Source organism: Oncorhynchus tshawytscha, linkage group LG34 (genome assembly GCF_018296145.1).
Source record: "Oncorhynchus tshawytscha isolate Ot180627B linkage group LG34, Otsh_v2.0, whole genome shotgun sequence".
Taxonomy (NCBI): domain Eukaryota; kingdom Metazoa; phylum Chordata; class Actinopteri; order Salmoniformes; family Salmonidae; genus Oncorhynchus; species Oncorhynchus tshawytscha.
The window spans coordinates 5,075,088-5,147,176 of NC_056462.1; the positions used below are offsets into that span (position 1 = coordinate 5,075,088).

Consider the following 72,089-nt stretch of genomic DNA (forward strand, 5'->3'; position numbering starts at 1 on the left):
TTTATGGGTTGGTTATGTAGGCTTGTTCTAACCCATTGCTATCTACTATGATTAGGCAATATATTTACATTTCTGTGAGATTTCCAGTCATTCCAATTCATTTAATACCCCTTGATCTTTAAGAATAGGAAATATGGAAATATACCTTGAGTGTACAAAACATTAGGAAAACTGTCCTAATATTGAGTTTCATCCTCTTTTTCCATAAAAGCAGCATAAATTCGTCAGGGCAGTACTCTACAGGGACGCTGGCCCATGTTGACTCCAGTGCTTCCCACAGTTGTGTCAAGTTGGCTGGATGTCCTTTGGGTGGTGGGCCATTCTTGATACACATGGGAAACTGTTGAGCTTGAAAAACCCAGCAGCGTTGCAGTTCTTGACACAAACCGGTGCGCCTGGCAACTACTACCATACCCCGTTTAATAGTACTTACATTTTATGTCTTGCCCATTCTCCCTCTGAATGGCACACATACACAATCCATGTCTCAAGGTTTAGCAATCCTTCTTTAACCAGTCTTCTCCCTTCACTACACTGATTGAAGTTGACATCAAAACGGGATCATAGCTTTCATCTGGATTCACCTGGTCAGTCTATGCCATGGAAAGAGCAGGTATTCCTAATGTTTTGTGCACTCACTGTGGATTAGCGAAATTGTTTGACCTGAGCATAACCCAAAAACTAAGGACAAATTAGCCTACTCTGTTTTTTGTTTATTTTTTGGGGGGGGGTCATGAAGGGTTGATTGGGCTCATTGCTTCGAGTTTAAAAGGAATTTGCTCTCGGAATGGCATGCTTGGAGCACTACCGAAAAGTAAAAAACTAGATGGTAATTTTCCATTAAGAAAATAATAGCCCCACTCGTGGTCTTCTGAAATTGAACTTGTATTTGATAGTATGGAGCACAATACCACAAGGGAGTTTAGAAGGGAGGAACTCAAACTTGTATTCCATAGGCTGGGATCCACACTATACAGCTGTTGAAATACTGCATTTGTCGCTGGCTGGCCACTGGGGCGTATTCATTACTCCAAATCTGTTGCAAAACATTTCTTAAACGGAATGAAACAGAGACCTATACGGGGACCTCTCCAATAAAAACTCTCATTTTGCTTTGTTTGCTTCAGTTTGGTTCTTAAATGGTAACCACAATCTGTACGGCGCAAATAAATGAGAGCAGCAGTTTGAGTCACATCAATGCGCTACTGTCGTGGCCAAAATTTTTGAGAATGACACAAATATTAATTTTCACAAAGTTTGCTGCTTCAGTGTCAGATGTTACTATGGAATACTGAAGTATAATTACAAGCAATTCATACAGTCAAAGGCTTTTATTGACAATTGCATGAAGTTGATGCAAAGAATCAATATTTGCAGTGTTGACCCTTCTTTTTCAAGACCTCTGCAATCCGCCCTGGCATGCTGTCAATTAATTTCTGGGCCACATCCTGACTGATGGCAGCCCATTCTTGCATAATCAATGCTTGGAGTTTGTCAGAATTGGTTGGTTTTTGTTTGTCCACCTGCCTCTTGAGGATTGACCACGTGTTCTCAATGGGATTAAGGTCTGGGGAGTTTCCTGGCCATGGACCCAAAATATTGATGTTTTGTTCCCCGAGCCACTTAGTTATCACTTTTGCCTTATGGTAAGGTGCTCCATCATGCTGGAAAAGGCATTGTTCGTCACCAAACTGTCCCTGATGTTTTTCCTGGAGAGAAGTGGCTTCTTTGCTGCCCTTCTTGACACCAGGCCATCCTCCAAAAGTCTTTGCCTCACTGTGCATGCAGATGCACTCACACCTGCCTGCTGCCATTCCTGAGCAAGCTATGTACTGGTGGTGCCCCGATCCCGCAGCTGAATCAACTTTAGGAGACAGTCCTGGCGCTTGCTGGACTTTCTTGGGTGCCCTGAAGCCTTCTTCACAACAATTGAACTCTCCTTGAAGTTCTTCAGGATCCGATAAATGGTTGATTTAGGTGCAATCTTACTGGCAGCAATATCATTGCCTGTGAAGCCCTTTTTGTGCAAAGCAAAAATGACGGCACATGTTTCCTTGAAGGTAACCATGACTAACAGAGGAAGAGCAATGATTCCAAGCACCAACCTCCTTTGAAGCTTCCAGTCTGTTATTCGAACTCAATCAGCATGACAGAATGATCTCCAGCCTTGTCCTCGTCACGACTCACACCTGTGTTAACGAGAGAATCACTGACATGATGTCAGCTGGTCCTTTTGTGGCAGGGCTGAAATGCAGTTGAAATGTTTTGGGGGGATTCAGTTCATTTGCATGGCAAAGAGGGACTTTGGAATTAATTGCAATTCATCTGATCACTCTTCATAACATTCTGGAGTATATGCAAATTGCCATCATGCAAACTGAGGCCACAGACTTTGAAAATGAATTTGTCATTCTCAAAACTTTTGGCCACGACTGTAGATAGGCCTATCAATAATAACTGATATATATTTGCAAACATGTCTAGAAACCTGTTTTCGCTTTGTCATTATGGGGTATCTTGTGTAGAGTTATGAAGTTTCTTGTTTTTATTGAATCTATTCTAGAATATGCCTGTAAATGAAACAAAATGTGGAAAAAGTCAAGGTGTCTGAATACTTTCCGGATGCACTGTAGCTGCAGGAAGGTGTTTTGGGGGATGGGAGTGCGGCTTTTTTTGTTGTTGTGTGAGGGGCAGAATTTGTTTTTGTCGCCCGCACCACAGACGGCTATATCGGTCCGCTAATACAGGACAGGTAAAAGCTCAGGGCACTTTTTTAAATTCAGATTTTTCAAGAGGTGCTGCAGTACCCATACCTCCCGTGGCTATGATGGGACAAGCTAACCGCTGGTCTCGCTCTCTCAGTGGCAGTAGATCTTACAGAGCAGCACAATGAAAAGACCCCAAGTCACCGTGTTAGTGCTTCTTTGTCGACACATTTCCAATGACATCTTTCAGCGCTGTGCATTGAATTACCTGTGCTCAATCATGTATAACTGACCTAGTACACCTTGTTCCCTGGACACAATGACTCCCACTCACATGAATCGTAGCAGAGTGGGAATTCAGAAACATTGACTGACACACACTTAATGGAGGAAGTGCATAAAGCCATATCATTATCTATGAATCACACCAGCACATCCTTGTCATGTGGCGTTTGAAAAGAGAAATAGTTCAAACCAACAATGGGTTGGATAATGAATGTATTGACCAATTGCTCAGTTTACAAATCAGCCAGTCGTAAGAGCAAAACCAGAACAGAACCTTTATTCAAACCCTTTGGCAATATCAACCCACACATATAAGCATGTGCACACAGTTGCACACACACACACACACACACACACGCACACACTACCTCGACTAACCTGTACCCCCACACACTGACTCGGTGCCGGTACCCCGCGTGTATAACCTCGTTATTATCTAAATGTATTTTGTTCATTTTTGATTTTATGATATTTTTCTACTTTAGTTTATTTAGTAACTATTTTCTTAATTTTATTTATTGAACTGCATTGTTGGTTAAGGGCTTGTAAGTAAGCATTTCATGGTAGGGTCTACAAAAATATGTGCACCTTGAATTAAGGCAATGGGATCAAGAGATACACCTTTCACAGTCTTCACATTTTGTTGCCTTAAAATTTAATCTAAAAAAGGATTACTTAGCAATTTCTTTTACACCAATTGGTGTTTTTGGTTTCCCATATATAACCTGATCGTTAAAACGGAACGAAACGTTATGAGAGCGATGGTGAAAATTTTAACTCTTCTGGTAATGCTCATTTTTTAGTTTGCATGGAGGTTCTGAGAACGTTTCTCTATGGTTACCTGAACGTTTTGATAATGGAAATGATAGGTTATTTGAAGGTAATTAAATAACATTCAATAATACTTTTAATAACACTTCTGGCTTAGTTTGGGCTTAGTACATTGTTTTGAACTCCAAGCACATATAGGACACATGGACATTCATTTGCTTAGGCATTAATCATGAAAAACATGTATTTTTTATGGTGGCATGTTGTCAGTGAGATTCAAACCTTCTGGTCTCTTTCATTGGAATTAGTCCACCGCGCCATAGAACAACCACGATTTTACCTTGCTCCGAGAACCACTGGGTAGGCACCGTAACTGCATTTTGATGAGGTCTTGTACAGAATACAATTCAAACAGAAACTGAAATTGTCTCCGACAAGCACAATGTGTGAATATAAAATTGGAATAGATTGTGAATAGCAGCCTAGCAGGCATGTTAAATGTCACACACTTGTTCGCAACAGCAGGACAGAAATGACATTTTTCGTATATACCTCCGTATCCTGAAAGCGTCATTTGATTACGAAGGGGCAGAGAAGGTTAATCAACATTCCTTTGGGACTTGCTTGAGGTCATCAGACAGACGTCACCTTATTTGTGCTTCTTGATGCCACATTTCCATCTTTCAGGTGTTTCATGTGCCGTAGGTGAAATGCTCTGCACTCATCCATGTAACTGACCTTGGACCTCACGTTCCCTCGACACAATGACCCCCCCACACACACACACACACACACACTCTCTCATGAATAGTAGCAGAGTTGGAGTTCAGAAAGATTGGCTACACACACACACACTCTCTCATGAATAGTAGCAGAGTTGGAGTTCAGAAAGATTGGCTACACACACACACACACACACACACACACGCAGACGCACAGAAAGACTCATAACGGAAGAAGAAAGGGAGTTCAGAAATAACAGTACGCAAAACCATACAGTATGAGTCACACCAACCCATCGTTGTCGCATACTTTAATGGCTTTTGAAAAAGAGAAAAAGTTAAAAGGGTTGGACAATAACATATTGGCGAAATGTTAACAGAGCAATCAGCCAGTCACAATCCATGACTAAGGAGCTAAACCAGAGCAGAAACTTAACTCAAACCCTTTGGCAATACCGTCCCACACATGCAAGCATCTGCACACACTCACGCACACACATGCATGCGCACACACAAACACAATCTGGCTGGTGCACGGCTGACCATGTAAAGTAGAAATATATATTTTACACTTTTGTAAAGAAGAACAGGACTTTGAATCACTTATGTGGAACTATGAACACAGACACATGAATAACACAATAATTGGTGGAGAATCACAATTCATGAACAAATTGCTACATATCTCAAAAGGAAAGTGCAGTATTTTATGAGAAAGTGGTGTACACGACAAAAATATGTGAACTATGAGTTCTAAGGCAATGGATCTCAGAAAGCACAGATCGAGAGAGGGAAGAATTCACAATTCAGATCCCACATCACATTTACATCATATTACAGATGCTCATGTCTGATGCTAGCATCAACTCACACAATACCCTAGCGTCAACGTTCAAAACAAGAACACCTTCCATGAAACCAAACATTAACACAAGCATGTTCAAATGCTCACACTTCACCCTGTCCGCTCAACATTCAAATGAATTACGAACGAAACGACACAAACATATACAAATCTGTAATTCAAATTACCATCAGGTCTTGGTGGAAACGCTACTTGTTTTCTTTCACATACATTGGGTGTTCTTGATTTCGTTGCCCTACAATAGAATTGTCAAAAAGTGCTCCTTTTTGGTGCTCCTGTTCAGCTAAATAAAATAGATACAAAGTATTTTAAAGAAAACAAATAAAATTGTATCCAAGGTCTGGTTACCAGTACCATCAACAGTATTACAGAACCCTTTGAGTGACTCATCTTGTCCACCAGCCGGCCCTCTCTGTAATTGAGCCTGCAGACGAGGTTACTCGGTGCCTAATTGCCAACAAGTGAACGCATAATGTAACATATAACCAGTAGCCTTCTCGTGGACAGTGTCCCAAATGGCACCCTGTTCTACTTTAGTGCACTGCTTTTGACCAGGCCTATAGGGTACCTTCCGTCAAGTATAGTTTACCGCTGTCTTCTTTCCCACAGTCCTGAACTCAGTTCAATCAGTTCTTAAAGGCAGAGCACAGCAACCAAATGAATGCTTGAGATTGTATTTTGAGAAGCAGCTGGATTTAGGCATTAATCAGGATAACACTTTTCTTTTTTATTGCAGCATGTTGTCAGTGAGATTTGAACCTATGAACTTCTCATTTCTAACCAGGGAATTAGTCAACTGTGGGACCAGGATGGAGCTACCATGCCAATGTTTTTGTAAATCATACAGAGCTTGTCATTTTAGTCTATTCAAACGTACCCTATTTCAAAAGGAAACAAGCACTCATTAAGTTTAGATGTGGCCAATTAGTGGGCACGGCCAACACACCTAACAAGATAGAGGCTGGAGAGAGTTTTGTTGATGCTAAGAACGGAATGTACATGGTTTTCAGTAATATACTTAGAATGTTACTAATGTTTTGTTGTGGTTTTAATGGTAAGTTTTCTTAACGTTCTGAGAACATTACTTTAAATAGAACCATGAGGAAACTGGACAAAAAGGTTATGCTGAAGTACCAAAATTCCCACAGAAGAACATTTTGTTTCTTAACGTTCTCTGAACATTTTGAGAACATTACTTTAAGTAGATCCACGAGGAAACCTGTAGGAAAGGTTATGGGAAGGTTGTATCCATAACAACCATAGAACAACCACGATTTTACCTTGCTCCGAGAAACATCTGGTTCTCAGAACCACTGGGTAGGCACTAACTGCATTTTGATGAGGACTTGTTCAGAATACAATTCAAACAGAAACTGACCCCGCAACCACAATGTGTGAATATAAAATTGGAATAGATTGTGAATAGCAGCCTAGCAGGCATTGTAAATGTCAGTACACTTGTTCGTCACGGCAGGACTAAGATCACATTTTTCGTAAATACCTCCGTATCCTGAGTGTCATTTGATTGCGAAGGGGCAGAGAAGGTTAATCAACATTCCTTTGGGACTTGCTTGAGGTCATCAGACAGACGTCACCTTATTTGTGCTTCTTTGAGCCCACATTTCATGTGCCGTACATGAAATGCTCTGCACTCATTCATGTAACTGACCTTGGACCTCACGTTCCCTCGACACAATGACCCCCCCACTCTCATGAATAGTAGCAGAGTTGGAGTTCAGAAAGATTAGCTACACACACACACACACACACACACACACACACACACACACACACACACACAGAGAGAGAGACTCTTAATGGAAGAAGAAAGGGAGCTCAGAAATAACAGTGCACAAAACCATACAGTTGTCTATGAGTCACACCAACCCATCTTTGTCGCATACTTTAATGGCTTTTGAAAAGAGAATCACATATCTATTTCTACAAACACATCTGTAACACAATATTTGGTGGAGAATCCTAATTCATGAACAAATGGATAAATATCGCAAAAGGAAAGTACAGCCTTTTATGAGAAAGGCGTGTACACAAAGATATGTGCACTATGAGTTAAGGCAATGGATCTCAGAAAGCACAGAGAGACGGAAGAATTCACAATTCAGATGCCACATCACATTTACATCACAAAACCATCATATTACAGATGCTCATGCCTGACGTTACCAACAACTCGCACAATACCCTAGCGTCAACGTTCAAAACATTCAAAACGACTTCCATGAAACCAAACATGAACACAAGCATGTTCAAATGTCAGGTTTAAACCACTATCATTATCATCTGTACACGTAAACATCATGTCACAGATGCTCACACTTTTACCCGGTTCGCTCAACATTCAAATGAATTAAGAAGTAAACATTGACACAGACGTGCAAATCTGTCATTCATATCACTGTCAGGTCTTGGTGAAAACGCTGCTTGTTTTCTTTCACATACTTTAGATGCACTTGATTTCGCTTAACCTACAATAGAATAGTCCCAAATGTGCAAACCTCACCCACCTGGCCCTCCTGGTCAGCTAAATAAAATGGATACAAAGTATTTAAAAGAAAACAAATAAAATGTTATCGAAGGTCTGGTTACCATTTCCATCAACAGTATTACAGAATCCTTTGAGTGACTCATCTTGTCCACCTGTCACGACTTCTACCGAAGGTAACTCCTCTCCCTGTTCGGGCGGCGCTCGGCGCTCGGCGCTCGGTGTCGCCGGTCTACTAGCCGCTACCGATCCCTTTTTCATTTTCTGGTTGTTTTGTCTGTGTTCCTTTTCACACCTGGTTTCAGTTGCTTTGATTTCTGTGGGTATATAGGGCACCTGTTACCTGCCGTAATTCGTGCAGGATTAGATTTGTGTGCATTGCGCTCGATCGTATTTGATGTTTGTTGTTTTTTCGCTATTACGCACGTGTATGTAAAGTGTCGGAACTGTGTTTGTTCCTCCGTGCGTTTGCACGAGTTTCTGATTATTCGAGAGCGTAGTTTTGGGGTTTTGGTCTGTGCCGTTTTTGTATTGCTGGACTATATTATTAAACACGCTTCTCAGACATCCCTGCTCTCTCCTGCGCCTGACTCCTACACCTCTCACCAAGACGCATGTTATCACACCACCAGCTGGCTCTCTCTGTAATTGAGCCTGCGAACGAGGTTACTCGGTGCCTAATTTCCAACAAGCTAATGCATAATATAACCAGTACCATTCTCATTATAGAAAGTGTCCCAAATAGCACCCTGTTCTACTTTAGTGCACTACTTTTGACCAGGCCTATAGGGTTCCTTCCGTCAAGTATAGTTCACCACTTTTTTCTTTAATATATTTATCCAACTGAAAAATATACATATTTAATATTGATTTAATTAGGCAAGTCAGTTAAAAGAACAAATTCTTATTTACAATGATGGCCTACCCCGGCCAAACCCAGACGGGCCAATTGGGTGCCGCCCTGTGTGACTCCCAATCACAGCCAGATCTGATCCAGCCTGGATTCAAGCCAGGGACTGTAATGATGCCTCTTGCATTGAGATGCAGTGCCTTAGACCACTGCACCACTCGGGAGCCCATTTATACATTTATGCTCTGGTACTTTGGCAACTAGTATTTTATAACGTTTTTTCTTTTACCTCCCGCTTTGGGCTGGATGTGTCTATGTATACATACAGTACATAAATCTATGGGCAGAATTACGATTTTATGTCAATTAGCCACGAAATCCCTACATTTACCCACACGTGGGCCAGCCCTCTAGCAGTTTCCGGCCAATGAGCTTCAGCCCCTCGCCATTTGAGTGACAGCTAGCAAGAATCACACACAGCAGAGCGAGAGACCGCAATGACGTGGTGCACATATCTGCTCATTTTCGGGGACCACAAAAGCTTACCCCCTTCCTCTTTCCCACGGTCCTGAACTCTTATCAGATCTTAAAGGTTCGGTCTGTTACTTTCGTTTACAGTCAATGGTTAAAAGCGCTGTCCCTCCACATGTTTGCAAACATTAGGAGTGGATCTTGGCAAATGCACAGAACCTGCTACAGAGTTACTGAAATTCTGTGGGTCACCTTCAGTTACATTTGCCGAGCGAGACCCAACGCCACAGTATACACAACGTGCAGAGATAGCACTTCCGACGTGAAGTGAAAGTTACAGATTGTTCCTTCAAACTCTAGCTCCATCCGCCCCTCGCCTTCCTGCAACTCCACATAGCAGCAGTGAAACTCGGGGAGCGGAATATTGCGCTCACAGTCTTCACCCCCACTGGTTAGAGAGTTCTGTCTTCAACAAAAATGAAATGAAAAGCTGTCAGGGACCCACCACAACACTTAATAATCTGTGTGTAGTGGGCGATCAGTGGGGATGAAGACAATATTATTTTTTTGGAATGAACAGCAGCTGTTGAAATTACAAAATTCCACCGCCTTTTCATGTCCAATAACGGATATAATTGTCCGTGATTTATTCGGAAAGCGAGACAAAATAACTAGACAGAGCCAGAATATAAAGAGAGGCAGAGAAGTTTTGCAGGTTGTGGTGCAACGCGGTCCCGAGACAAAGCAGAACTGTCTATGCCGGGACAATACTGTTCTGCTAATGTATACTGAGTGTACGAAACATCGAGGACACCTGCTCTGGCATAGACTGACCAGGTGAAAGCTATGATCCCTTATTTATGTCACTTGTTAAATCCACTTCATTCATTGTAGATGAAAGGGACGAGACAAGTTAAAGAAGGATGTTTAGGCCATGAGAGAATTGAGAAATGGATTGTGTGTGTGTTCCATTCAGTGCCTTTGAACAGGGTATGGTAGTACCCACAGTTTCCTGTGTGTATCAAGAATGTCCCACCACCCAAAGGACATCCAGCCAACTTGACACAACTGTGGGAAGCATTAGAGTCGACTTGGGCCAGCATCCCTGTTGAACACTTGACACCTTGTAGAGTCCATGCCCCCACGAACTGAGACTGTTCGGAAGGCAAAAGGGAGGGGGGGGTGTAAACTCAATATTAGGAAGGTGTCCTTAACTGTTTTGTACACTCAGTGTATACAGTATGTGCTAACAGACTAGTTGCTGGTTTGGGTGTTGCATTTGTTGCTAGACCTCCCCAACCCCTACTCCTATCCATGTGAGACATTTCTTCCTGAAGGTGGCGCTGTCATGAAAGTTTAAAGATCTCACATTTCCTGTCCAAGAGCCCCCACTGTCTTTGGCTAACAACATAGTCCTTCAACAGGATTCACCACCTAATGCAGCAACTTTACACGTCTTTAATTGTCAAATAAACTCTATCATTCACTCAATCCCAACCCAAATGCATTCTGGTAGTCAAAGTTAACTGACAGCTACTATAGGCTCCACTGATAGGATGTCTGTTTTACTGGCATGTCTAGCGGAGAAAAGGACATGCCTGTCTTTAGGGGGCTGGTGAGAGGACAAGGAGTGGCTTGGTCGAGAAGAGACGTGGCTCGGGTGTGAAGAGGCGTGACTCAGCCGAGAACCATTGCGGCTCTCCGGCCAGGCGGCTCTGTGGCAGGGTGCGCAGGAGGGCGGAGCCACCAGCACCGGCCCCACCCCTCCACGCCCCCTCCTCTGGCACATGCCCAATAGCAGCCTTAGCTCCTGGCGGAAGGCGGGGTTCAGGCAACAGTAGATGAAGGGATTGTAACACGTTGAGCTCATCGCCAGCCAATGAAAACAGAAATACAAGGCATTGGATGACTGAATGGCCTGGCTGGAGAGAAGCACCACGTAGCAGTTCAGAGGGAACCAGCATACCGCGAACACCCCAACAACCGCCAACAACATAGTCAGGGTGCGCCGCCGCTTCCGCCGCTGCACAGCGAACTGCGCAGTGGTAGTGTCCCCGATAGCATTACGGCGCCACAGGCGGCGAGCCACGGTTGAGTAGGCGGCGGTGATGATGAGGAGGGGTAGGACGTAGAGGAGGATGAAGGTGAGGAGGTCGATGCACTGCCAGTAGACGTCAGAGGGCTCAGGGAAGTCGGGGACACAAAGGCTGCGCACCTTCTCCTTACTGAGAGAGCGAGAGAGGGGGGGGTGGGGGGTGGAGAGGGAGTGAGAAGGAGGGGAAGATGGGGGAGAGTGAGAAGGAGAATGAAAGGAGGGAGAGAGAGGAAAATGAGAGAGACCCCATAGCCAGCTATGAGTATTGCACAGGGAAGAATACACTTGTGAAAAGTCAACAATATTGGAACAATATTGGAAACCCCAAAACAAAACGTCTAATGAGAAAATGTAGTGAGAGGGAGAGTGAGAGAGGCTGGAGGGAAGAGAGACGTGTGAGAGAATAATACCTTGTGGGTATTGTGTACACAAAGGTGGTGTTTGGTTGATCAATATAGTGTGTGTGTGTGTGTGTGTGTGTACCTGTGCATGAAAGTGAAGTGTTTGTTCTATCGATTTATTGTGTGTGTGTGTGTGTGTGTGGGGGGGGTTACCTGTACACGAAGGTAAAGTGTGTGTGTGTGTACTTGTGTGTGTGTGTGTGTACCTGTACACGAAGGTTAGGAGCTTCTGGTAGATAGCATGAGGCAAGGAGAAGCAGCTGGCCATGACCCAGATGAGAATCACACACACAACGCCGCGAGTCGGGGACATGCGGGGCCTCAGAGGGTGGAGAATGACCTGCACACACACAAACAAAGTGTTTTTATCAGGCCGCATTATACACACCAGACCGCACACATTCTCCAAGACACACACTCCATTACACACACCTGCTGCTATTCTCTGTTACACACTCCTCCCTTACAAGCCACACTTTTGGTTTGAGAAAAAAAAATTGTACTCAAACTCAGCTTGAGCTCTGTAGCTCATTGATACATAGTAGACTCATATCCAATACAACTCTATGAAAAACAACTTAATGTGAAAATAATGTGAAAATAACACACGCCAGAAAATAACACACTTTTCCCTATAGCTTGGGAGCTGTCTTGTCCCTCAAACTATGACCATAAACCAATATATGTATGTTACATCTATTGTCATGCTCCATTGAAATAGACCTATCCCTACAAATGTATTTCTATGTGGACACAACAACATAATAGTTGGCTTTTCGTTGCCTGTATCGAACCGTCAGCCTGGTGATTCACTAGTAACAAGCTGACAATTAGCGAGTCTATTTGATTCACCGCTTGAGCTAAGGCAGAATTGCCGCGTGGACGGTTCCCCTTTGCGCTTCCGCGTGCTGACGCTTGACCCACTTTCCTCCTAACAGCTTTCCTTTACAGATGTTATTTTGCTAGACGAAGCAAACTGCAACACTTTAATTAGACGAAGCACATACCCGACATTCACGATATTCACACCAATTGTATGTATGACTGTTGGCCTACCTGGCGTCTGTCCAACGCGATTGCAGTGAGAGTGAGTGTGGATACGTGCAGGGAGCAGTACTGGACGAACCGGCTGATGTGGCACATACCCTTCCCGAACCCCCAGCTGCTGTTCACAAAGCGAACCTGAGGGAGACCACACAGGCATGTTGTCGAGGGCGTTTTTTACTGGCATGATGGAGTGATGAAAGGCTGGAGCTTTCCTATCCATACGCGTGATAGATCGATTTAACACTGACAGATAACCCTCACACATCATCCAAACCATCTGTGAATAATTGGTTAAAATGGATTTTAAAACCTATTCGTTCTTTCCCTTCCTGAGATAACCACTGATCTACCATGATGAAAAAGGTAGCAGTAAAATATTACATTTTTATACCGCAAGAATCTCAAACGCTCTTTAAAACAACAAAACATCGAGGTGGTGTGTGTGTGTGTGTGTGTGTGTGTGTGTGTAATCATCTGTGATGTGTGTTGTGCATGTGTGCGAATCGCACCAAAGTAAAGGGCATGTTGAGCAGCGTGATGAGAATGTCTGCCACCGCAAGGTTAATGATGAACAGGCTCGTGGCGGAGTGCATCCGCTTGTTCTTGATCACCACATGGCACACCAGCGTGTTTCCGAACAGCGAGATGACAATGATGAAAGAGTAAGCCACGACCAGTAGGGATTTCACGGTCGCGTTCTGGGACTCTCCCCCGTAGCGCTTTTTACCCGCCATGGAGTGCCAGTCCGCGAGCGTGCCCTCGTCCAGGTCCAGCGAGAAGACATTTGTCCGGTTGGACGTGTACGGGTCTGAGAGGTTCAACAGCCCTTCTGCATCCACAAATAGAACCCCGCCGATAACGGTTGAGTTGCTGTATTCCCGTGCCCCCAACCCGTCGGGGCTGGCGGCCAAATAGGTGAGGGACAGCCATAGACACGCACCTCGCATGTCTGCGGGTGATTGGGACTTCCAATTGGGACTTCCAATCACCGGACTTCCTCGAGCGCATCAGTAGCGGCGCGAGGAGAGGGGGACATTGCTTTCTCTGTGCAGATACTGGAGGAGACGTAATGCGCGCGATGTGTTTGGCAGCACTTTTAAACCGGTGCTGCAGGCGCGCGCAGTGTGTGTGTGTGTGTTTGTGTCAGATATTTGGCGGCTCAATGCTTGATTGTTCACGCTGAGAGAGAGAGTGAGAGAACGCTTACATGTTTACTTTTACAATGATCGATGAGGTACAGCAGTGTTCTGTGGCTCTTTGTTGCTCATGGTCTGATAAAACAGCTCTAGCTATTTCACCTTTCACCGCCGATCCGGAAGTGTGGTCGATTTGAGAGACATCCAATGCAACAACCAAAAATATCTCTAGTTCAAACTGACAGATTTATTGGCGATTTTTTTATTATTCTAATTCAACTTCCGCGGTCCGCGGACATCGACTCTAGGGTTTAAGCTGGTAGTGGAATCTCTGCCCTCCTCTCCTGATTGTGTAAATTGATTACTAAAGGGCGGAGAAGGTTAATTTCCTTTCCTTGCAGTGACTGAAGAGCCAGGTTAGTCTCTGCCTCTCTCTCTCTCTCGCTTTCAATTCAATTTCAATTCAAAGGGATTTATTGGCATGGGAAACATAGATAAACAAAAGTGAAATAAACAATAAAAAATGAACAGTAAACATTAAACTTAAAAAAGTTTCAAAGGAATATAGACAAATGTCATAATATGGCTATGTATAGTGTTATAACACAATGTGTAAATAGTTCAAGTACAAAAGAGAAAATAAATAAACATAAATATAAGTTGTATTTACAATGGTGTTTGTTCTTCACTGGTTGCTCTTTTCTTGTAGCAACAGGTCACAAATATTGCTGCTGCGATGACTCACTGTGATATTTCACCCAATGTATATGGGAGTTTATCAACATTTTATTTGTTTTCGAATTCTTTGTGGGTCTCTGTAATCTGAGTGAAATGTGTCTAATATAGTCATACATTTGGCAGGTGGTTTGGAAGTGCAGCTCAGTTTCCACCTCTCTCTCTCGCTTGTTAGAAAGATTCGGAATTATTAAAATGCAATTTCATTAAAATTCAAAGCACCCCTTGGCAGAGAACTTGATAGCTAATCGCAATTAAATCAGCAAGATTTATTGGCCACCCATTTATTATGATTGAGACAGCCCACCCACACACGCACGTAAAGTGTTAAACATAGTCTGTCAGAGAGCCGGATTCTATGGCAGGGATCATCAATTAGATTCAGCCACGGGAGGATTTTTTTCTCGAGCAGATGGTCGGGGAACCGGAACATAATTACAAATAATTTGGAGACTGCAAATTGACCGCAAGAAGCCCAAACAGATTAGACTAAAACATAATGGTGTCACACCTTGCTTATGTAACCGATGTGAAATGGCTAGTAGTTAGCGGTGGTTCGCGCTAGTAGCGCTTCGATCGGTGACGTCACTCGCTCTGAGCCCTTGAAGGAGTCGTTCCCCTTGCTCTTCAAGGGCCGCGGCTTTTGTGGCGCGATGGGCAACGAATGCTTCGTGAGTGAGGGTCCCTGGTTCGAGCCCAGGTTGGGGCGAGTAGAAGGACGGAAGCTATACTGTAACACTTACACGTGCAGTATACGATCACGTACACTGAGTGCATAAAACATTAGGAACACCTTCTTAATATTGATTTGCACCCCCCTTTGCCCTCAGAACAGCCCCAATTTGTTGAGACATGGACTCTACAATGTGTACAAAGCATTCCACAGGGATGCTGGCCCATGTTAATTCCAATGCTTCACCCATTTGTGTCAAGGACTAGATGTCCTTTGGATGGTGGACCATTCTTGAAAAAACTGTTGAGAAACTGTTGAGCATGAAAAACCCAGCACCGTTACAGTTAAACAATCCTTATTTAACCAGGTCCTACCCTTCATCTACACGGATTGGGAATTGTGATAAGGAATCATAGTAAATTCCATGTACCGAATACAAAATACAAGTTAAATGAAACATCACATGTTCAACTCTACTGATAGTTTTCTTATATATATATATATATATTTTGCGTTATATAGGTAGTGTGCCCACTCTGGTATTGGCACGTGCGCTCTAGCCAACAGCTCGCAGATACAGTGCAGGTGTAGCCGACATAACTTCCCTTTAGAAGTGCCATTTGAGATGCACAAATTGACATGAATCACCTAAAGGGTAAAGACATGGAGAAAAAGCTGAGGATGACTGAAAACGCCTTTCCAAGTGCCGGGAAAATTGAAAAAGTAGGCCATGCGAAGGTGTGACGCACAAATGCACGGCATTCAATTCATGCTCAGAAAAGCAAAGGCTCAATTAGACCAGGAATAAATGTTAACCTAATTATGTAAATTATACGACTGACAGCAGGAGTCATAATAAGTGTGTGCGTGCGTATGCGTGCTAAGTGAGAGTATGTGTGCATGTGTGTGTGTGTGTGTGTATAGGTGTGTGTTTATCGAGGGGACTGAGGTGAGCTGCGTCACTTGCAATTTTCTCCTGCTCTGAGAAATGTAATTTCAGCCAGAGATACTTAATTAGAGAACCAGAGATAGACATAATAACCACAGCAGGACTAAGTCACCCGGGGTGGACTGGGATCAGCCCTGGAATGTCAGCCACACCAGCCTTTTACCAGGTACTGCAGGAATATCTACCCAAGGGAGGCTGTGCACTTCAGTTGTGGGTGGGATATTATTTGTTTTCGTTCAATACATTTGTTGTGCTTGTTTTGGCTTACCTGATGTGCTGGGTGGGCAGGCTTTTCTATTTTTTTTTGGACTCGTCAATGTGTTGCTTTACACCAGGCAGTCTAAGATAAGCTCGACAAAATTTATTTAGAAGAAAGCAACCAGTGATTTCTGTACTTATGTTTAAAAAAAAAAGTGTTCTATTGCTGTCTTTTGGCTTCTTGGCCAGGCTGCTGTAATCAAGAACAGGTTAAGAATGGTAGGGGAGAGTGAGGTGAGTTGTGCCATTTTGTTTTTTACATTCAATATCACTCCGTCAAGGGAAATATAGTATTCTTTCCAAAAATATACATCGACAAATATTTCAGGATGTTGTGTATGCCTGGAAATACTCAGAACTCATTTAAACATTGCAGTTTTGAAAACATAGCTTGTCCAAAAAAAAGTGGTCTCTTGGGGTAAGTTGAGCCACAGCCAGACAGTGGAAGTTACTCTGCCCAGGGGTGGACTGGGAAACAAATTCAGCCACACCTACCTTTTGTCTACCAATGAATGGCATTGGTACTGCCCATCTTTTTTTGTGAGAGATTAGACAGGTGACTCAAAACACTTCAAAAGTATACATAAATTATAAATAGCAGTCACTTTAGATTAGGGACTGCAAAATGACTTTGCTAATGATTAGTAAATGGTTTATTAATGTGGGAGTAATGGTTAAAGAAAGGTATTATATAAGTCTATGGGCATCTATAACAGCCTAACTACATATTTAAAATGAGTACATGTCAAGTGTTCCCCCCTGTCCATTTAGCTAAGTGTTTAAATATTAAGCTACATATAATTCAAAACAAGAAAACAGTGAGAGACAAGGAGAGACTGCCAGTTCCTCTCTCTCTCCCTCTCTCTTTCTCTCTTGCAGTGCATGCTGGGAATTATTTGTGTGAGTTTGGGTGTTTGCTGTGGAGGGCTCTGTCCTAACTTATTTTCTTGATTCTCTCCTTGGTCTTTTCTTTCAATTTTATTTTCTGTGGTGGAGGGTTAATGCACTGTTTTGTTTTAGCGGTACCCACTGTTTTTTCAAAGGGTGGAAGAGGACAGAGTTTTAGTTTCCTGGGGTTTGGAAGGTGTGGTGTGCGTGATGACTTCTCAGCCTCGCGCGGAGGAGACTGTCGACACGGCATGGATTCAGGTGTGTTCCTGAGAATGGAGTTAAGGTGGAGGAGGTTCTGCTCGCTGTCGGTGAACAGGTAGGAGCTGAATTTATACATTCTGCTTCCAGAATTAACAAAGTTGTAGTTGTGTTCATGAAAATAGCAAATTTGGTGTGTAGGCTCATTGCTAGTGGAATATTTGTAAGGGGTGTGTTGGTGCCAATTTCGCCTCTTTCTACCCCTTCGACCAGCGTGGTAGTTGCAAATGTTCCTCTGTTTATTGTGGATGATCAAATCAGGAAAGAGCTGAGTCTTTTTGGTAAGTTTGCTAGTGGTTTTCGAGTACTGTTGGCAGGTTTTCAGGCAGATGCCGTTAAGCATGTTGTTTCATTCCTGAGGCAAGTGTTCATGTTTCTGAATAACAATGAGCAACAGCTAAATGTGCATTTGAAAGTGAGGCATGGCGAGAGGCTCTACACAGGGTTTGCCAGCACAGATAGTCTATGGTGTTTTGAGTGAGGGGATTTAAGTCATAAGAGCTTTGTGTGCCCACATAAAGGCCGTAGACAAGGTGAGGGTACAGGCGCCCGTGGGGGAAATCGAGGTCAACGTGCAGGGGGCAATGAGACACAGGCAGGAGAAGCTGGGCCTAGTCATGCCAGGGATGGTGGTGTAGATGAGGCTGGGCCAAGTCAGGCTAGAGATGGTGGGGTAGTTGAGGCTGGGCCTAGTCATGCTATGGAGGGTGGTGTAGATGAGGCTGAGTCTAATCAGGCTACTGATGGTGGTGTAGATGAGGCTGGGACTAGTCAGGCTAAAGATGCTGCTGTAGATGGATGAGGAGTGTATAGTGGGGATGTGTAACAGACTAGGGAGGAGGGTGTCAAGCGGAAGAGGAAATAGGGGGAGAATAAAGGAGGTGGGAGGGGATAGGCTGGGGTGGTCTAAGGTACCAAGGAACCTTGAGAGAGGAAGGGCAGGTGGTCAGGATGGGAGATGGAGATGAGGAAGGTGAGTCTGAGGACGAGGATGATGATAGCCAGTCAAGCAGAAGGGTCAAAGTACACCGTGAGGGAACTGACAAGTTTCCTGAATGGGAACAAGGGGAAAAAAGTTAATCTTGAGGCTCTTTTTTTCTGATCCGAGAAAGTTTGTAAGATCAGTACAACATGCTATGACAAATGAGGGGCATGGTGTCCTCTCACCCAAGAAACGGTTTAGGTTGAGGAAGTCTACCTTCAGATGTTGTTTAGATGAATATGTTTTTTCTGGCACTGGGGATTTTTGAGTTTTGCTATTGGTGTCTTTCATTGCTGGCTTTTTTCCCCACTTCTTATCAAGACTCTTCGGGTAGGCTCGTTCAATATAAATGGCGCCAGAGATGCGGGAAAGAGGAGTGTGTTGGGCGAATGTGTAAAACAAAAAAAGAGTACAGGGTTGTTTCTGCAGGAGACATAGTGATGTGGTGAATGAAGTCAATTGGGAGCTCTGGTGGAAAGGGACACGTCTGTTAGTGCAGGGGTGGCAGTCCTTTTTGTACCGGGTCTGTCTGTAAAAATGTGCTCCTCAAAGGAGGTGTGTAAGGGTAGGCTGCTTATTGTGAAAGCAGAAATTAACAACATGGGTCGTGTCTTTATAAATGTGTATGCGCTTAACACAGGGAGAACGAGTGGGGGTTCTATTTGAGTGTCTTAGACAGGAACTCTCCCTTGTAGCGCATGAGGAGACGCTGGTGGTCGGCGGGGACTGGAACTGTACAATGGATTTTGAGAAAGACAGAAATGGGGAAGAGCCTCATTCAGGGTCAGAGGGAGTGTTAAGGGACATCATTAATCAGTTCAACCTAGTGGATGTTTGGAGAACTAAACATCCTGACACAAGACAGTATACATGGGTGAAGGTCTTTGGGGCTAGGGTGAGTGCAGCCCGACTTGATAGTTTTTACATGTCCAGGAATCAGAGCAATAGGCTGCTGGGTGCTACCATTCTCCCAGTGGGGTTTTCGGATCACCACATAACCATGGCTCGGCTGTCTATTTCACCAGGGCCCCGGCAGGCATCTTATTGGAAGTTTAATGTAAAGCTCTTACAAGATGACACTTTTTTCTCAGATATCCAGATTTTTGGGGGAAACGTTGGGGCAGCAAAGAGAGGAGTATAAGTCTCTGAGTCAATGGTGGGATGTGGGAAAAGTCCAAATTCGGCTTTTCTGTCAACAGTCTACAGCTCTCTCATCCTCAGAGGGTAGGAAAATATTGAGGGAACTTGAGCGTAGTATTAGTGAGATGGAGGTAGAGATGGTGGGGCAAGGAAATGTAGTCCTCCAGGCTAATTTAGCTTAATTACGTCAAGACCTGGGAAGTTTTTTCCAGGTTAAAGCAAAGGGAGCACTTGTAAGAGCTATGTTCTCCATGCTCAAGGACACTCCCAGATCCTTCTTCTTTGGTTTGGAAAGACAGAGCGGTGAAGCCAAGGGTATGCATTGTCTACGGCTGTCTGATGGGCGGGTGACCTCTGTGGTGGGGGAGATGCGGGAGTGGACTGTGGAGTTTTATACGGAGTTGTATAGGGCAGAATTGTGTGATCCTATGTATGCTCAGGTCTTGTTTGCAGAACTCCCTAAGCTCTCTCTGGCACAGAGGGATGAAATGGACATTCCTCTTTTATCCCATGAACTGGCAGAGGCCGTAACCCAGATGTCCCCCGGCCGTGCACCGGGGGTAGATGGACTCCCAGTGGAGTTTTAAACAGAATTCTGGGGAATAGTTGGACTAGACTTCTTTTACGTGAATGCGTCTGGGTAGGAGAGTTGCTAATGAGCTACCGTCGGGCGGCTCTGACTCTCCTGCCCAAAAAAGGGAACTTGTGTGAACTTAAGAACTGGAGGCCTTTGGCATTGCTCTATGCGGACTACAATATATTTGCCAAGGTCCTCTCTAACAGACTGAAGTCTCATCTGAACTCTATTGTACACAAGGACCAGACACATTGTATACCGGGACGCTCAAGCACGGACAACTTGTTCTTAATTAGGGACATGTCGGACTTGTCAAGAGGTTCTAAGGTGAACTTTGGACTGGTCTCTTTAGATCAAGAGAAGGCATTTGATAGAGTGGACCATGATTATCTGTTTAATGTGATATCTATGTTTGGGTTTGTGGAAAGGTTTTTGACCTGTGTGAAGATGTTGTATGCTGGGGCGTCATATATGGTCAAGGTGGGAGGGGGGCTCAGTAGGCCAGTCTGGGTGAGACGGGGCATCAGACAAGGATGCCTTCTATCAGGGAAGTTATATACACCAGCTAATGAGCCTTTTTTGGGCCTGCTACACAGGAGACTGCAGGGAGTGTGCTGGACAGTGATGGGTGTGTTGACAGCCATAGCAGTGTCAGTGTATGCAAATGGCGTATCTGGGATGGTCAGGATATGCAGGCACTAGAGACTAGTCTGAAGGTGTATGAGGGAGCTTTGTGAGCTAAGGTAAACTGTGGCAAGAGCAAAGCTCTGTTATGTGGTGCATGGGAGGATAGGGCCCCTCTTCTGCTTCCAGGGAGTTTGCAGTGGGGTTGTGAAGGGCTTAACATTTTGGGCGTACCTGGGCTCCGAGAGGTGGGTCAGGAAGAACTGGGAGGGGCTGTCACAAGCAGTGGTGTTAAGACTGGCCAGGTGGAGGTGTCTTCTGTCCCAAGTGTCATATAGAGGGAGGGTACTGATAATCAACAACCTGGTAGCATCTTCCCTGTGGCATAAACTGACTGTCCTCAATCCTCCCCCTGCCGGTCTGCTCGCAGACCTGCAATGCAAGCTGGTGGACTTTTTATGGTCGGGCCATCACCACCATCAGCGGCTAGCGGATTAGGGCTGTTCCTCATAAAGCTGGAGAGGTTGAGGACAGCAGGTCTCTCAGACTTTTACTCTGCGATGCTGAGAGCCACCAATGTTTCCGCCACTGCAGGTGACGGCAGAGACTGGGGACTGGCAAGGGGGTCGGGAGGACTTGTTAGATTTTAACACTCCGAGCCTGGGGGAGTTTGGGGGGGTGGGAGGTAGAGCCGTCTACAACCTCTGCATTAAGGTGAGGAATATTAGGAGCCTAAAAGGAGTGAAGGCATATCAGTGGCGGGGGTATGTGGGGCGGAGAATATGGTGGGTTTTAGATGGAGGGGGCTCTACAAACCCAGTACCAAAGATGTCAGGGGACCTCCAGTGGAGGGTTCTACATGGAGCCCTGGCCACTAACAGCTGGTTGGCACGGGTTGAACCGGGAGTCCTACAGGGGTATCCTTTCTGTGTTTTGAGTGAAACTGTGATTCATGTGTTTTCTGTGTGCGCCAGGTTAATGCCATTAAAATCATCCTCTTTGGGCTAGGTGTCCCGCTAGCGGGATACCCTAATTTGTAAATAATAATATGTAAACGATAATATTTCAGACGGAAAGAACGGTGTTCAATAGGAAAGGGAAATAACGAAAGCGAGCCCTCATTCATACGAGCCAAAAGCCTACCTTTCCTAATGACAACACCTTGGATAAACTACAACTACTCGTTCATTTTTCAAGAAACAAGCCTGAAACCCTGTATAAAGACCTGTGACATCTAGTGGAAGCCATAGGAACTACAATCTTGGAGGAATTTTGATGTATAGACCCATAGACTTCCAAAGAAAACTATTTCCGGATGAATTTTCCTCAGATGTTTGCCTGCCATATCAGTTCTGTTATACTCACAGACATGATTTTAATAGTTTTAGAAACTTCAAGGTGTTATCTAGCTAATTCTACCAATTATATGTATGTCCTAGCCTCTGGGTCTGAGTAACAGGCAGTTTACTTTGGGCACGTCAGTCAGGCAGAAATTCAGTATACTGCCCCACGAAGAAGAGTCTCTGTTGGAAATTCTGTGTGAGAGGTTGGGGGTGGAGTTTACTGTTGGGATGTTTATAATGGGGTATAGGTATTCAAATAAGGAGAAGGCCAAATGTGTGTTGTTGAATTTTCTGTTTGCTCAGGCAAAGTAGGCTATTTGACTAACAAGGAGGAACAGGGTCAAAGGTGGGGGATAACAGACCCTTTACTATTGTTTAATGGGATGGTCTCTGCGTGCCTTAGGGTGGAATTTGGATTCTGTAAAATGATAAAAAGTGTGGAGATGTTTCAGGAGATATGGTGTGTTGGGGGGGCTGTCTGTACAGCTGGGGAAGATGGGTTGGATATATGGCTGTAGAAGTGGTGAGGTTTTGGTTATTGTGATTGTGATGTGTGGTGTTGTTTTTGTATCATGGTGTAGAGGGCAAGGTGAGTATGGTACATGTATGCAGGAGACTTTTGGGTGTTTTGTTTGATTTAGGGGGGGGTCGAAAGTCTTTCTCCCCCCCCTCTATTGAATTCAATATACAACCTTTTGTGTTTTGCCAAACAACGGCGCCAGGACTAGTTTATTTGGATGCAGATAGATTTCCAGCATTGCACTTAATTTGACAATGCTGCGCCTTTCAGTGACTATGCAATGTAATCCGACACCAGAGTCACTTGTTACTTCAGCTCATAAACCCACTCACTGGGCTGAAGAGACTGATATTCAAAAGCAAATAAGCATTTATTAAACAATTAAAATACACACTGTCCTCGAATTGACCTGTATTGAAATATACTTGACTCATCTGTCGTCAAAAACTATAGACCTGTATCCCTGCTCTCTTTTCTTTCCAAAACACTTGAGTGTGCTGTCTCTTATCAACTCTTTAAAAAAAATCTCTCTCAGAACGATCCTCTTGACCCTGACCAATCTGGCTTCAAGACTGGTCACTCAACCGAGACTGCTCTTCTCTGTGTCACGAAGGCTCTCCAAACTGCCAAAGCTGACTCATCCTCCTAGATCTATCCGATCTGCCTTGTACACCGTGAACCATCAGACTCTCCTCTCCACCCTCTCAGGGATGGGTATCTCAGCCTCTGCACTCTTCGATTGCATCTTACCTGCCTGGCCGCTCCTACCACGTACTCTCACTGATTGGTTCTAGGCCCTCTCCTATTCTCTCTATACACCAAGTCACTCGGCTCTATCTTATCCTCACGTGGTCTCGCCTATCATTGCTATGTGGATGACACTCAACTACTTTCCTCCTTCTGCCCTTCTGCCCTTCTGACACCCAGGTGGCAGCACGCAGCTCTGCGTGCCTGGCAGATATCTCAGCTTGGATGTCGGCCCACCACCTCCAGCTCAACCTCAACAAGACAGAGCTACTCTTCCTCCCGGGGAAGGCCTGCCTGCTCAAATACCAATCTATCATGGTTGACAACTCCAGTGTCACCCTCCCAGATTGAAAATAACCTTGTCTGGACAACAACCTGTCGTTCTCTGCAAACATCAAAACAGTGACTCGCTCCGGCAGGTTCATGCTCTACATCATCCGTAGAGTACGACCCCACCTCAAACAGGAAGTTGTGCAGGTCCTAATCCAGGCACTTGTCATCTCCCGTGTAAACTACTGCAACTCGCTGTTGCCTGAGCTCCCTGCTTGTGCCATCAAACGTCTGCAATTTACCCATAATACTGCAGCCCGCCTGGTTTTAAATCTTCCCAAGTTCTTCCATGTCACCCCTCTCCTCCGCAAACTCCACTGGCATTCAGTCGAAGCTCGAATCCACTAGCAGACCATAGTGCTTGCCTACAGAGCAGCAACAGGAACTGCCCCTCCCTACCTTCAGGCTATGCTAAAACCTTACACCCCATCACGAGCACTCCGTTCTCCCACCTCTGGTCTGAACTCTTCTCTGTCCTGGTACCCGAATGGTGGAACCAGCTTCCCTCTGAAGCTAGGACAGCAGAGTCCCTGCCCATCTTCTGAAAGCACCTGAATCCCTACATCTTGAAAGAGTATCTTAAATAATCCTCCTCCTCCTCCTCCTCTCGACCCCCCCCCACCCCATTTTTTTATTTTTTTATTAATACTTTCCTGAACCACCACTTCCACTTGACCCCCTCGCCCGCCCCCCAGCTCAGACTTTGCTGATAACTACTTTATGTCGGAAAAGTGTACTTGCAATGCCTGTGATATGTGGCTGTCCCACCTAGCTAACTTAACATTAATGCACTCGAAAGCAAGTAAGTCGCTTTAGATAAGAGCTTCTGCAAAATGACTAAAATGTCAAATGTAAATAATGACTTGTGTTTAGTAAAAAGCACTGTATAAATGTCTAGTAGGTGGCTATTGCTTTACCCATGTGTAATACAGTGCATTCGGTAGGTATTCAGACCCCTTCCCTTTTTACACATTTTGTTACTTTACAGCCTTATTCTAAAATGGATTACGTAAAAAAAAATCATCATCAATCTACACAGAATACCCCATAATGATAAAGCGAAAACAGGTTTTTATAAATGTTTGCAAATGTATTAAAAATAAAAAACAGAATTACCTTATTTACATAAGTAATTGAGACTCGAAAATTGGGCTCAGGTGCAGCCTGTTGTCATTGATCATCCTTGAGATGTTTCTACAACTTGATTGGAGTCTACCTTTGGTAAATTCAATTGATTGGGCATGATTTGGAAAGGCACACACCTGTCTATATAAGGTCCCACAGTTGACAGTGCATGTCAGAGCAAAAACCAAGCCATGGGGTCGAAGGAATTGTCCATAGAGCTCCGAGACATGATTGTGTCAAGGCACAGATCTGGGGAACGGTATCAAAAATTTCTACAGCATTGATGGTCCCCATGAACACATTGGCCTTCATCATTCTTAAATGGAAGAAGTTTGGAACCACCAAGACTCTTCTTAGAACTGGCCGCCCAGCCAAACTGAGCAATCGGGGAGAAGGGCCTTGGTCAGGGAGGTGACCAAGAACCTGATGGTCACACTGACAGAGCTCTAGAGTTCCTCTGTGAAGATGGGAGAACCTTCCAGAAGGGCCACCATCTCTGCAGAACTCCACCAATTAGGCTTTATGGTAGAGTGGCCAGACGGAAGCCACTCCTCAGTAAAAGGCACATGACAGCTTGGAGTTTGCCAAAATGCACCCAAAGCACTCTCTGACCATGAGAAACAAGATTCTCTGGTCTGATGAAACCAATATTGAACTCTTTGGCCTGAATGCCAAGCTTCACATCTGGAGGAAACCTGGCACCATCCCTACGGTGAAACATGGTGGTGGCAGAATCACGCTGTGGGGATGTTTTTCAGAGGCAGGGACTGGGAGATTAGTCAGGATTGAGGCAAAGATGAATGGAGCAAAGTACACAGAGATACTTGATTAAAACCTGTTCCAGAGTGCTCAGGACCTCAGACTGGGGTGAATGTTCACTTTCCAACATGACAACGACCCTAAGCACACACCCAGGAGTGGCTTCGGGACAAGTCTCTGAATGTCCTTGAGTGGCCCAGCCAGCCCTATCAAACATCTCTGGAGAGACCTGAAAATAGCGGTGCAGCGACGCTCCCCATCCAACCTGACAGAGCTTAGGAGGATCTCTGGAGAAGAATGTGAGAAACTCCCCAAGTACAGGTGTGCTAAGCTTGTAGCGCCATACCCAATAAGACTGGAGGCTGTAATCGCTGCCAAAGGTGCTTCAACAAAGTCCTGAGTAAAGAGTCTGAATACTTTTGTAAATGTAAATTGTCAGTTTTTTGAATTCATCTAAATTCAAAAACTTGTTTTTGCTTTGTGATTATGGGGTATTGTGTGTAGATGAATATATGAGGGTATTATGTCTATATTAATCCATTTTAGAATAAGGTTGTAACATAACAAAATGAAACGTAATAAAATGTGGAAAAAGTCAAGGGGTCTGAATACTTTCCGAATGCACCGTAAACAATCTAATGACCTTAGGCTATATCGTAAGTAGCCCAGTGTCTAAATGTTCCCCCGAATCCCCATTCCCTAATTAGCCTACTAAATTAAGTATGAATATATTTCCTACAATATGCAGCCAAAATATTAGCTCTAAATGAGCTGTGTCAGTGTGCGAGAGTGTGTCATTCTCTGTTTTCTTCCTACCTTGACTGCACAACAGCTGATCTGTCATTTCTCAGAGGCACAGATACAGCACTCGGACCAGCAGAACCAGAACTTTCAGCAAATAAGTTGGTTGACTTCACACATTTAGCAGCATTGTCCTCGAGATACCTTTATTGGTGTCTTTAACTTTTTCTGCACCACCTTCCCGTTTATCTATTTTGTCTGAGTGACTGACAGAGTCAGAGCGGGTCTCGCACTCATCGATGATTTGCGTTTGACTTTGAATGTGAATTTACGCCACATCAGCTCAGCCAATCAGAAACCCGGCTGGTCCATCTTGGTAGAGGGGCCAGTCACTGCCCATTGGTCAGCCAAATGCTAAATATAGATGATTATTACAAAGAACATTTTTGCAAATGTCTTTGGTCGTGTCCATTTTTTATATATACAGTACCAGTCAAAAGTTTGGACACCTAATCATTCAAGGGTTTTTCTTTATTTTGACTATTTTCTACAATGTAGAATAATAGTGAAGACATCAAAATGAAATATGAAATAACACATATGGAATCATGCCTGTGCCTTGTTAAAAGTTCATTTGTGGAATTTCTTTCCTTCTTAATGCGTTCGAGCCAATCAGTTGTGTTGTGACACGGTAGGGGGGTATACATAAGATAGCCCAATTTGGTAAAAGATCAGGTCCATATTATGGCAGGGACAGCTCAAATAAACAAAGAGAAAAGACAATCCATCATTACATTAAGACATGAAGGTCAGCCAATCCAGAACATTTCAAGATCTTTGAAAGTTTCTTCAAGTGAAGTCGCAAAAACCATCAAGCGCTATGACGAAACTGGCTCTCATGAGGACTGCCACAAGAATGGAAAACCCAGGGTTACAGTACAGATAAGTACATTAATATTACCTGTCACAGAAACTGTAGTAGCTTTTTGGACTCTTTCCCGCACTGAAGCCTGTGATGCTCGTACCGGTTGTGGAATAAGTGATTTTGAAAGGGTTTTTCTGCTTGGAATTGTGTACATTGGATTTAGACTATTGCTATAATTTCTAAATCCTCTGTCCTCCACGATCGAAAATAGCTGGAAATCATTGTAGCCAATGCAATATCAGTTTGGCCTTGTTTTGCTACAGACATAGACTTTGGCATAAACTGGTCCATAGAAGACTGTGTTGCTGTGGGTCGCGGAGTAGGACTACTTGACTGAGTGGATACATGTGTGGAGATGCTGGCTCCACCACTATCACTAGCAGACCCACTAGTTTCTCCAAGCTCCACTACAGCTAGCTTCACAGTTGGGTGCACAGTTCGCATATGCCGGTGTAGGTTGTGCGTAGAACCGGCTTTATATAAGATTTTGTTTTGGCAAATTCTACACTGTGCTCTAACATTGTTTATCTACATTATTAAAATGCATCCAAATGCTACTGCGCTTCCGACTCATATTCCAGCTGTTGTTTTCACAGCTGTCCTTCCTCTCTCTCCTTGGCTGCTAAGTGTGTGACTATGAGTGAATTGGCTCGGCCCTCCCTCACGCATCTTTGGTTCATTGGTTGACACTGCGTGTCTGATTGACAGAAACAACAGGTGAGGCTGTTAGTCTGAGCAGACAGTCAGAAGGAATGTGTGTGCACTTGAGCATTTAAGCCTATATTATTTTTTATTTTTTTCATTCTTTGAATGAGTTAATTATATTGATTTAAATCTTTTGATTATTCATATCTTAATTTTTGTATATTTTTATAAACAGATTTGTCTCTTCTGATATGCGAGTTGGCTCCCAACGTTCACCTACAAGAGCCGGCTCTTCGCAAACGACCCATCACTACAAGACTTCTATTCTACTGAATGGAAACTACAAGTGTTATTGCTGTGCTCAATGTCATGGCATTTACAAACGTAGATCCTTCTAACACCCTCAAACAGGGAAACAGATCCCAATCAAAGGTGTTATCATGCTCCACCAAGGCAGTAATTTATCTTATAACTTGTCCTTGTGGTAAAAATGATGTGGGTGGAACTAAGAGCGAATTAACTCGATGTACCCAGTTGCGGCCCACTTTTTGGAAGCGGACCACTCTATTTCGTCCTTTCGCTATATCAGCATCTAACACGTCCCCTAAGTGAGAGGGAGACCTTGACAATTTATTGTTAAAAGGAGAGGCTGTCTGGATATTTAATTTAAAGACACTTGCTCCCTTTGGTCTCAACATAGACTTTGACCTGAAGCCATTCTTGTGATTATTGTGATTTTTCTATTCATTTTAAATGTTTTGTAGGCCTATGTAGCCACATTGTATTTATGATCGTATATCCATTCATGCTTTTTATATGTTCTATTTATATCTGTATATCAACCAGTAACATCAAGCCACGCCCGGCCATGATTACAGACACCTGTGTGTCCTTCCAAATTATATAAATTAGTAACCCGCAGTGTTTGTCATTATACCCTGATGAAGACAGCTTGTCTGGTGAAACGTTGGTTATTAAATTGTTGCATCTGCGCTCCTAGAGTGTGAGGCTCTCATTTTCTTTATCGGGTAGTCATGGTTACCATGAATCTGAAGATGTTCAAGTATGTAAAACATTTGTCTGTCTGTCTGACTGTGAAGCCTGTGCGTGCATGCATCTGGGGAAAGGGAAGTTCACTGCAAACTGTAACTCTATGGGTTGGATCGGGAGGGTGTAATGTTAGGCTGCAGAACGTTCAGCTGTAAATGTGTATAACCGACAAGATTGTCTGTCATGTATATTAGGGAAAATTACATTTATTTCTGTAATATTCTGAACATTTCTCCTCACTGAATACACCCTTTGACGAATAGGTATATCCAGCCTCTGTGCCAGCTTTGAAAGACAAGGAACGCAAACACTGGGTTTTTAGCACATTGACCCAGCTTTAGCAAATAGACACACAAACCCACCCACACACTCACATGCAGGCTATTTAGTATTGTTACATTTAATTACTTACTTATGTTAAATGAAATATTTCAATGTATTTTATTTCCATTAAACTATGATCATTATAAGGGTAATGATAAAGTATGCAACAACAACTTACTCAAAATAGTCTACATGTCTGATATGCTGGTACAGTGTTCTGCATTTGGTTGTAGTTTGTTTTATACGAGTGATGAATGAAACAACGCTACATATCTAAAAAATATAATCTATGAATGTCATTGTTGGGGCTTCTGTCTGGCTTTAACACTTGCGCAGCGCACTCGATAGACGACATGGAACATCACCACAGTTGTGTTTCTACTTCCGAGCACATGTGCTACGAAGTGGTTATGGGAAACAGGAAATGTAGTTTTATATGGAAAAAATCGCTCTGCACCGCAACGCTAGATGCAACAAATACTAACGACATATCCCAAAGAAACCCGGAAAAGTGCTGTTCGAGGAGGGTTTTGTTGAAAGCTACTACCACAGTAAGTCAAGTCGTATTTGTAAGGTATTAAGCTTTTTTTTTCGTATAGCAACTTTCGAATATCAGAGTAGTCATCTATAAGCTGTCCATTCGAGGTTCTAAATGTTGTAGCGCATGCTTTCTTCTCGACTACTAACGTCAACGGTCTTGCTCTCTTGTTAAACTAACAAGGACCGATACTTACTGCTATTGTTACGACCATGCTTTGAATTAAAATCATTGGGTGATAAGTAAATTCACTCTGGAGTGCGCTTTGGCCGTTCGTAAATGTAGAGCTTTATGAGATGGTCCGTGTCGGAGCGGACACTGGCCGAAGAGTAGCGTTGGTCCGAGCATTCTGACCTCACAACCGCACTCAAGCTAACGTTGGCTAGCTTGTTAGCTATAGTACTTCCAGACATAAACAAGAGAACAACTCACTCTGACCATTTTACTCGCTCAAGCAAGAACTGGTTAGGCAGGGTTCATGTTATCTAGAGCGTTGGTGGCTGTAACTGTGCTGCTGGCAATAACTGAGTTGTTTTTTTTGTGCCGCATTTGTCAATTCATTAGTTATTCTGCGCTCTGGCACACTCAGATGCACGGTTGCCAGGTGTAACTGATATTTGTAGTGCAATGACTACTCAAAACCCGCCCAAAAGGCGAAATGTCGCAGACAGACTTGGCAGCTCTAGTTCTAGCTCCTATGCAACTTTGTAGTATTTTGTTTACATTATTAGCCCAGAAGGTTTTTTGTGTTATTACATACAGCTGGAAATACATTTTGGAAATCAGTGTGGCGGTAACTCAACAGCATTATGACCAGGAATACAACTTTCCCAAATTGGATCCTTTGTTCGTATCCCCCAGGAAAATCGAACTTATCCCAGAGGCTACCCCAAGACGCTGCCGGTGGAGAAGAGGTATTCGGAGTGGACTTGTAGTCTGACTCAGGAGGCATGCACACAGTCCACTGATTCTGAGTATATTACTGTTTAATGTTCAGTCTCTGGATAATAAAGTAGACAAGCTAAGGGCGAGGATCTCCTTCCAGAGAGGTATCAGGGACTGTAATATACTTTGTTTCACGGAATCATGGCTCTCTCTGGATATACTGTCCCGTCCATACATCCAGCTGGGTTCTCGGTACAGTACGCAGACAGGAATAAAGAACTCTCAGATAAGAAGGGCGGGGGTGTATATTTCATGAATAACTACCCATGGTGTGATAACATACAGAAACTCAAGTGCTTTTGTTCACCCGACCTAGAATACCTCACAATCAAATGCCGACCATATACCTCCCAAGAGAATTCTCTTTGATTATAGTCACAGCTGTGTATATTCCCCCTCAAGCCGATACCACAACGGCCCTCAAGGAACTACACTGGATATTATGCAAACTGGAAGCCATGTATCCTGAGGCTGCATTCATTGTAACCAGGGATTTTAACAAACCAAATTTGAGGGAAATGCTACCGAAGTTCTATCAACACATTGACTGTAGTACTCGCTCTGGTAAAACACTCGATCACCGTGGACGCCGACGCCTTGCTCCTGGACAAGTTAAAAACCTTCTACGCCCGCTTTGAGAATAACCGTGCCACCGACACGGCCTGCTCTCGTTCTTACGAGGTACGAAATTTAAGCGTGTTAACCCTCCCAAGGCTGCTGGCCAGGACGGCAACCCTAGCCATGTCCTCAGAGCATGCTCACACCAGCTGGCTGGAGTATTAAGGGACATATACAATCTCTCCATATCTCAGGTGCTGTCCCTACTTGCTTCAAGATGTCCACCATTGTTCCTGTACACAAGAAAGCAAAGGTTACTGAACTAAATTACTATTGCCCCTTAGCACTCACTTCTGTCATCATGAAGTGCTTTGAGAGGCTAGTTAAGAATGGTATCACCTCTACCTTACCTGACACCCACTTCAATTTGCTTACCGCCCCAATAGATCCACAGACAATGCAATTGCCATCGCACTGTACACTGTCCTTTCCCATCTGGTCAAGAGGAATACCTATGTAAGAATGCTGTTCATTGAATAAAGCTCAGCCTTCAACACCATAGTACCCTCCAAGCTCATTATTAACCTCGGGGGGGCCTGGGTTTGAACCCTGCCCTGTGCAACTGGGTCCTGGAGTTCCTGATGGGCCGCCCCCAGGTGGTGAAGGTAGGAAACAACATCTTCACTTCGCTTATCCTCCACAGTGACCCCACAAGGGTGTGTGCTCAGATCCCTCCTGTACTCCCTGTTCAACCATGACTGTGTGGCCACGCACGCCTCCAACTCAAGCATCAAATTTGCAGATGACACACGGTAGTAAGCCTGATTACCAACGATGACGAGACCGCCTACAAGGAGGAGGTGAGGGCCCTGGCGGAGTGGTGATAGGAAAATAACCATAATGTCAACAAAACGAAGGAGCTAATCGTGGACTTGAGGAAACAGCAGAGGCAGCACACCCCTATCCACATCGACGGGACCACAGTGAAGAAGGTGGAAAGCTTTAAGTTCCTCATCGTACATATCACTGACAATCTGAAATGGCTGCCTTCCCTCCAGGATACCTACAGCACCCAATGTCACAGGAAGGCCAAAATGATAATCAAGGACATAAACCACCCCAGCCAAGGCCTGTTCACCCTGCTAGAAGGCAAGGTCAGTACAGGTGCATCAAAGATGGGACTGAGAGACAGAAGCTGTTTTTCAATCTCAAGGCCATTAGACTGTTAAATAGCCATCACTAGCCGGCTACCACCCGGCTACTCATCCCTGCACCTTAGAGGCTGCTACTCCATATATTATAGACATGGAATTATTGGCCACTTTAATAATGGAACAATAGTCACTATAATAATGTTTACATACTGCTTTACTCATCTCATATGTATATACTGTATTCTATTCTACTGTATTTGTCAATGCCACTCCGACATTGCTCTCTTCCTAATATTTATATTTCTTAATTCCATTCTTTTACTTTTAGATTTGTTTGTATTTTTGTGAATTGTTAGATACACATTTTTTGCAGTTGTAGTATGTGACCAATAAAATTTGATTTGAAAGGCATGAAAAATAGCTTTTTTTGTGCTCCCAAAGTCTTGATCCAGTGCTTTGTCGCCATTTTTTTTATGCGTATCAGTTCTAGCGTGTTAATGTTTTATGTGAAAAAAATAGGTGTCTCCATAATTACAATCTAAATGGCCTACCGACAACTGGTAAGACAACTGGTAAGAAGTTGTCACGACGTGCGCACTTGCTGCTCTGTCTCCTCTCACTCAAGTGACTCAGCCAATAGTGGGCTCAGCTGCCTGCTGCAGTGCTCTCTCATGCACAGCCCTCCCACCACTCACTCACTCACTCACTCAGCAACTCACTGCCTGATAGTCAGCAGCAGGTCTCAGTGAAATATCTATATATTTTTTTATATCACTTTTTTTTTTTTTTATCTATATAATATCTATATATTTTAAGAGAAATGCCATTTTGGCCGCGCTGCACCTTAGAAGTAGCCCCAAAACCCGAGTCCAATACATTTTCACCCGCGACATAGTTTTCAAAGTTTCCCAAATATGGGAAAACTGCTGATGTGGCAACCCTGCTCGAACGAGAGTGCTCTGTTTGGATTTCTTCTCAGGTTTTTGTCTGCCATATGAGTTCTGTTATACTCACTGACATAATTCAAACAGTTTTAGAAACTTCAGAGTGTTTCCTATCCACCAGTAATAATAATATGCATATATTCCCATCTGGGAAAGAGTAGGAGGCAGTTTACTCTGGGCACCCCTTTCATCCAAAAGTGAAAATGCTGCCCCCTAGCCCCAACAGGTTAGAAGTAGCCCCAAAACCCGCGTCAATACATTTTCACCCGCGACATAGTTTTCAAAGTTGCCCAAATATGGGAAAATTGCTGACGTGGCAACCCTGCTCGAACGAGAGTGCTCTGATATCCGAGTAGATAGCTAGAGGGAATTTACGAACACACAGTATTGTGTGTCTAATCATTCTGGCTAGCTTCACATGGGGATTCATGATTTAGACCCTAAAACAACCTAATCCGATAGGCCAGGCTTTTTGACATAATATGCTTTCATTTCCATTTGACTTCATTTGGGAAAAACTCAGATATTTAGACTAGACTACCCTGAATATGTTATTGGTACATTTCCATGATAACATCATATAGGGACAAATTACCCAAACATGGCCTAGGCTATATCTTTAGTGTCTGTCTCACTCAATCATGTTGTTAATGCTGAATGACTATCTTTTCTTCCCATCTCTCAATGCAACATTTCCATGACTACAATGGTCTATCCCTAACATCAAAAGGGGACGAATGACTGTGAATGAATAGGGTGATTTCTCACCAGCATAGTGTGAAAATATTTTTTTGTATCTCAAATTGTTCTGGCAATTCTCACGTAGTAACTTCTTAGGAGGAAGGATGTTTGACATGCTTTTTAAACTGGTATCACATTTTGGGAAATCATGATAAAACTGTCCCTTTTAGGCCCTTTTTAATCCTATGCTTCCTGCAGTAAGACCCCATGACAGCGTTTCTCAAACTTGGGGCCTCAAGGGGTGCATGTTTGGGTGTTTGCCCTAACACTACACAGCTGATTCAAATGATCAAAGCTTGATGATTAGTTTATTTTATTTAAATGTTATTATTATTATTATTATTATTATTATAGTTTATTATTATTGATCAGCTGTGATGTGCTAGGGCCAAAAACAAAACGTGCAACCCCTTGCTCTATGATCTGTGAAACCGTTGATGAGACGGACAGCATTTTGGTGTCATCATACCCCTTAGTGTTCTCTCAAATATGGATTATGTCTAGATTCTGAAATACAAATATTCAGAAATGGGTTCAACATTATAAATATATCTAAAAACGACCCTAATTTGGCCTATTTTTCGACATTGTTAGATTCTAAATATCAGAGTACGAACTTGACGGACACTATGAAAGCTTAAACCAAGTTTATTCACCCCAAAGGATCTAACAGTTGAACAGACAAACATGGCTCCACCAATGGTGATGTGTATATACACTGCTCAAAAAAATAAAGGGAACACTTAAACAACACAATGTAACTCCAAGTCAATCACACTTCTGTGAAATCAAACTGTCCACTGAGGAAGCAACACTGATTGACAATAAATTTCACATGCTGTTGTGCAAATGGAATAGACAACAGGTGGAAATTATAGGCAATTAGCAAGACACCCCCAATAAAGGAGTGGTTCTGCAGGTGGTACCACAGACAACTTCTCAGTTCCTATGCTTCCTGGCTGATGTTTTGGTCACTTTTGAATGCTGGTGGTGCTTTCACTCTAGTGGTAGCATGAGACGGAGTCTACAACCCACACAAGTGGCTCAGGTAGTGCAGCTCACCCAGGATGGCACATCAATGCGAGCTGTGGCAAGAAGATTTGCTGTGTCTGTCAGCGTAGTGTCCAAAGCATGGAGGTGCTACCAGGAGACAGGCCAGTACATCAGGAGATGTGGAGGAGGCCATAGGAGGGCAACAACCCAGCAGCAGGACCTCCGCCTTTGTGCAAGGAGGAGCACCGCCAGAGCCCTGCAAAATGACCTCCAGCAGGCCACAAATGTGCATGTGTCTGCTCAAACGGTCAGAAACAGACTCCATGAGGGCCCGACGTCCACAGGTGGGGGTTGTGCTTACAGCCCAACACCGTGCAGGATGTTTGGCATTTGCCAGAGAACACCAAGATTGGCAAATTCGCCACTGGCGCCCTGTGCTCTTCACAGATGAAAGCAGGTTCACACTGAGCACATGTGACAGATGTCACAGTCTGGAGACGCCGTGGAGAACGTTCTGCTGCCCGCAACATCCTCCAGCATGACCAGTTTGGCGGTGGGTCAGTCATGGTGTGGGGTGGCATTTCTTTGGGGGGCAGCACAGCCCTCCATGTGCTCGCCAGAGGTAGCCTGACTGCCATTAGGTGCCGAGATGAGATCCTCAGACCCCTTGTGAGACCATATGCTGGTGCGGTTGGCCCTGGGTTCCTACTAATGCAAGACAATGCTAGACCTCATGTGGCTGGAGTGTGTCAGCAGTTCCTGCAAGAGGAAGGCATTGATGCTATGGACTGGCCCGCCCGTTCCCCAGACCTGAATCCAATTGAGCACATCTGGGACATCATGTCTCGCTCCATCCACCAATGCCACGTTGCACCACAGACTGTCCAGGAGTTGTAGGGAGGTCATACAGGCACGTGGAGTCCACACACACTACTGAGCCTCATTTTGACTTGTTTTAAGGACATTACATCAAAGTTGGATCAGCCTGTAGTGTGGTTTTCCACTTTAATTTTGAGTGTGACTCCAAATCCAGACCTCCATGGGTTGATAAATTTGATTTCCATTGATAATTTTTGTGTGATTTTGTTGTCAGCACATTCAACTATGTAAAGAAACTCTTATTAAATACTTTTATTTCATTCATTCAGATCTAGGATGTGTTATTTTAGTGTTCCCTTTATTTTTTTGAGCATTGTATATATATTGGGGTGGAATCTCCTCCTCTCTAAACATTACATCTCTGTTGCTAGGCAGGAAAATAACTGTCAATAAACTGTTCCTTCTCCCATAACTTGACCTGACCTCAACCCCTAGTGTGTGGTGGTTGCTCATAAATTGATCATACCTTCAGTTTTAGCAGAGAGCCCACTCTGGAAATGTGATGTACTTGTAGAGTATATTGTTCCAAACAATGTCTTCAAATTTAACAAAATCAAACGGGTCGTTTTGAAATATTCATATTTTTAATGTTGAAAGAATTGTTCACAATTTAATTTCAGAATAAAGACACACTCTATATTTTAGAGCATACTATAAGGAGTATCACGACGCCAAAATGTTGTCTGTATCATGTACAGTTGACAGATCATAGGTCTTTACAGGAGCCAAGGTTAGGTCTAAAAAGGGCCACTTTCATCATGATAAAAAAAAAGGTTTGATACAAATTGCCAGGAACCTCACAATATTATCACGATACTTATGTGCCGACACTATATATTACGATTTTCACAATTCTATACAGTATGTATGGCGATTCAATACTGTGATTTCTATTGCAATTAGATGTTCCAAACATATTGCTCACCATATGTCAGCTCCCGAGGGACAAGAGAGCCATGAGAAAATTAGTTTTGATCAGTCAAATTGGCTCCCTTATTAAAAAGATGGAGAATAAGTTACGAAGGTTCAGCTGACTAGCTCAAAAATAAGATTGTTATATTGTAAAAACGATAAATACGATATCGTCAAAAATAATATCCCTCAATGAAACTCAATTTTTATATATATTTCTTTTCTTCCCGAAAATTGTCAGACCTCCTTCCTCCCAATTAAGTTTCTATGTGAGAATTGCCGGGAACAACCGGAGATATCAAAAATATTTTAGGCTACGCTGGCATGAAATTTCCCATGAGGACCATATCTTTTTTTGTTCTAGCTGTTGGTCTTTCTCACAGTACCATAATTAAGTTGTTGATTTGTTTAAGTATATTGATGTATTGTCTCCTCTCTCTCATTCTCACACACACCTTCAGTAATCTTGGTCTAAAATCATAATTATGTCAAGCGCAGAATTCTCTCTGTAAGTTGTTGTATCTCCTCTCTTGATCTTTTTCTCTCTCACACTACTTCAGTAATCAAGTTGCTAATGCTTAATGACTGTACAATCTTCTCTCTCCACTTCCCATCTCTCAATGCAACATTTCCATGATTACAGGGGCCTATCCCTAACATCAAAAGGGGACAAATTACTTAGAATGATTATGGTGATTCCACACCAGGGTAGTCTCTAAAAATATTTTGGGTAACTCCGATTGTTCTGCCAATTCTCTCGTAGTAACTTAATTGGAAGTAACTTCATTTGAAGTTTTGTTTCACAAACTATTTTGGGGGGAAATCATGATGAAAGTGGCCCTTTTTAGACATGTACATGCCTCCTGTAATACTCTATAATCTGTGAACCATACATAATACAGACATCTTGGAGTCATTATCCTCCTTATCGTGTCATATATAGAGTATGTCCACATTCTGAAATACCATTTTTTTTTCACATTCATTTATTCAACGTGAAATCTCGGATCTTTTATTTCCGCTCGTGAAACAGGGGACCAACACTTTACATGTTACGGTTTTATATTTTTGTTCAGTATATAGTGTTGATCAGTCAAATTTAATAAAAAGTAGCTGTCTGTCTTTCTCGCAGTAGCCTACATTTAAATATTGATGTATTGTTCTCTCTCTCCTAAGTGAATTAAGTTGTTGATAATTAATATCAATTACCCAATATCTCCTCTCTATGTCAGCAGATTCTGAGTAGACTGTGAGTGTGCATGGGCAGTTAGTACAGGATGGAGGAGTTCCCAGAGAGCTTTAACCAGCTGGAACTGCTGAAGACCCACGACCACCTGATCCCCCGCGGAGCATGCAGCCTCTGGCCGGGAGACGAAGGAGAGGAAGAGGAGGAGGGGGAAAGGAGTGAAGAGTGGTGTCAGCAGAAGGAGGAGAAGCTGAAAGACCGACCGGAGGAGCTAATGCTGTGGGCGGCAGAGAATAACAGAGTGAGTGTGACATGCAAACTACACACACCTTCTCACTAGGGTTGGGAATTGCCAGGGAACTCACGATACAATGTTGTCATGATACTTAGGTGCCGATTTATATGTATTGTGATTTGATACTGTGGTTTAATTGGGATTTGATGTTCCTAACATATTGCTCACCTATCCTGCACTGAGCACCAACCAGGCTCCAAAGTAACAGTTGGAAACTAAAAGTCCTGTGTGTGCATGTGAAGAAGTGGTCGGGGTGGGGTTGATACAGTTAACTATCGGTATATTATTTTTGACGATATAAGGTTTTGGCAATATCGCAGTATAATTTTTGCGCTAGTTGGCTGTACCGGCACCAAAACTCCAGTATTTTTCCTTCATAGCTTCTTCTCCCTCCATCTTCTTTTTAAATAGGGAAACAATTTGTTTTCCTGATCAAAACTTGTTTTGCCATGCCTCTCGTCCCTCTGCTGCAGACATATGGCACACTGAAGTGAAACGTTTTGCAACTAACTTTTTTTCAACTAAAATAAGTTCAGGTTCAGGTAGTCCCTCCCAGTTTTTGTCAAAACATTATTTATTATTTTGATGTGTTGTGAATACGACCCAGCCCTTTTACCTTTGCACCCATGTCCTGGACTAACTTCCTGGCTCTTTGGTCTTGTCAAGGGATGTGTCCAAGATCAAGGGAAGGGACATGTAGACGTAAAGTCACTACAATGTAGGGTAGTTGAGTATGGATGAATTTGAACTTATTGATTTGCAATTTACCCAGAGAGACTTGTGAACGTGAAAAGCTTTTTTATTAAAAGTGTACAAGTTTTGGTGTTGAACCTACCATCCTGGAGCTGTTCATCCAGGGCCAAATTGTTGTGAAATTGACGTCTCGTCAAACATCTTTCTGTTGCAAATCCGGTGCTCAAAGTTGACCTATTTTGCTTACCACAGCCTATTATGAGACGTCCATGTCTTAGTCACTGGAAGAGTTTGATATCATGGGCCAATATTTCTAGAAATGTTTGTTCAAATCAACGGTGAATGAGCTGTGAGAGTATAATGAATGCGTCTCCGTTTAGGCGTCTGATCAACTGCTTAAGATTGGAACAGAACAGCACAGAAAGCCTCTGATTACTGTGTGTGTCCTTGTGTGTGGGTGAGTGTCATGATGTGTCTCACTGGTATCAAGTGTTAGTGAGGTTTTAATAAATGGAAGGTAGGGGGGAAGAAAGCTAATCCCCTAGAGCTCTTGTTTGTTCCCCCTGTCGAACCTGTGCAGAAATAACTTTACATCTCCATCTCTCTCTGTGGATCCAAAGGCAATAACAGGGGCCAGGGTGGGGTTTTATTTCTCTATTTTTCTGGCCTTGCTTTTAGATTCTTCATGAAATGCATCTGCCTTTCGGCTGTTTCATAACATGTTGAAGAGTTCCATAAAGGTCAGTTAAAATGCAAATATTCTCTCTCTCTGCCACTTTAAGCTGCCAACGGTGAAGCGGCTGCTCTCGGTCGACCCCTTGCTTGCGCATTGCCAGGACGAGGACGGCTATACTCCGTTGCACCGTGCGGCCTACGGAGGTCACGCCGCCACGGCCTCTACCCTGTTGGCAGCGGGCACCGGCGTTAACTCCCGCACTGCCGACGGCTGGACGCCCCTACACAGTGCCTGTCGCTGGGGCCAAGTTGCCACTGCGTCCCTCCTGTTGCGCCAAGGGGCGGAGTTGAACGCCCAGACCAACGGCGGCCTCACAGCGCTCCATCTAGCTGCCTCCCACCCTGGACCGGGCTCCGCCCACACACTGGAGTTCCTCCTATCGCAACGCCACATCAAGGCGGAGCTTCAGAGCAATAGCAGGGAGACGGCTAGTGAAATCGCACGCCGAAGTGGACCACATCACTTCCTGTTTGAGATGGTGGAGGACTGTAACAGTGTGCGGTCTCCCCGGTGACCCCCCCCACCCCCTTCACACACACACACGTACATCAGCTCTTCTTTCCCTCTACCCAGGGGCCTTCATGGAAGACAAGACAGTGTTCCAAGAAGTGTCTTATGAACGTATGAACAGTCACGTACACCACCACATAGTCTTTCTTTGCAGTCCTGGGGGGAAACCTCAATTCACAATATGATGACAGTTTATCTCATATATTCTCTGTATGCTTTATTTGTCTTGAGTCCCAAATGGCAACATATTCTGTACATAGTGCACTACTTTTGGGTCCTGGTCAAAACTAGTGCACTGTGTAAGGGAATAGGGTGCCATTTGGGATGCAGACCCTAATAGCCGGGTACTTGGAATGGGTTGAAAATAAGTGGTCCAATTAGCATCCTCAGATACTATGGGTGATTTTTAGCATGGAAACCCACATGGTCAGACTGTACTTTGGATTAGTTCATCTTGTGATTGGGTGAAGGTGATCCAATTGCTGACTTAATTTTTTTTTTTTTAAATAATGCCCGTCATTACAGATGTAGGCTCAAATGGGTTTCAGCGGTGGGATGACTAATATTGTGAAATTAAGCAGATCAGTCTGGGTTCCAGGCTAAATTGGGTGTGCTGGAGTAATGTTTCTCATTGGTCTCTGAGCATTGGGGGTGTATTCATCTCATTTATTGAATTGATTGTTGAGCGTTGTGGCCATTTTAGATGTGTCATGATTTATTCAAATTCTATGCTAATTTGTGAGTCATCCAATTGTCATCCGTGCTCGCTGCAGAAATAAAAATCAAATCAGTATAAATCTTTAGCGATGTTTCCCTTAATGCCATTGAATGTCCCATCTCCCTTTACAAATAATCGCCACCATTTTGATAGCGCTTACCAAACACAACCTGAGGATATTATTCAGAACCACGTTCATTTCCAAATGTTTGTTTTGCCTCTGGGATGTCCATGGGAAGATGTCTGAAGTGTGTCTATGCCCAGCTTCAAACTCGCTTGGGATAAAGTGCTCTGCCATGTTTTTGTAACTTCTGGTTGTTTTTGATCAAATCACCTTGATTTTTGCGCTAAAATGGGTTGTCAGACCTGTCACTATCCAGCCGTGCTACAAAGGACAGAAGTATGGTCATCAAAAGGTCACTAGAGGTAAGCAGAAGGAGAGTCGATGCTCCGGCGGTGACGCTTCCCCCTATGTACAGAGCTAGGATCAGCTTCCCCTTCCTCTATCCTAACTTACCCATTATTGGGGTAAATGTGAAATTGACCCAAGATCAGTGTGTAGGGAGGGGCAACTTCACCCTACTCTGAGGGTCAACTTTGAGTGTGACAGTTGTACTTCTAATTGCTAAGATACCATATTAGGCTACCCACAAAACGTTAAAGCACAACTGAATCTAATAACCAACTTCTCAGATTAAAAAGGTTAAAAACAGCCTATGTAGCATTAATATTAGTCAAACATTTGTTTGTGCCAAAATTGACTGAGTAGTAGGATAATTTTGGTCATATAAGCCAGTATATTCCAAAACAGAGTTTTGTGAGATTTGTGTAATGGAGTTCATCATGACTTGCATGAGGGTTGGGCTTGGATTACAATGATGCCCACTTTCTCACTAACACAAGATGGTAGAATTGTCATGCCCAGAGAAACGGCTGTGCTGACTGCGCTCTATCCAATCATAGCAGACAGAACCTAGAGATATTGGGCTTGTTCGACATTTGCAGACGACAGTGCAAGCAACTGCCGACTGATCTACAAATCATTTAGCAGCATAAATAACTACTCATTATTATTTGTAGATCAGTCACCACAATGCATCATGGATTTGATGCTATTGAGACAGCCTTGCCCATTATGCAGCGCCACAGACCTGTTTACATAAGACAACACGGCGCCAGTGTTATGTTGTTGAAAGAACATTTGGCCTCAGCCCTTTTTTTGGGGTGGCCAATTGCTGAGGATTTTGATAGTGATCACTCGAGTCTGCTACATTTTTGGGCAAAATGAGAATTGAGATGATGCACTGCCACTTGTCAAAATTCCATTTGCGAGCGTCTTGTGTCCCGCCGTGACCTGTTTTGTATCATGATTCGCTATCAAACAAACACTGTCAGAGAGACACACTGGATAGTGAGAAAGTTGTAAAAAAAAAACAAAAAAAACAGCAACGAAGCGCACACATTGCTTATCGCAAGTGACTTTATAAGCTTATTTAGCTAACGTGGCTCGGCAGCTTAATGTGCATGCTAGCTACTACTAGCTTCATTGACATAAACTGAATGCAGGGCACCGACTAGTTTTTCATGCACATTTTCTTGAAGTACTGCACCAAACAACTTAGCTAGATGTAAAACTGTGCTATTAAGACATTGGCAAAAATGTCAATTTATTACAGGTTTCTTGATTTATCTTAGATTTTTTCTGACAATTTGGAGGAAGTGAGTGACAGTTGTTGCTACGGTGACTCGGGAGGGACAAAACACAAACATAACACCCATATTGAACCACACCACCAAGACCCAAAATCTCATGTATTCATAATGAGCACCAGAAAAACACTCGAAATCATTGTGTTCAGTCAGTCTCCCTTTAAGCAACATGTCTTCAAACCCAAAACCTTTCCACTGCTCTGTCAATGTCTGTGAGACAAGGCTGATTTTTATTTATGCAAATGTTGTTGTTCAATCGCAAGATAATTGTTCTGTATTTTTTTTAAAGTATGATAATTGTACATGCCGTGCACAAAGTAGCAAGTAAAGAAGATCTGAGTGACTTACCTGTTGTCATGGGAACTGGGAGAGTCTGCTGTTCTGCGGTACATATGTGGGCGCAGCCATGTTAAAATACTCACACTGTCCTGTTTCCTCCCACACACACACCCAAACCTAGCCCTTGGGTATTTATGTAAAAAGGATTGTTTGTACCTACAGTCCATTAGCCTTTCAAATGCCTGGGCACTAGGGGGATAGGGACTGAAAATGGATTTGGAATGGAGCAGTGGCAGTCTAACGGACCCTGGGTCATATTAATTAGGGCACACTGTACCAAAATGTTTTGCAATAGAAAACTAGTGTTTCTTGTTGGACAAGTTAAGATAGGTGGTTAGGGTGGGGGAGGGGGGGAGCTGATCCTAGTTCTGTACCTAAAGGATACTTCACCTTGGAGCGAGAGCAGATGGACTAACAGCCCTAATACACTTCTCATGTTTGACCAAGAGATGCAACTGAAATGCTAAACAGTAGAAGCCCTGCAACTTCTTCAAGGTGCTCATTCAGAAAGCAACCGCTGAATATGCATGTTAAAACCGAAACACTTGAAAAGAGGACAAATTGAGCTTGATTGTTGTTTAATGTCTGAACATTTTGCTGCTCAATGACAAGTTGTCATGCATGCTCGCTGTGGAAAAACAAATACATCTTTTGTTCAAATCTCTGTTCATTCAATCTTCATAGTGCATCAACCTCGTCTGGTTCCTTCTGACTGAGACCGATATGCTTTGACCGTGAGATGCAAGAGATCCTTCTGTTCTCAAAGGAACAGCACATCAAAACTGGACAGATTTTGATCCCTTTTTAAAGTTCTACTCTTCTAATGTAGCAGATCCAAAACTACGCTAGTAGAAAGTTTGCCCTGTGTGCCAAATGGCACCTTTTTTTTATTTTCTTTTAGTGCACTACTTTTGACAAGCCATATGGTGCTCTGTGCACTAAAAGTGAATAGTGCAGTAAAAAAGTCCACTAAAAGGGGAATAGGGTGCCATTTGGGGCAAACCCTTAGCCACGACATGCAAAGGAAGCAGTCAAGCTGTGTTTGTTGAAGTCATCGCAAAGGTTTCCTAAGTAAAGGATCAAAGCTCGACTAAACCACCGAGCCCATGGAAGGTTGCAGGGTACTAATGGGCACTAGCTAGATCTGTTTGGCATAAGTTGTATCTCGAAATCAAACATAAAAACCCTACACACACAGATTCCTAATGTCCTTGAGTGATAAAGCATCATGTAGATCCTTGACTTCAAACAGGCTGCGGGAGGCTTTGAAGAGTAATCATAGGAGGACCAACTAACTGCAGTGCGGCAGCCGTATCCCTTTCAACTCTTCAGACCCGCACTTTCATTCAGTGGGGAAAAGAAAAGTGTGTCCTTTTATGTTATATACTCCCACACCTCTCTTAAGTTAACCCCTGAGCGTGGCTCCTGGCTCAGTGGCTGTCACCCAGGGCAATAGATGAAATTGCTCTGAACCCTGCATTCTTATTTTCTCAAAGCCATCTTTCTCCTTGTGGTGTCCATGGTGACAGGTGGGATTATTGTGGAATGTCAGGGGAGCGGATGATGACACGGTTTCCCTTGAATGAAAAGACTGGGTCTGTGTGAGAATATACATGGTTTTTTTTTGTGGTGGTAGTTCAGCTTCAATATTGCAGATTGTGTGTTCTATCAATGTAATTGTCTAAAAATTTCCAATCCCCATTTTTTTTTTTTTATTAAAAAAAAAAATTATTTCCTTTATTTTCCCCCAAGCCTACCACCCCTCCCCAAACGTATTACAAATAAAAAACATACCTTATTTACGTATTCAGACCCTGAATGAGACTCAAATTTGATTTCATATGCATCCTGTTACCATTGATCATCCTTGATGTTTCTTCAACTTGATTGGAGCTCACCCGTGGTAAATTCAATTGATTGGACATGATTTGGAAAGGCACACGCCTGTCTATATAAGGTCCCACAGTTGACAGGGCATATTAGCTCAAAAACCAAGCCATGAGGTCGAAGGAATTGTCCTTAGAGCTCTGAGACAGGATTGTGTCGAGGCACAGATCTGGGGAACGGTACCAAAAACATATCTGCAGCATTGAAGGTCCCCAAGAACACAGTGGCCTTAAATGGAATAAGTTTGGAACCACCAAGACTTCCTAGAGCTGGCCGCCCGGCAAAAGCAAGTGGGGGAGAAGGGCCTTGGTCAGGGAGGTGACCAAGAACCCGATGGTCACTCTAACAGAGCTCCAGTTCCTCTGTGGAGATGGGAGAACCTTCCAGAAGGACGACCATCTCTGCAGCAATCCAACAATCAGGTCTTTATCGTAGAGTGGCCAGACGGAAGCCACTCCTCAGTAAAAGGCACATGACAGCCCACTTGGAGTTTGCTAAAATGCACCCAAAGCGCAGTCAGACCATGAGAAACAAGATTCTCTGGTCTGATGAAACCAAGATTGAACTCTTTGGCCTGAATGCCAAGCGTAACATCTAGAAGAAACCCGGCACCATCCCTACAGTGAAACGTGGTGGCAGCATCAGATCACTTTGCGGGTGCTGCACAATAGTGAGTGACTCACAAGGCTCTGGTCTTGTTATTGTGTGCTTGTAAACAAACACCACGTGAATGGGGGACTACCGGTAAGCTTCATAATGAAAAATGTCACATATCACACAAATTATGTAACGTATCACAGAAGTTGACTGCAGGTATTTACTTAAAAATTAGCTACAAATAATCAAATGTATTAAAAAAACATCATTGTTGACGGTATTGAAGAATCATCCTGTGGCTATTTCCAAATACCCCAATTATATGGTATACCGCCCAAGCCGAGCGAGAACTTGTATTTCAACTTGTGTGTGTGTGTGTGCCCTTCCGTTGCTGTGGTTTGGATAAGGACTTTGAAGGGTGTCAAGGGACATAGGCCAACTGGCGTTACCATGGAGACAGATCTCATGAAATTAGAGTTGGGAAAGGTAGAACATGGTAGAGGAACACAATGGATGGATCAACTCTGTGCCATACATTCAATCATACACAATCATATAGATCATAATGCATACGATTACATGCAGACAATGGGGACCTGATCCTAGATTCACACTCCTACAGTGAAACACTATTATTATGGGCCCTGATATGAATCTCTGCACTTTCAGAAATGCAATCTAAAATCTGACCTGGGGTCATGTGATCTAATGATCACACACTGCTACTACTCAATGCATAGTCACTTTAATAATTCAACCTACCCCGCACATTGACTCTGTACCGGTACCCCCTATATATAGCCTCGCTATTGTTATTTTACTGCTGCTCTTTAATTATTTGTTACTTTTGTTTATACATATTTTTTTTTTTTTTTTTGTAAAATTTTATTGTTGGTTAAGGGCTTGTAAAGTAAGCATTTCACTGTTGTATTCGGCGCATGTGACAAATAAAATTTGGTATGATACTTTTTTGTATGCGTCATTTCAGCAAGCGATGAATGCCTGCTTTTAAGACACTTACTGGGATTTAGCAGAGCGGTATGAAAGATGTCCTAGTCATTGATGCCACTCTATTCACATGAATTAAAGAGCATTTCATGAAAGCACTGAGTTTGAACACAGCTTAGTGTGATGCTATTTGAAGAGTGAAGTGAACGTAAGATCGAGATAATGGTGTACATTAACTGCCCAATTGTATACAATGGCAGTAAGTTTCTTATCAATTGCTTAAAACCTCTTATGGATCTGCAACTTTTTGCCTAAAATGACATACCCAAATCTAACTGCCTGTAGCTCAGGCCCTGAAGCAAGGACATGCATATTCTTGGTACCATTTTTTGAATTTAACCTTTTTATTTAACAAGGCAAGTCAAATTTATGATTTTCAATTTTTCTTATTTTCAATGACGGCCTAGAAACCGTGGGTTAACTACCTTGTTCAGATGCAGAACGATTTTTACCTTGTCAGCTCGGGGATTCAATCTTGCAACCTTTTGGTTACTAGTCCAATGCGCTAACCACTAGGCTACCTGAAAGGAAACACTTTGAAGTTTGTGGAAATGTAAAAGGAATGTAGGAGAATTTAACACATTGTATCTGGTAAAAGGATAATATATAGTAAAAAAACTGTTCTTTTGTATTTTTTTTGTACCATCTTTGAAATAAAAGAGAAAGGCCATAATGTATTATTCTAGCCCAGGCACCATTTAGGCTTTGGCCACTAGATGGCAGCACTATGTGCATTGTTTTAGTGATTCAGTGAAATCTTGCTTATCTATTCAAAATGTTGTGTTAAAACTGCCCAAATGTGCCTAATTTGTTTATTCACACATTTTCAAGTTCATAATTGCGCACTCTCCTCAAACAATAGCATTATATTCTTTCACTCTAATAGCTACTGTAAATTGGATAGTGCAGTTAGATTAACAAGAATGTAAGCTTTCTGCCCATATCAGATATGTTTGTCCTGGGATTTGTTTTTGTTTCTTACAACCTCTTGCTAATCACAGCCTACGTAAGCTCAACCGTCCCACGGACAGGACTCCGATCCTGATAGGAAATTTTTCAGAACAGTTGACTCTGGCTGCGTTTACAGAGGCAGCTCTGTTCTGATCTTTTTCAGCAGATCAGCTCTTTTGCCAATAATTGGGGAAAAAGATCAGAAATCAAATAAAATGTTATTTGTCACATGCGCCAAATACAACAGGTGTAGGTAGACCTTACAGTGAAATGCTTAATTACAAGTCCTTAAGAAAAAGTGTTAAGTAAAACATTTAAGTAATACATCATTAATTAAACAAATAATTAAACAGCAGCAGTAAAATAACAGTAGCGAGGCAATATACGGGGGGTACCGGTGCGGGGGCACCAGTTAATCGAGGTGATATGTACATGTAGGTAGAGTTAAAGTGACTATGCATAGATGGTAAACAGAGTAACAGCAGTGTGAAAGAGGTGTCTGGGTAGCCCTTTGATTAGCTGTTCAGGAGTCTTATGGCTTGGGGGTAGAAGCTGTTAAGAACCCTTTTGGACCTCGACTTGGCGCTCTGGTACCGCTTGCCATGTGGTAGCAGAGATAAGTCTATGACTAGGGTGGCTGGAGTCATTGACAATTTTAGGGCCTTCCTCTGACACCGCCTGGCATAGAGGTCCTGGATGGCAGGAATCTTGGCCTCGGTGATATACTGGGCTGTTCCCACTACCCTCTGTGGTGCCTTGCGGTCGGAGGGCGAGCTGTTGCCATACCAGGCAGTGATGTTGCAGCTGTAAAACCTTTTGAGGATTTGAGGACCCATGCCAAATCTTTTCAGTCTCCTGAGGGGGAATAGGGTTTGACCTCTTCACGACTGTTTTAGTGTGTTTGGACCATGACAGTTTGTTGGTGATGTTGACACCAAGGAACTTGAAGCTCTCAACCTGCTCCACTGCAGCCCCGTCGAACAGAATGGGGGCTTGCTCGGTCCTCCTTTTCCTGTAGTTCACAATCATCTCCTTTTGTCTTGATCATGTTGTGGGAGAGATTGTTGTCCTGGCACTATACGGTCAGGTCTCTGACCTACTCCCTATAGGCTGTGTCATCGTTGTTGGTGATCAGACCTATCACTGTTGTGTCATCTGAAAATGTAATGATGGTGTTGGAGTTGTGCCTGGCCATGCAGTCATGAGTGAACAGGGAGTACAGGAGGGGACTGAGCATGCACCCCTGAGGGGCCCCTGTGCTGAGGATCAGTGTTGGATGTGTTGTTACCTACCCTTACCACCTGGGGGCGGCCCGTCAGGAAGTCCAGGATACAGTTGCAGAGGGTGGTGTTTAGTTCAAGGGTCCTTAGCTTAGTGATGAGCTTTGAGGGCACTGCGGTGTTGAATGCTGAGCTGTAGTCAATGAATAGTGTTCTCAAATAGGTGTTCCTTTTGTCCAGGTGGGAAAGGGCAGTGTTGAGTGAAATAGAGAGAGCATCATCTGTTGGGGGCGGTATGCAAATTGAAGTGGGTCTAGGGTTTCTGGGATAATGGTGTTGATGCGAGCCATGACCAGCCTTTCAATTGGGCTTCCTGTGTAAACGCAGCCTGTTTCAAAACAGCCAATGCATTTTTTAAATGACACATTTATCCCCCTTGCAAAACAGCATAGCCTTATTCATTGATGATACATCTATACAAAAATGTACCTCCTCTCTCTCCCTCTCTCTACATGGACAGTATTTTGCCTACCCCTTAGAGTGATAATGGCTGCAATTGACTGCCTATTTTATTTATTTACCAGGAAAAATATAGCTTTATAGATAAAACCAAACAGAATTTGAGATTCCTCGGTAAGAGTACTGTGCTTAACCTCAACAGCGCTGAAGTCCTGACCTCACACAAACACATTTCACATGCTCCACTCGCACCTGATACACACCTCTCTGCCAGAGTGTTCACATACTCACTCCACTCTCACAGAACACTCACACACTCCACTCTCACCAAACACACTCCCACTTCACTCACATAATTCGCCCTCCCACTCTAGTGTAATCACACCCTCCGGACCTACACTTTTCACTCTCCTCACACATACTCCTCTCCCACATAGCAAAGTGACAGACAGTGCTACTCCGTCCTGCCTCACACACCCCGCTGTGTCTCAGCTCAGGGAATAATGACGATGGCATTACCATCAGTGCCGGTTAGGTTTTTACGAGACATGACTATACAAGACAGGCTTTTCCCCAATTTGATGTGCGTGTGGTGATTGCAAGTGTGTGTGTCTTATTCACTCACTCCCACAAATGAAATCTATCCACACACACAAAGGCATGCGAGCTTGTGCACACACACACACACACACACACACACACACACACACACACACACACACACACACACACACACACACACACACACACAGAGATATCAGGAGAGTGTGAGAAATGTACATTGTACCTTTCATATTCACATTTAGATGGAAGTGGCAGTGTGCACCAAAAAGAAAGTCAGTGCGGTTACATGCCCACAATAAGATTATTAGGGATAGTCAGATTTAATATAATAGTTTGTTTTAAACTGTTTACATGCTTTGCAAAAAAGAACGGTTTCCCTAATAATCCTGTTTACATGGACACATCTGAAATCAGGCTACCTGATGAATGCAGATAAACGCCTTTTTAAAAAAAAAACGTTCTACCACAGTGACTATGTTATTTTGCTATGCCTGTTTGATTCTGAGTTCGGGCATATGACGTTTGTTTGTGAAAACTATTTGGAAGATGCACTTGTTCAGTTTTGCCGAACTCAACGTCGAGGGAGACTTGCACTACCGGTGCTGGCACATGCTCAGATCAAATGCACAGCTGGATGCCGATTTTAAGCTGTTTACATGTTCTAACAGTTCAAAAGATTGCTCAGAAAACCAGGTGTTTTAATAGGCCTATGCATACTTCGATTTTGACCTTACGCAGATTAAGATAAGCAGATTAAAGTGTTTACATGACTTGCCGTGCTCTGCCTTAATATCTAATTATTAAAGTGCATGTAAACGTATTTGCTGATTAGTCACTTAACCTTTTAATCAGTGTGGCAGCAGGTGAAGCATCACAGACCCAGCTCCCCACATCCCAAACCCCCACCTCCAACTCTCCATACTCCCTGGATGCGTTCCAAATACCACCCTATAGTGCACTACTTTTGACCGGAGTCCATAGGGGAACTATATAGGCAATACGGTGCCATTTGGGAAACACACCCAGACTTGAAGACAAATCCCCCGCTAGGCTAGACACAGAATCTTGGATTCTATTTCTATCACACACTGCCCCCTAGGGGGTAGTACTAGCAGAGAGCCTCGGAGATGCACTCTACCACTTCTCAGTTAAACGGTGCTCAGGTGAATCATTCTCTTGTAATGAATGTATGTCCCTGAGGTAAATACTGTATGGAAAGATAATCCACTTATCATACATGCAGCAGACCTGAGATGGAATATACTGTGCATCCAAAATGGCACCCTATTCCCTTTACAGTGCACTACTTTGGCAACATAGTTGGAGGGATAGTTGGGAGGCTGGGTAGATGGAAGAGTAGTGTACTGTAAATGGAATAGGGTGCCATTTGGGACACAACCAGTCTGACATTTCTTTGGGAAACTGTTTGCCAATTATGGTAAACTCTCTCGGAAACATTCAGAGCACTTTTCTCATCACAAACTCAACCACAACAAGTCTCGGGAACCAAATGAAATGTGCCTGGGAATGGTAAGCATGCACAGCGGGCTACTACACACTGATGGCTAAACGCATAGCTTTTCTTCCTGTGAGATTGATGGAAAACATGGATCACCAGGTTGATATAGAAGTGACAAGTTTCAGTTGTAAAATGCAAGAATTGTCATGCTTGTCAGTGATAGCCAATCTTGAAATTGTTAGTGTTTGACAGATGTAAACATTTTCCTGGAGGTTATATTTGGATGCCGCATCCTATGCATATTCTAATATTATTTCGAATGGCTTTTCCTCAAGAAGTTGACTCTGTTCATTCATTGTCGTTATCCAACTTTGATTGTCCATATACACTGAGTGTACAACACATTAGGAACACCTGCTCTTTCCAGGACGTAGACTGACCAGGTGAAAGCTATGGTCCCTTATTGATGTCATCATTTTTAATTACACTTCAATCAGTGTAGATGAATGGGAGGACACAGGTTAAAGATTTTTAAGCCTTGAGACAATTGAGTCATGGATTGTATATGTGTGCCATTCAGAGGGAGAATAGGCAAGACAAGAGATTGAAGTACCTTTGAATGGGATATTGTAGGTGTCAGGAGTACCAGTTTGAGTGGTCCAGAACTGGGGGGAGGTTCCTATTGTTTTGTACACTCAGTGTAAGTCAGGGATGGGCAACTGGCGGCGGCCCTCGGAAGGCCCGGTATAAAACAGCAAATTTTCCTCTCTGCCATAAGGCAAAATGAGTAGAATTGCATGAAATGAGTTATAAAATTGCAAAATCCTCTCTCCACCCCATAGCAAAATGTGTAGAATTGCAGCAAAATAATAAGCCACATTTTTGGAGCACACAATATAGCTCAGTATTTTATTAATTTATTTGATACAATTCTTATTGCTCATCTTTATCAAGGTTGTCAATAATTTCGGACCCCACTGTACAATATACCACACCCCCATTCCATGAATTAAACTTCGACCTACCAGCACCATCACCCACTGTCACGGGACACAATCACCCACTTACCCCCAAGGAGGCTCAACTTCAACCCGGTGTAAGTTGTGCCAAGAGACCACTTTTTCTGGACAAACTACTTTTTCAAAACTGTTACGTTTACATGACTTCTGGTTATTTCCAGGGATGCACAACATCCTGAAATATATGTAGATATCTTTGTTAGAAGGAATACTATATTTCCCTTGATGTAGTGATGCTGAATGTAAAACACGGCTTACCACACTCTCTCTTAATGAGTTAGGTTTCTTTTCTATCGCCACCCACCAGAGCGATGCACAACTCAGGGAGTCCAACCAATACACAGACTCCCAATGTTGTTTCCCAAAGGTAGTTACAGTATTTTACGTGAGGGTGTGTGTCTACCTTGTAGGCCGTCATTTGTAAAGTAGAATTGGTTCTTAACTGACTTGCCTAGTTAAATAAAGGTTAAATAAAAAATGTCCATGGAAGGAGAGGATGCCACTTGAAAGTATTGAGATGTACGCCATGTGAGACGTTGTATTGGAACCTACCCACTAGAGGGCAGTGAGAACTCAGAAGTGTGTGCATGACGGCAGCACACAAAACGGATGCCTCCCTTCTCATAGTGAGCATGGTCAATTTGGATATAATCGCACACTTGCCAAACTACATAGCCCGACGCATCTGCAGTGATTACCTGCTGATGTGAGTTTGAGAAATGCTGAAGTTAAAGCCCTGTTATTGTGGGGATGACAGCTGGGTGGCCTAGAAGACTGGGTGTGTGGGTGGGAGTATGGATGGATGGATGGGTACATAGGTGAATGTCTGGAGGCAACATGGTGGGGTGGATGAGGATGGGTGGCTGGGGAATGAAAAACTGGAGGTTTGGGAGGCTGAGTAGCAACATAAATAGGAGGCTGGATGGCTAGGGAATGGAAGGCTGATGGATGTTTGGAGGCTGGGTGGCAACAGATTGATGGATAGTTGGGAGGCGGGTAGATGGAAGGCTGGAGACTGAGGAGTGAGAGTCTAGGGGGGATGGGGGTCTAATATCTTTGGCCCCTCTGCTTGAAGACTGGGAGGCTGGGGGGGGTGGGGTGGGGAGGGGGGGGGGTAGAGACCTGTGATCTGAGTCTGGGGATATGTTCAGAATGGGGTCTAGGGGGCAAGCAATGGTGTAGCACTATCTTGTAGGTTCCAGCTCACAATTCTATAAATTTATTTTGGTAATCCGTTATTTTAACCATTGACACATTGAATTAACAAGAATCCGATGCATTGCACCATCACACTTAAGTTGACACTAACATTCAGGGTTTGTCCCAAGGGCAACTTTGATGGAGGTGGGGGCACCATTTTTTTACTCATTGTGAGGGGCCACAGTTTCTCGTGGGTCTGCATATCGACATCAGTCCTTTTTGTTTTGTTGCAATTCTATATACAGTGGGGCAAAAAAGTATTTAGTCAGCCACCAATTGTGCAAGTTTTCCCACTTAAAAAGATGAGAGAGGCCTGTAATTTATCATAGGTACACTTCAACTATGACAGACAAAATGAGGAAAAAAATCCAGAAAATCACATCAAAGGATTTTTTATGAATTTATTTGCAAATTATGGTGGAAAATACGTATTTGGTCACCTACAAACAAGCAAGATTTCTGGCTCTCACAGACCTGTAACTTATTCTTTAAGAGGCTCCTCTGTACTCCACTCGTTACCTCTATTAATGGCACCTGTTTGAACTTGTTATCAGTATAAAAGACACCTGTCCACAACCTCAAAGGCACACTCCAAACTCTACTATGGCCAAGACCAAAGAGCTGTCAAAGGACACCAGAAACAAAATGGTAGACTTGCACCAGCTTGGTTTGAAGAAATCAACTGTGGGAGCAATTATTAGGAAATGGAAGACATACAAGACCACTGATAATCTCCCTCGATCTGGGGCTCCACGCAAGATCTCACCCCGTGGGGTCAAAATGATCACAAGAACGGTGAGCAAAAATCCCAGAACCACACGGGGGGACCTAGTGAATGACCTGCAGAGAGTTGTTACCAAAGTAACAAAGCCTACCATCAGTAACACACTATGCCGCCAGGGACTCAAATCCTGCAGTGCCAGACGTGTCCCCCTGCTTAAGCCAGTACATGTCCAGGCCCGTCTGAAGTTTGCTAGAGAGCATTTGGATGATCCAGAAGAAGATTGGGAGAATGTCATATGGTCAGATGAAACCAAAATATAACGTTTTGGTAAAAACTCAACTCGTCGTGTTTGGAGGACAAAGAATGCTGAGTTGCATCCAAAGAACACCATACCTACTGTGAAGCATGGGGGTGGAAACATCATGCTTTGGGGCTGTTTTTCTGCAAAGGGACCAGGACAACTGATTTGTGTAAAGGAAAGAACGAATGGGGCCATGTATCGTGACATTTTGAGTGAAACCTCCTTCCATCAGCAAGAGCATTGAAGATGAAACGTGGCTGGGTCTTTCAGCATGACAATGATCCCAAACACACCGCCCGGGCAATAAAGGAGTGGCTTCGTAAGAAGCATTTCAAGGTCCTGGAGTGGCCTAGCCAGTCTCCAGATCTCAACCCCATAGAAAATCTTTGGAGGGAGTTGAAAGTCCGTGTTGCCCAGCAACAGCCCCAAAACATCACTGCTCTAGAGGAGATCTGCATGGAGGAATGGGCCAAAATACCAGCAACAGTGTGTGAAAACCTTGTGAAGACTTACAGAAGACGTTTGACCTCTGTCATTGCCAACAAAGGGTATATAACAAAGTATTGAGAAACTTTTGTATTGACCAAATACTTATTTTCCACCATAATTTGCAAATAAATTCATTAAAAATCCTACGATGTGATTTTCTGGATTTTTTTTCTCATTTTGTCTGTCATAGTTGAAGTGTACCTATGATGAAAATTACAGGCCTTCTTAAGTGGGAGAACTTGCACAATTGGTGGCTGACTAAATACTTTCTTGCCCCACTGTATATTGCTATGGGGTGTAGAGAAAAAGTTGCAGTATTTGACAAGAAATAAAAATCATCTAAAAAAAGTAGGGGTCAAAATGATTGACACCCCTAAAGATTTTTTATAAATAAAGTAGTCAAAAGTGTAGTATTTGTTCCCATATTCCTAGCATGCAATGATTACATCAAAGCTTGTGACTACAAACTTGTTGGATGCATTTGCCGTTTGTTTTGGTTGTGTTTCAGATAATTTTGTGCCCAATATAAATGAATGGTAAATAATGTATTGTCATTTTTATTGTAAATAAGATTATAATATGTTTCTAAACACTTCTACAATGTGGGTGCTATCATGATTATGGATAATCTTGATTGAATCGTGAATGATAATGAGTGAGGGAAATTAGAGTGTCAAATATCATAGAAGTGGCTCCAAAATGATACTGCATTATTTACCATTCATTTCTATTGGGCACAAAAAAATCTGAAACGGCTACCTAAACTGCAAATGCATCCAACAAGTTTGTATAAAATAATATAATATCCCCCCCCCAAAAAAAAATTACAATACAACATACAGGAGCAACACTCCTGCTTGCTTGTTTTAAGTTTGTATACACAAGGCATGATTGTGTGCTTCTACATCTGCATTGCTTGGGGTTTTAGTCTGGGTTTCTGTATAGCACTTTGACACCTGTTGATGTAAAAAGGGCTTTATAAATACATTTGATTGGTGTCTGCTCTGTAACAATAAAAATGCACTAACTTGAATTCATATGCATGACCCGTTGCATAAAATTGACAAAATTTAAGCATAATTTGGATGCGGTATGGTGGTCATTGGCTCAACTTACCCCAAGGCAAACATTTTCACTATATTAGACCACACAGCTACAAGGATGCACTTTCATGCCAGGTTTAGGACCTCATATTGTAGCTTATAGAGGCCCTAACTTATGTATAAAACAATCTACACTGACCAAAAATATAAATGCAACATGTAATGTGTTTCATGAGCTGAAATAAAAGATCCCAGAAATGTTACATACGCACAAAAAGCTTATTTCTCTCATTTTGTGCACAAATTTGTTTACATCCCTGATAGTGAGCATTTCTCCTTTGCCAAGATAATCCATCTACCTGACAGGTGTGGCATATCAGGAAGCTGATTAAACAGCATGATCATTACACAGGTGCACCTTGTGCTAAGGACAATAAACAGCCACTCAAATGTGCAGTTTTGTCACACAACACAATGCCACAGATATCTCAAGTTGAGGGAGCGTGCAGTTGGCATGCTGACTGCGGGAATATAAACCAGAGCTGTTGCCAGAGATTTTGTTAATTTCTCTACCATAAACTTCCTCCAACATAATTTTTGAGAATTTGGTAGTAAGTCCAACTGGTCTCACAACCGCAGACCACGTGTACGGCGTCCTATGGGTGAAGGGTTTGCTGATGTCAACGTTGTGAACCATGTGTCCCATGGTGGGGTTATGGTATGGGCAGGCAAAGGTTACGATAGCATTTTGAATGCACATAGATACTGTGACGAGATCCTGAGGCCCATTGTCGTGCCATTCATCCGTCGCCATAACCTCATGTTTCAGCATAATAATGCACGGCCCCATGTCTCAAGGATCTGTACACAATTCCTGGAAGCTGAAAATGTCAGAGTTCTTCCATGGCCTGCATACTCACGAGACATGTCACCGATTGAGCATGTTTGGGATGCTCTGGATTGACGTGTACAAATGCGTGTTCCAGTTCCCACCAATATCCAGCAACTTTGCACAGCCATTGAAGAGGAGTGGGACAACATTCCACAGGACACAGTCAACAGCCTGATCAACTGTATGCGAAGGTGATGTGTCGCGCTGCATGAGGCAAATGGTGGTCACACCAGATACTGACTGGTTTTCTGATCCACACACCTACCTATTTTTTTAAAGTATCTGTGACCAACATGCATATTTATTTTGTATTTTATTTAACTAGGCAAGTCAGTTAAGAACAAATTCTTATTTACAATGACGGCCTACCCCGGTCAATCCCGGATGACACTGGGCCAATTGTGCGCCACCCTATGGGACTCCCAATCACGGCCGGTTGTGATACAGCCTGGAATCAAACTAGGGTCTGTAGTGACACCTGTAGCACTGAGATGCAGTGCCATAGATCTCTGCGCCACTTGGGAGCATATCTGTATTCCCGGTCATGTGAAATCCATAGATTAGGGCCTAATTAATTTATTTCAGTTGACTGATTCCCTTGTCTGAACTGTAACTCGGTAAAATCTTGCATGTTGTGTTTTTAGATTTTTGTGCAGTATACTTTGGGTTAGATCAGGGATTCCCAAACTCAGGCCTCAGGACACCAAGGGGACCAGATTTAGTTTTTTCAAATAATCAACTAATCATCAAGCTATGATCATTTGAATCAGCTGTGTAGTCAACATAGAGAAGCTAACTTACTCTTTATCTAACTTATCAAACTCGATTTTTGTTTTCCTCATGTAAGTTAGCTGAACAAGATCCCTTTTATTTGCTATTTACAAAGTTCCGCTGTTCCCCCTTGTCTCACGGGGTGTTTGTACCCTGGGTCCCTTTTTGTTCATGGATGATGATAGGGTACATGAAAAGGCTTAATTCGGGGTGCCGAACATGGAGCTCCTAGCTACAGAATTGGAACGTGATGTGTGATGCTCCATACCCGTTACAGCTTGGCTAGCATACATTTTAGAAAGGGATTTTTCAATTAACCTGTTCTTGTCAATACTTTTCTTCCGATTTGAGAACGAAGAAGGTATCTTATACATGTCCGTGTACAGTTGCTGGGGGGGTCTCAATAAACCTGAGAAATTCAGAAAGATATGAATTACACGTTTTCTATCAAGTGGGAAATGGTTCTTAAGTTTCTCAGCGTTCACATCACCGAGGACTTGTCATGGACCAACACCACCACCACAGCGTCAATCTTTGTTTTGGTCGCACAGCACTGTGTGGCGTGCCGTCATCTACACATAGAAACAACTTGTTACGGCAAAGATGTTGGGAAATGCAAGATGTCTGGCAGCTAAAATGACGAGGGAACTCCTCACTCGGGTTCAAAACGTGGATTTAATATCGGTCAGACATTTCTCATGTTTTTGGAGAACCACCTGCAACTGGACAGACATTTCTAAGATACACTTCTGAATCTAGAAAGAAGAAAGTATCACCAAGAACAGGTCATTGAAAAATTCCTAAAATGCACGCTAGCCAAACTGTAACGGGTATGGAGCATCACACATCCCATTCCTATTCTGTAGCTAGGAGCTAGCTTCTTTGCCTCACTGCAGAGTACGCTCTAGACCAGGTCTGATATCGTTCCCCTGGAGAAAGGCAGCCTTTGAGGAGTGTGGCACAACAATCAGGGGAGTAAAACTCAAAATTGTCAGGTCTCCCGAGTGGCGCAGCGGTCTAAGGCATGACTAACTTACATGAGGAAAACAAAAATCGAGTTTGATAAGTTAGATAAATAGTAAGTTAGCTTCTCTATGTTGACTACACAGCTGATTCAAATGATCAAAGCTTGATGAGTAGTTGATTATTTGAAAAAACTAAATGTGCTCCCCTTGGTGTCCTGAGGCCTGAGTTTGAGAATCCCTGATCTAACCCAAAGTATAGAGGCGTCACTGCAGACCCGGGTTCAATCCTAGGCTGTATCACAACTGGCCGTGATCGGTAGTCCTGTCGGGCGGCGCACAATTGGCCCTGCATTGTCCGGGTTAAGGGAGGGTTTGGCCAGAGTGGTGGGCTTTACTTGGCTCATCGCGCTCAGCGACTCGTTGTGGTGGGCCGGGCGCCTGCAGGCTGACCTCGGTCGTCAGGGGAATGGTGTTTCCTCCGACACATTGGTGCGGCTGATTTTCCCGGGTTAAGCTGACGGTGTTTAGAAGCACGGTTTGCCGTTTCGGGGGACGCGTGACTCGACCTTCGTCTCCCGAGCCCGTTGGGGAGTTGTAACGATGAGGCAACATTTGAAATTGGGGAGAAAAAGGGGGTAAAAACAAATAAAAAAGACCTTGATGCAAGTGAGTTTTCTGATTGATTTATTGGCAGTGATGCTCTCAAACCGAACAAAGATTTGAGGGGCCAGGACACTGCTCTCCGTGCGGCCAAGATAGCAATGGTAATATCTCTGCTTTGTGTGTTTTGCCTGCTGATCATATTATTAAAGTCGTAGTTTTTCCCCATTCTGTCTCTGTTCACAGTCCATGTTGAGGCCCAAGCCATGTTTCGTTTCTTGGCACCCTAGTTTTAATGATCTAGATAAAGTTTTTTTTTTTTTTGGGGGGGGGGTGATGACTGCACATAATGATCATTACAAAAACACAGATGTTCTACATCAATCTGTAAGCTCTTTGTGGTAGTTGTAGCTGTTGTATGACTAAGTAAATACTAGAACAAAAACTGTAGCATCCTGTAGCAGCATATTCCATATAGATTCCATCTGCAAGTCAACGTAGAACAAGATACAGTAGTAAACACCAGGGGGTGAGTGTCGAGTGAAAGGATGTTCGACTGGCACTGCATAGTCGTTGTAGTAATTTTAAATGGACAGGACGAGTGGTAGTACAGTAGGCTAATTTTATTTTTTAAATCTAGTCAATTGTTACACAGATACGGGTTGTGTGCCTGTTTTGAGTGTAGTCATGTCAGTGTTATGTAGCAGTAGATGCAGGCTACTTGATTATGGATAGTAGGGTGCATAAATTTGTAGTAATGTTGGTATTTTTTTTTTTTTTTAGCTTTGGAGCTCTTACAGGAATTTGAGAGACTGAAAGAAGTAAAGATTCCGTGGAACGTCATAAGCACTCATTACAAGGGAAGATTCCATAGAATGTCATGACCACTTGCAATTGAAGGCAAGGGACTAGATAAAGGAAATGGGGTTAGGTTAAAGTTGAACAGCCTTTCTTAAACAATTAGGCTGTGTTCACACAGGCAGCCCAATTCTGATCTTTTCCCCCACTAATTAGTCTTTTGACCAATTACATCAGATCATCAAAAGACCAAATAGCGGGGGGAGGAATCAGAATTGGGCTGCCTTTCTGAACAGCCTGCTAGGCTCTGTACAAACGGCAATGGCTGAGAAGAATCAAACCCCTCCCTTGGATCTTTCCCTCCAATGCTTTTGAGGGGGTGAGGAGAGAAGACACAAGGAATGGAGGAAATATTAATTCGGCCTTTTCTCAATTGGGTACACATTTAAAAACGACACACTACTTATTTTATCTATAGCATTTCTAGCACAACTAGGATACATTTCTTTTTACTACCTTACATATACATTTTACCCCCATAAATAGAATTTTCCTGATGACGAGAATGAGTCTAGCGAAGTAGGAGTTTCAATCCTGCTGCTCTATAACAGGTCTTGGATTGAATCCTGGGGGCGTATTCATTACGGAAACAGTTGAACGTTTAAGAACCAAACAGAAGAAAACAGAGCAAAACAAGAGTTTATATTGGTCAAATTCAGGTTAGGTCCCTCCCTGTTCCATTAGGTTTTCTTTCGTTTAGGAAATGTTTTTCAACAGAATTGGAATAATGTATACACCCCCAGGCCTCAATCTTGTTCTGAGGGAAGCTCAGCCTCATGGGCAGATCTAATGTAATTGGTTGGATGAAAGCTCAGTGGGCAGCACTTAGGAGTTTATGGGTAAAAACATAAAAGAAAAGGCCTTACAGGTGGCAGGAGCGACCTGCAAGATTGCCAGTTCTTATCCAGGTTGCAACTTTTGTTTACAACCTTACCTAACATTCTTAACTAATAATATTTATAAATCTAACTGTATATGTTTCAAAGGGCTCCATTCAATCCATATCGCGGAAATTCAGCTTTGTAGCACGATAGACAATTAAAGGCAATGTTCCCAGTTTGAAATATGAGTAGAAAAAGAAAAAAAAAAGACTGGGGGGGACCTGATCCTTGCTGAGCACTCAGATGCTTTATGAATGCAGGTCTAGTTCTGTTTGATTCCAGGGCAACACTCCCATCTGGTGGTCTAGTTAGTGAACTGTATGGTGTGGAAAAATAAAGCACTTAACATTTTGGAATGTGTCCCAATTATCTCTTCTTCTCAAAGTGTGCATCTGTTCACTTTCGTTCATGATTAAACTAAATTTGAAAATAAATATTGTGTAAACACCCACTAGCCCATTCATCCACCAATTCAATGTATTTAGATTTGTGGTAAGTAGTAAACAAGTGTACACTTCAGGAGAAAGAATATATTATTGGGACGAAGACATTGTTAGTACATTGAAAGATTCATATTTCAGAAATATGACTTGAACTTTTCATCAGACTCATAAAACATAACACAAACAAACCAAGCCATTGTGTAGTTTTTTCCCCTTTATGTGTTTCTGTGAATATTTACAAAACCATAGGCCTATGTACAATACCAACTCGCAAATGAACAAATAAAAGCTACGGATAGCACAAACTAACCCGTTTACGTAATGATCTTTTTTTTATGTACACTGAAACTGGCAAGATGATAGCGTGAAACAATGTAAGATTATATGTGATTAGTTTCATTTATTTAACATATCTGTCGAGAGGCGTTGTGTGGTTTTATTCCAATAAGACAAGATGTCGGGTTACTTGGCGCTCTGATTAACCTACAAAGAAACCTAGCTCTGCTCCGGGGCGTTAGTGCGACTTGCTGAAACTGAGAAGGCTCCTGCCGTGATTCAACCCGACCGCGCTTCGTCGGCAAAGCACTTTTTAAAAGGCAATGTTCCCGCGTTCGTGGAGACTGCGTGCATGGTAAACTCTGCACGTGTTGGCTTAATCGGAAATTACCTTTCACATGTCAAGCGCGCTATAACGCAAATCTACCAATGATCGGATTGAATGCCGGCCTAAGAGTCAGCAAGCCACACTAACACCCTGGACTAGAGCTACAAGCAGCCCATCATCTAACTGCAATGAACCATAGAGACTTGAGTAGCTTAAAAAAAGTCTGCTACACTGGTCAGTCTGAAAAGACAAAACGATCAACAAACGACGCAACAACAATGCATGTAAAAAAAAGAAAAAGATATATAACGTGGCATAGTATTCAGCTATGCTCACTCTTCTGAAAAAGCCCCCCCCCCGAAAATCACTTAGTAACATAGAAGTAGCATAGAACACACCCAAGTTAAATACGGAACTCTGCACGTCGCAGAAGAATGGCCCGACGGGCTAATGCACCTGTTTAAACCGCCTTTAAGAAAACGCATGTGCAACAGGATCAAAATAAAAGAATGATGCCAACAACAAGAATATACTTGGTATATTTTAGGCAAAAGCAGTATTCAACTGCTGTCTTGTAGTGTCAATTTTGAAGGGAGCGGAAAAGCACCATTCTGACTATAGTGTCTTAGGTAGTCCAAAAAGAAACTTCACAACACATTGATGGTGGCGTCCCCCCCCCCACTCTAACCCAGGGTCTCTCTAGCGCTGCTCCTGGGGTGCAGGCTTTTGCTCCAGCCCAGCACTAACACACCCGTTTTAAGTAATGAACTAACCATGGTCTTTCAGTCAGGTCTAGTTTGATCAGGTGAGTTAGTGCTGCACTCTCCAGGACTGGGTGTTGGGAGACCCTATAGCATATTCTCAGCACTAGAAATAGACACACACTACAGCCTCAAACTCTAACCGTGTCAAGCTTTCTTGTGTTCAGAAACGTCCCTACAACACCCATGAAACACTGGAGTCCAGAAAATCTGAATAGAACAATATGTGGTGTGTTATCATTAACATCATCGTCAATATAACGTTATCATCGTTAACATTTTTCTCTCCAAAACGAGACGAACACAAAATGAACATGTCCATATACACTGTATAGTATACAGGTTGTGACAACTCCTACACAGTCACTCCCTCTCTCACTCGCTTTGTCTCAGAGGACTATATATATATATAAGGGTATCAATAGCTAGGTTTCCATCCAATTGGCGACAGATATTCAAAAATCTGCATCAAAACAATATGTGCATTTTCCCACCAGAAATGTTTCCATCAAACCGACTGCGTGATGACGTAGTGCACATAAAAATACCTTTAGCTGTTCAATTCCCGTGTACCGAATAAAATAAAAAGTTTAATGGGTTTCCATCAAATTTTCAACTCTGCGGATGGGTTTCTCACAAAAAGTGTTGTTATATTGTGATGAGTCTGCCCAGTCTGTTATTGGAAAATCGCGCAGGCGCAGGTATAGCCTACATGATGAGAATATTATGGCCAAAAGAGCTAAATTATTTTTATTTGTCAAATGGCAGCCAAGCATCTATCTTTTCACCAGAATAAGACCCTGGATATTTCTCGTAAAGTAGCATCAAGCTCATCACCTTGCAACCATCGATATGATGGTTTTTATATCAATATTTGCACATAAAAGCATGTCCACCGACATTTCTCGTGTACTTCACTTTACACACAAAGATCCCAACGTGTCTAACGTGTTTTTGTTTTGTTGACATTTGGAAAGTTTATCGAAACATTTTCTGTCGTGACATTTTTGATCCTACATGGACTTTTCTGCCATGAAAAGGATGGAAACCTGCTTAATGAGATGTAGGCTACGTTCCGATACCCACATTCCCACATTAGCGTACCACTTCGAACACACGGCCACTACATTGCTTCCTTAAGCGTCAACTCTGTTGCACTACAGAGTTGCCCATCAGCACTGCTGTGATGTTACGGAGTTGACCACTCCTCTGTTTTGGCTTCCTTCATTCTATGTAGTACGCAAGTGTGGATACTGTGGAGCTGTTGTCGTGTCCGTCCATCAGTCTGTCCGTCCGTCTTCTCAGCACACCATGATTGGCGTCCCGTCGTCCTCGCGCCGCTGGTTCTTCTTGAGCAGCTGGATGCGGTTGTGACAGTAGAATTTGATGGCCCGCCAGTCTCGCCGGTTGGTGACCAGCAGAGGGCAGCTCTGAAGGCAGCGCTCGCAGTCGGCCTTGGCGGGCACGCGCAGCTCGGCGATGTTGGAGGTCAGGTGCTCCTCCACGGCAGCGCGCTCCGCGTCTGACCACGGGCGCTTGAGGACGCCGCGTTTGCCTGTGCGGGGAGAGTGTGGGTTAGTACACACAGGGGTGGATCTGTGTAGACATGTCTTTGGAGTGTGAACACACACACACCTGATTTGGGCCCACCTGAGCCTCTCCTGCGGCCGGGGAGTGAGGGGGAGAGGGGCAATGCGGAGGAGGGCGTGACCTTGAGTTTCCTGGCACGCGGTGTCCTGCCGTTGGTCCTGCCCTTCCTCACCATCAGCAGGCTGGGAGGGGCCACCTCGCCCTTCTCCTTCCCCCCTTCGCCGTCAGAGTCGCCGTCCGAGTACGAGTCGGCAGAGTTGCCTGACATCACTGTAGGGGGAGAAAGAGAAGGGTCAAATACATGTACATGTTTCTCAACTTTAACTACAGTGCTGGTCCTCATCATACTAAAGGGCAGTCCAAAATGAACAATCATTGTGAGATGACTCTAAACTGTTTAACCCCCTAGAGTCAATTGGCGCATTGCTGCGTCAATCGAAGTAACATAATGAACAAATCCTCATCAAAATGTCTGTTTAAGCTAGAGAGAACTTTTTCAACCGCCGATGTCGCACTTCCACATCTGCGGTGAAAGGTGGCAGAGCCAGAGTGGTGTTTGTCAGACCATGAGACATGCGGAAAATCGGTCTTCTCAAGAGAATGTCCGATCGGTTTGACCGACCGCTAACCTTTCTCTAACGGTCATCATGCTTTGTTCCATCCATTCCATTATATCAAGCAGGTTGAATCGAGCGCACTTAATACACAGTAAAGGAGAGAAAAATAACTCTACTTCTAGCTTGACTAGTCAGGTCTGACGTATATATCAATCCTCAGTGTCTCCTTACCGTCAAGCTCCAGACAGATGTGGTGGAGGCTCATCCCCCGGAACAGCACGCCGTCTCTCTCCCCGCAGAGCACCACGCGCCCCACTCTACCCATCAGCCCCGGGTCCTGGCCAATCCCGCCGCAGCTCTGCGTCACGTGGTACTCGCGCTCCAGGAAGTGTTCCAGACGCTCTATGGCGTTCCCGCCCGGCTGTCCTGGCTCCTCCCCCTCGCCGAGCAATAGCAGCTGTGTCAAGATGGCGACCTGGCGCCGGACGCGCGTCTGGGTGAGGGCGCGGGGGTTCCGGGTGCCGCTGGAGCGGGCCAGACTCCGGAGGAGGTCGGTGCCCCGGAGGGGGGTGGCTGGAGAGTGGTATGGCCGGGCGAAAACGTACGGGTTCTGGGGATCGACGCCGACGTCTTGCCTGGTCTGGAGGAGGAGTTCCAGACACGGCTCGCAGTGCGGTGGCAGGATAAGAGGCTGGACTCTTCCTCGTTTGCCCTGGACACCTACTCGAGGCAAATGGGGAAGCACGAGACGCTCAAAGGGCGAAAGCGATGCCTCCAGGGGTGTGAGGGCGGGCGGGGCGCCGGGGGGCACCGGCACGGGGCACTGGGGGGTGACACGGGCGCGGTATTCGGCTATGACCAGTTTGGAGACCTCGCACTCGCGGCGACGGTTGTAGAGGATGAGCAGGGCGAGGGAGGAGTGGCACAGGAGGCGCCAGGCCTCGGCGGATTGGAGCTGGCGGGACAGGGAGAGGAAGGCAGAGTGCTGGAGCCTGCGGAGGTAGAGAACCAGGGAAGACAGGGAGGAGAGGAGGGGCAGCATGTGGAGACGGCCCGAACTGAGGCAGAGGGAGGGAAGAAGAGAAAGAGAGAGGGGAGAGAGTTTAGTTTCAATTGCAGGTGTCAGTTATTCATTTATTCAACGCACAATACAACAGGGAAAAATGTTTTCAAAGTATCTACTATCCTCATTACCTTTATTATAATGATAACATCACATTAGCAGTTTGAAGTTACTTTTAAGTCAGTCTCAGTTGATTTGATTTTAGTAATCTAATTTGAGCATACTAAAAGCACTCCCACTGTTTTACATCCACCAATGCAGAAGCTAAGCAGCAGTTCAGTTTGCTGATGCATCAACTACTTTCTCACTATCCATTTGATGAGGTGAATTTGTCATTTAGGTGAACTAGTCCTTTAACGGAGTACCAACCCCCCTCACAGCACTCACCTCAACAACTCCTTCTCCTTCTCCTCGGCTCCACTCTCATCTTCCATCATTCCGCTCTCCTCCTCTTCTTCTTCATTAGGCAGCCGCTCCACCTCTTTGGGCGTCTGCTGAAAGACGTGGGGACAAGCCGCCTCTGCCTCTTCTTTGGGCCTCGCCACCGCCACTTCCACCAGGTCGTTCTCCTCTTCCTCCTCCTCTTTTTCCTTCTTCACTTTGCGCAGTCCCACCTTTCTGGGCGGGGTCACAGCCACCGGAGGCGGGCTTCTCTTCAGAACGGACACGGCCACGGCACTGCGTCCTCGGGGCGGAGTCAACACCAGGGGGGAGGAGTTTCTCCCGACGGCAGAGGAAGGGGACTGGGCGGTGGTGGCGGAGGGACGTTGAGGAGACAGGGAGAGCGCGGCGGCTGCGGCGCCCCCCTGTGGTGGCTTGTGGGAATTTTGCTCCGCTCCTGACGCCGCCGATGATGACCGAGGTTGCTGCTCGGACTGAGCATGGTGTGCGGCGTGTGCGGCCGCCAGGTGGGGCATAAAGCGCTCGATAAGCGCGGCGCGGATCTCGGGCTGGTTGGGGTGGTGCTTGTCCAGGTGGCGCCCCAGTGAGCGGAAGTGGCGCCCGCAGTAAGCGCAGCTCAGCTTCTGGGGGGGCACGCCCATGCCAACCCCCCTGGCGATGTTAATACTGATGTTCGCTGTCGTGTTGGGCCCCAATGGAGCAGGGGATTTGAACAGAGAAGGGCGAGAAGAGGTGGAGGAGGAGGGAGGAGGGGGGGAGAAGGTGAGGGGGCGGTATGAAGTGGAGAGGGGAGGGCGGCCCGGGGACGTCCGGTGAGGGGTGGTCCTCTTTTTGGAGGGGGTGGTGGTCCGGCGGCGTTTGCGGCGGCGAGGTGTGCGTCTCTGACTCCCGTCCTCGCCCCCCTCATTCTGGGGATCTGAGTCGCTGGCATTGGAGTGGGAGAGGGGGGAGGAAGAGGGGGAAAGGGGCCAGGAAGGGGTGAGGTAGTCCTGGGCTGAGAGAGAGGGGGGCACGGACTCTTCCTCCTGGGAGCGAGAGATGAGTAGTGTTTGAGCCAGTTGTGTGAGTAGAGTACAGACAAGTGACATAAGACTGACTGTTTAGAGCAGTGGTTCTCAACCCTGGTCCTGGGGAACCAAAGGGGTGCCCATTTTCGTTTTTTCCTTAGCACTGCACACATACCTGATTCAAAGCTTGAAGCATTGATGATGAGTTGATCATTTGAATCAGCTTTGTAGTACTAAGGCAAAAACTAAAAGGTGCACCCCTTTGGGTCCCCAGGACCAGGGTTGAGAACCACTGGTTTAGAGTGTCTGTCAACGGTGGGTGTGTGAATGAGGAGTGTCCATTTAGAGCGCTGAGTGAGCAACACTAGTATGTTACAACGCTTAAAATCCTATAAGGAAAGTGAGTTGAGGGTATAGCAGACAGGCGTATGGAATGTAGACATACAAAGCACATGAGTATAGTATTTAAGTGTTGTATAAACATAGTATGCAACGGGTGTCTTTTCTAACCTTTTTGATACTGCTGTTCTCGGGGTCGGAGAGACACTCATATCTCCCTGGAGACACAGTACCACGGAAACCCTGGAGGAATATAGGCTCCATTAACATTCATTGTTATCACCCAGTGCTGTCAATCAGACGGTCAAACCAATAACAGTAGTGCTCCAAAAAGCACTAGATACTATAATCAGTCAGATACAGTAGTCAGCCAAGGTGAAAATTCCCAGATACCCATGTATTATGTGCCAACAAAAATTACTCAACAATTTCTGTGAGAAAAAGAGGATTATTTAACCAGAGTAAAAGTAAACAGCGCAGAAATGTGTTGCACGTGATCCAATCGCTAGTTTCAGTACTTGCAACTTGCCTCGGATAACACAAATCATGGATATTGTGGCATACTGTCGATTTCAAAATGTAACTATTTTGTCGTTATTTGGCTCACTACATGTGAAATGTAAGTCGTTCATTGAAAACACTATTCACCAAATAGAAAGATGGGTAAACTGCATTTGACTTCAACTATATCCCAGGTTATATCTGTAGCAGCCATCGCTATGGCTACAGTTACTTAGGCTCTAACAGGTACATCGTCATGGTTACTCACCATAGCAACAGTTACTTCGGCTCTCACAGGTATGTCGCCATGGTTACTCACCATAGTGTTGTCTCCCCACTCGGTCAGGCTGTAGTCAACGGTGATCTCCTCTCCTTTGGTGATGTCTCGGATCGCTATGACGACCAGACGCACCTGGCTCCCACAGTGTACCTCGCGGATGCGGCAGTTTGGAGGAGGGGGGTACATCACCGCCGCCCCCCTGCCCCCGCTGGATCCCTCCTCACCCAGCTCTAAAGACCCACTGCTGAAAGGGGGAGGGAGGAAGAGAGGTGGGGGGAGAGATAGGAGGGGTTGGAGGGAGCTAGATCAGCACAAGTGGACCTATGCGTACAAAATCAGCAAAAATAGCAGCTAACACACACACTTTCAATTACACACTGCAACACACACACAGCTACCCCACGCAAAACAGCACAACAATACAAAACATTAGGAACACCTGCTCTTTCCATGAGACTGACTAGGTGACAGCTTTGATCCCATATTGGATGTCACTTCAAATCCACTTCAATCAGAACGGATGAAGGGGAGGAGACAGGTTAAAGAATGATTTTTAAGCCTTGAGACAATTGAGACATAGATTGTGTATGTCTGCCATTCAGAGGGAGAATGGGCAAGATAAAAGATTGCCTTTGAACGGGGTATGGTAGTAGGTGCCAGGCGCACCGGTTTGTGTCAAGAGCTGCAATGCTGCTGGGTTTTTCACTCAACAGTTTCCTGTGTGTATGAAGAATGATCCACCACCCAAAAGGACATCCAGCCAACTTGACACAACTGTGGGAAGCATTGGAGTCAACATGGGCGAGCATCCCTGTGGAACACTTTCGACACCTTGTACGGTCGGTCAACTCAGTATTAGGAAGGTGCCCTTAATGTTTTGTATTCTACATAACAAAAAAACACACACACACAAACACAGCTATACACACATTAAAAAAATACAAACGTCATGAAATAAAAAACATATCATAAAAAATAACACCATGAAATGAAATCCCACACACACACAATCACACTCACCAGATCTGAGCAGGGTCATTGATGTAACATGGTCCATCCAGTGTTGGTCGTTTGTTCTCTGCAGCCTCCTTACCATCACCTGAGAGAAGAGTACAACAGGATTACACACGAGCACACACGCGAATGCACACAGACACACATGCACGACTGCACACACACACCGACACGTACGAAAGAACACACACAAGGTCATCAACCTTTCCCCCACCTGAACGCATATGCACGTCACACACCAGTCGCACACGAACACAGTCGCACACACGTATTCAGTCGCACACACGAACACAGTCGCACATTTATATATGTCAGCACGCACACACAACCCCCATCTTCCACCCATAACACACACAATCATGGATGCATACACTACACAACTATAACACACACGTGTCAACACAAGAATCATCAATATAGGACAAACACACACCTGGACAGTAGCTGTGTTCGGAGCTGTCCTCCTCATCCTCTGTGACAAAGACTCGGTCGCACACTTTCACCGGCGTTCCCTTCCTTTTCCTCCCACAACCGCGTCTGTGGAACACACACAGGGAGAGAGAGAGATTCTATCAATTTCATCAATGCCCCAGGCGGACCAATCTTCACATCAATCAAGTAGGAAAAGCAATCAATACACTGATCACCAATTTATTTTACTAGGCAAGTCAGTTAAGAACAATATTTTATTTTCAATGAGGCCTAGGAACAGTGGGTTAACTGCCTTGTTCAGGGGCAGAACGACAGATTTGTACCTTGTCAGCTCGGGGATTCAAACTTGCAAACTTTCGGTTACTAGTCCAACGCTCTAACCACTAGGCTACCCTGCCGCCCCACCAATAGGAAGCCAGTCTCAATTTCTGTATCCAACTACTTTCAACCAATAACAACTGAATCATTGATAAAACAATTTTGGATTGATTTAAACTATTTATTGGTAAAATTGCAATTACTTTGGTTTATTTGGGGAAAAAACTGAATGTTGACTGGGTAGAAATGGATCAAATTCTTACTGGGTAAATTGGTGTTGAAGGGACATTTGTGAATCACAAGCCACAATACAAGACACTGGTCCAAGGTCTGTGTTGAGTTTCACTCCACTGCCAGGGATTCAGGATACAGGGATGGTAAACTGATCCAAGATCTGTGACTGCGGTGCAGAGTTTAGCCATAGCGTAAAGCCACTTGTAAGAGCAGTGGATACACTAGGAGCTGATCTGAGCTAATCTTTCTTTGCCTCAATCCTAGCTGTAACCATTCAAATACAAGCACTAGAAACTGGCTTTGGATCAGTGTGATGTAGGGCAGTTTGTCCACACACACACACACACACACTGTTTTCTGTAATTCTTTCTATTTTCTCCTTACATGACATTGGAGGCTCTTAAAACTAGGCCATAGGAAGACAGTGCCTTGGTTTCTCAAGTGTTCATTACTGTGTGTGTTTGTGTGTGTGTGTGAGCGAGGGAGAGAGAGACTCTTTGAGCAGAGATATCAACCAGATTCGCTGTCTTTGTATTGATCTGCCCCTCGCTCTCCATCTGGACTCGTGATAACGTGTGTGTGTGTGTGTGTGTGTGTGTGCGCGCCTGCACTTTCTTGTGTGCACACACTCCCGTGTGTGTGTGTGTGTCTGCATGGTCACTCATGTAAACTTGGGCCTAGTTGCTCTTTCTTAAAGTAACAGCCTTCTTTTAAATGCATTTCACCCATTCCCCATTGTGTGAGGTAATTAACATGATCTAGAATGGTCTGTAATGGTAGAGCTATAAGAGGCATTAGCAACAACTGATTTACATACAGTACAGTGGTTTATAGTGTGTGTGTGTGTGTGTGTTTGTGTAGTACAGTACCACAGCCTTTCTAGCCTGGTAAATACCTCCACTTAGGTTACATACACTATATGACCAACAGTATGTGGACACCGGCTCTGCAAACATCTCATTCCAAAATATTGGGCATTAATATGGAGTTGGTCCCCCCTTTGCTGCTGTAACAGCCTCCACCTTTCTGAGAAGGCTTTCCACTAGATGTTGGAACATCGCTGCGGGGACTTGCTTCCATTCAGCCACAAGAGCATTAGTGAAGTCAGGCACTGATGTTGGGCGATTAGGCCTGGCTCGCAGTCAGCGTTCCAATTCATCCCAGAGGTGTTTGATGGAGTTGAGGTCAGGGTTCTATGCAGGCCAGTCAAGTTGTTCCACACCGATCTCGACAAGCCATTTCTGTATGGACCTTGCTTTGTGCACGGGGGCATTGTCATGCTGAAACAGCAAAGGGCCTTCCCCAAACTGTTGCCACAAAGTTGGAAGCACAGAATCGTCTAGAATGTCATTGTATGC

At 43.9% G+C, this 72,089-nt stretch overlaps 3 protein-coding genes and 1 long non-coding RNA gene across 7 annotated transcripts in view; 2 read left to right on the plus strand and 2 right to left on the minus strand.

Moving 5' to 3' along the window:
• Positions 1 to 8,409: 8,409 nt before the first annotated feature.
• On the minus strand, positions 8,410 to 13,795 carry LOC112231731 (probable G-protein coupled receptor 83). Its single transcript, XM_024398476.2, has 4 exons — positions 13,225 to 13,795; positions 12,725 to 12,850; positions 11,875 to 12,008; positions 8,410 to 11,397 (listed from the first exon to the last, which is right to left on the minus strand). Exons 1-4 carry the CDS (start codon positions 13,660 to 13,662, stop codon positions 10,695 to 10,697), a joined length of 1,401 nt encoding a protein of 466 aa, XP_024254244.2. The 5' UTR covers positions 13,663 to 13,795; the 3' UTR covers positions 8,410 to 10,694.
• Positions 13,796 to 27,998: 14,203 nt separating this feature from the next.
• On the plus strand, positions 27,999 to 29,065 carry LOC121841822. The gene is made up of 2 exons (XR_006080775.1): positions 27,999 to 28,145; positions 28,309 to 29,065. It is a non-coding gene; the product is annotated as an uncharacterized LOC121841822 (long non-coding RNA).
• Positions 29,066 to 29,848: 783 nt separating this feature from the next.
• Positions 29,849 to 41,334, plus strand: ankrd49 (ankyrin repeat domain 49). Of its 2 annotated transcripts, none has more exons than XM_024398519.2 (3): positions 29,849 to 29,998; positions 38,344 to 38,598; positions 40,068 to 41,334. In XM_024398519.2, the coding sequence occupies exons 2-3, from the start codon at positions 38,389 to 38,391 to the stop codon at positions 40,533 to 40,535; spliced, it is 678 nt and encodes a 225-aa protein (XP_024254287.1). In that variant the 5' UTR covers positions 29,849 to 29,998; positions 38,344 to 38,388; the 3' UTR covers positions 40,536 to 41,334. The 2 variants fall into 2 exon arrangements, with proteins under 2 accessions (XP_024254287.1, XP_024254289.1); XM_024398521.2 differs by having other exon boundaries at positions 38,347 to 38,598.
• A 20,489-nt stretch (positions 41,335 to 61,823) lies between these two features.
• LOC112231720 overlaps positions 61,824 to 72,089 on the minus strand; it is a 15,084-nt gene continuing 4,818 nt past the window's right edge. The window contains exons 2-9 of one of the 3 annotated variants that reach the window (XM_024398450.2): positions 70,181 to 70,284; positions 69,754 to 69,832; positions 68,773 to 68,974; positions 68,124 to 68,195; positions 66,592 to 67,631; positions 65,373 to 66,199; positions 64,630 to 64,854; positions 61,824 to 64,549 (exon numbers count right to left, since the gene is read on the minus strand). In XM_024398450.2, coding sequence (XP_024254218.1) covers positions 64,296 to 64,549; positions 64,630 to 64,854; positions 65,373 to 66,199; positions 66,592 to 67,631; positions 68,124 to 68,195; positions 68,773 to 68,974; positions 69,754 to 69,832; positions 70,181 to 70,284 — 2,803 coding nt within the window. In that variant the 3' untranslated portion in view covers positions 61,824 to 64,295. Of the gene's footprint in view, positions 64,550 to 64,629; positions 64,855 to 65,372; positions 66,200 to 66,591; positions 67,632 to 68,123; positions 68,196 to 68,772; positions 68,978 to 69,753; positions 69,833 to 70,180; positions 70,285 to 72,089 lie in introns of all 3 variants that reach the window. The other 2 variants (XM_024398451.2, XM_024398449.2) reach the window with 2 other exon arrangements.

Excerpts from the sequence above, each read along its gene's own strand:
- LOC112231731 (XM_024398476.2), bottom strand. The coding sequence starts at position 13,662 with ATGCGAGGTGCGTGTCTATGGCTGTCCCTCACCTATTTGGCCGCCAGC. Across the intron at positions 12,851-13,224 it reads TCAACATGCCCTTTACTTTG|GTTCGCTTTGTGAACAGCAG; the intron begins GTGCGATTCGCA and ends GGTCTCCCTCAG. Across the intron at positions 11,398-11,874 it reads CTCCTAACCTTCGTGTACAG|TAAGGAGAAGGTGCGCAGCC; the intron begins GTACACACACAC and ends TCGCTCTCTCAG.
- ankrd49 (XM_024398519.2), top strand. The coding sequence starts at position 38,389 with ATGGAGGAGTTCCCAGAGAGCTTTAACCAGCTGGAACTGCTGAAGACC. Across the intron at positions 38,599-40,067 it reads GGGCGGCAGAGAATAACAGA|CTGCCAACGGTGAAGCGGCT; the intron begins GTGAGTGTGACA and ends TGCCACTTTAAG.